Raw genomic sequence first — 71082 nt, 5'->3', positions numbered from 1 at the left:
GTGGTCTCACTATCAAACAGTGCCCTCCTTTAACCAGCGGTCCCCTGGGTCTCTGATAAGGTGTGATGATTATGAGCACCTGGAGCCAGGTGGCCTGGGTTCAAATCCCACCTTTGCTACTTCTGCACTGTGTGGATTGCTGGGCCACCCCCACCTCAGTGTCTGTTAATAGGACAAATCCCTTAATCCTGGGCACTGGGGCACTAGCAAGACTAGCATTGTATACATTGCACAGGTTTTAAAAAATGTAATATGTAGGCTGGGCACAGTGGCTTACACCTGTAATCCCAGCACTTTGGGAGGCCGAGGTGGGTGGATCATGAGGTCAGGAGTTCAAGACCAGCCTGGCCAACATGGTAAAACCCCGTCACTACTAAAAATCCAAAAATTCACCAGGAGTAGTGGTGGGCGCCTGTAGTCCCAGCTACTCGGGAGGCTGAGGCAGGAGAATCGCTTGAGCCCGGAAGCTGAGGTTGCACTGAGCCGAGATTGTGCCACTGCACTCCAGGCTGGGCAATAGAGCAAGACTCTATCTCAAAAAAAAGGTAATTTGTTGTCAATATTTACACATTTAAACCATTGGAAGAATGATGTATATATAAACCAGCTAATGAACGCCTACCAAGCCCCAAGCACCAACTGTGTGTCCAGTACAGAGCCAGCTGCTCCAGGGGAGTTCGTTCCTGGGAGGGGGCGTCATGATGAAGTGGGCACGGTTCCCATTTCCTCCAGTGTAGTCTCAGAAGCGGGAAGCCATGTGACTGACGTTACAGCCAGGGAGGGCAGAGGCCCCCGGCACTCACCCCTCTGGGGTCCAAGCCCCGCTGGCATGTGTTGTGTCCCTGGGTAGGTGTGTCACTCCCTGTCTGTGTCTCCAGTGTTCCTGTTGGCGAATCAGGGGTGGGACGGAGGTAAATGGAGAGGCCCTGCCCAGTCTACTGTAATCCAGGATCTCAGACTCAGTGGGGCCAAAGCTTCCAAGTTCTCCTGATTAGTGAGGCTGCAAAAAATGTTTGGCACGTTATTCTCTCACCGTTTAAATGTGGGCAAGTAACTACTTAAATGTAAAATTACCCCCATATGCCAAGCATATGAAGTTATTTATTATACCATTGTTTACAATAGCAAATAATTGGAAATTGTTTGAGAAATGGCCAAAGAAACTCAGGCCCAGGTATGCAAGGGGATCCTAGGCAGCCCTCAAAAAGACGTCCTACAAACACCTGATGTGGAATCACAAGATACACAACACAGGTCAGTGAACAAAACAAGTTGTGGCATGATACCCACAGTGTGCTACTGCTTGTGGAAACAGGAACACATGTCCATGTACTCTTGTACTGGCACACAACCCTGGAGTATTATCCTGGGAACCCTGCATGCTGGCTGCCCCTGGGGAGGGGAACTGGAGGGTTGGGCTTAAGGGTGGGAGGCAAGACTCACTATTTACTTTGCACACCTTTTGAATTTTGAATCGTGAATGTGTTATCTGTGCAGAAAAAATAAAAATACATTTAAAGTAAAGTGAAAGTAGGCAAGAAACCTGAAACAGAGACAGACAAGCAAGCCTGCAGGCCCAGCCAGCTACCACTCCCGGGCAACCTCATGCCACACTGTGGGCTCTGCCCAGCTTGGTTTTGTGGCTCCACCCTCTACGGTCATATTTGGGTTTCCACACACACAGCACCCAAAGGAAATCCCAGCTAATGCACGTCAGGTTCTGGGCTGGGCCACTCGCCAGAGTGGTTGGTGGGCATGACACCGCCCCGGGAATGGCGTCGTCCAAATGCCTGAGCAATGACACGGCCCCAGATGGAATGATGCTGCTGCCCACAGTCTCACAGGCCCTCCCATCTAGCCTTTGTTCTGCAGCCTCCAGGTGGGTGTATGGACACTCCAAAACAGCCATCCCTGTCAATGAATCAGCCTGCAGGGACTGAATTCATTCCTTCATTCATCAATATCCATTGAGAACCTACTGTGTGCCAAACACTCTTCTAGGAACTGAAGATGCAACAGAAAACAAAACAGATAAAAATCCCTGCCCTCGAGGAGCTGACATTCCGGAGGGCACACAGACAATACTTGCCAGAGTGAAAATGCTAAGGAGAAAAACGAAGCAGGGAAGGATGGGGAACTAGAGATTTTTTTTCCTCTTTTTATTGAGGTTGAATTGATAAACAATAAAATTGGCCCATTTTAGGTGTACAGCTGGATGCATTTTGACAGTTGTATGGCACCACAAACAAGTGCTAGAATTCCTGTATAATCCCACCATGTTCCTTCATGTCCCCTCACAGTCAACCCCTGACTCTCTCCTGCTCCCACCCAAAGAAACTACAGATCAGTTTTCTTTCACTGTAGATCAGCTTTGTCTTTTCCTGAGTTCATGCAAATGGAATCTGGCTTCTCTCAGTCAGCATCATGGACTTGGTTGAGATTCGCCCGTGTTGCTGAGTGTATCTGTAGCTTGTTCCTTTTTACTGACGAGTACTATTCCATGGTGTGGCTGCACCGTATTTTGTTTATTCATTCAACTTGTTGACGGACATACAGGTTGTTCCCATTTCTCGGCTATTACAAACAAAGCTGCTATAAACATTTGTAAACAACTCTTTGTGTGGATGCATATTTTCATTTCTCTTGGGTAACTACCACGGAGTGGAATTGCTAGACCTCGTGGCAAGAGTAACTTTATTAGAAGCAGATCTCATGCTTTTAAACAGGGTGGTCAGAGAAGGCTTCACCGGCTCGGTGATATTTCAGGAGAGGCCAGAAGGAGGTAAGGGGTGTCTGCAGGGAAGAGTGTTCTGGGCTGAGGAAACAGAGTCAGTATGTGCCTGGAGTGTTTGAGGAACAGCATGGAGGCCATCAAGGAGGGAGTGAAGGGCGTGAGGGAAGAGGGCTAGGAGGTGTGCTCCGTGTGGAATGAGGCTAGGTGGTATAGGGTCACATACATCATGGTGAGGACATTGGCTTTTTTTTCTTTTGACATAGAGTCTCGCTCTGTCACCCAGGCTGGAGTGCAGTGATACAATCTCGGCTCACTGCAACCTCCGCCTCCTGCATTCAAGTAATTCCACTGCCTCAGCCTCCCAAGTAGCTGGGACTACAGGCACGTGCCCCCACGCCCATTTTATATTTTTGTAGAGATGGGGTTTTGCCATGTTGGCCAGGCTGGTCTCAAATGCATGACGTCAGGTGATCTGCCCACCTTAGCCTCCTGAAGTGTTGGGATTACAGGTGAGAGCCACTGCACCTGGCTGAGGACATTGGTTTTTCCTCTGAGAACCCATGGGAGGAATCTGAGCAGAGGTGGGACAGGATCAGACTTGCATTTTAACACCTTCCCCCATCTCCAGCTACCAAGTGGAGAATGGGCTGCAGGGCTGCAGGGAGGAGGCTACTGTAATAGTCCTGGCAGGAGATGAAGGAGTTGGACTGGGGTGGAGGCGGTGGGGGCTGAGGGGTGTGGGATTCTGGATCTTTCTGGATCTACCCCAAATGTGGAGCCAACAGGGGATGTATTGGATGTGGGATGTGGGGAAAGTAGGGACATGAAAGAAGGCTAGGACCCGAGGTGACCTCTAGGAACTGACAGTGGCCCCCCAGCTCCCAGCTGGCAAGGAAACATGCACCTCAGACCGGCAACCACAAGAAGTTGAACTGTGCTGACAACCAAAGGAACTTAGAGTGGACCCTGAGCTGCACAAAGGATCACAGCCCAGCTGACACGGTGATTTCAGCCTGGTGAGACCCTAAGCAGAGAAGCCAATCATTTCATGCCAGGACTTCTGACTTGCAGAAACTGTAAGAAAATAAATGGGTGCTAAGTTACTAAGTTTGTGATAATTTGTTATGTAGCAATAGATGACTGATACGGGCATACTAGAATCCTACAGTGTGAGAGCTAAAAGAGTGCTTAGCAACCACTAAGCCCACCACCCCCCTCATGTACATATGGGGAAACTGAGGCTCAGAGAGCACAGAGGACTTGAAGCCTGGTTCCTGCAGGGAGGCGACATCAGGCAGAAACTGTCCCAGCTCTGGAGGTCTGGCGAGTCCCAGCCTCTCCTCTCTTAGGAGGCTGTAGTACCTGCCCCTCTGCCAACCCCTGCTCATCAGGACTCCCAGAGAGCCAGCTCCTGGCTACCCACTATCTACCCTCAGCTCCCCAAGCAGCGAGTTCAGGCAGGCTCCCCACTGGTGCAGGCCCTCACCCCCACAGCAGAGCATGGACCAATGGTGCAGGAGCCAGGCCTGAATCTGAAACCCCAGGGAAGAGAGGAAAAATCACAACCTTGGGCCTGGCTAGAATCCCAACTCTGCCACTCACCAGCTATGTGACCCTGGTTGAGGGACTCCCCTTTGCTGAGCTGCAGTGTCCACATGTATAAGATGGGAGTAGGGATGCTTTCCTCCAATGGTCAATGAGCTAATGAAGGTGAAACTCTTGGTGGGAGCACTGTAAATGCATGTATCCAATCTCTTCCTCTGCATGGGCCTCATCTTCCCCATCTGCTAAATGGTCTTGTATTCTAGATGTGTTTGGGGGGGCCCTTGCAGCTCTAACTATATTAGGATTCAAATTCCAGCTCTGCTTCTCACTAGCTGTGTGACCTTGAAATATGTTACTCAAGCTCTCTGAGCCCCAGTTTTCTCATCCATAAAATGGGGCTATTAATAATACCTCCTATTACAGGAGAGATGCAGGTCAGATACCTAGTAGAGTGACTGAGAAAATGTTAGCTAGATGTGTTATCATCATCATGATCACCATTTCTAGTGTGTGAGTTTGGTTGTGCCTGCTGGAAGGGGCAACAGGGCCGAGTCTCCTAGGGTGAGAAAGTTTGGTTTTCTTAGAGACAAACGTTTGTAGGCTGAGCAAGTCTTGCATGCATTTCTGGGAAAACAAAATTAGTTCATTTCCCTCCAAATCCCTGCCTGTGCAACCACCTAAAGCCAGGCTCTGAGTATCACAGCGCTTATAAGTGGTAAACCCACAGGCAGGTTTGTGAAAATGAAAATATGCATTTATTTCTGTTCCCAGTTCTGAGAACTACTTCCTGTTTCCCTCTAGAGGAAGGCAATGGCTTGTGCACATGCCTGGAGGTGGGAATATGTGTCATGGACACAAACTGGGGTGATTATCACTGTGATGTTCCCACTGGCCATGTCTGAATTGTGCACGCAATCCTCTGACCATAGCTGATTCGCTGGTGTTAACAGACACCTGACGGCAGGCTGGGCAGTCAACAGTCTCTATTGGAAATTTGAAACTTGAATGGGGCACACAGAAAGAGAGTGGCTGGAGATGCATCATTCCTGGCCAGTACCCTAGAGAGGAAAGCCACAGGCCCTGCCCCTGAGCTTCCCAGAGATGCCTTTTCCTGTTCTTCCCACAAGAGTACTCGTGTTGGGGGTTTGCTCTTCCCTCATCCTGGGAATGCCTTTCAATAAATCCACTGCTGGGCTCCTTGGTTAGTCAGTTTTTTGGTGTTTGCCACCCAGTTCACCTTGGCCAATGTGGTGTCTAGGGAGACAACATTGCTGGGGGTTAAGGGGAGACTGTGCAGTGGAGCAGTGGCCCTCTGTGGAGTAGTTCTGGGCAGAAAGAGCACTGGACCGAGTCTGGTTCTTCATGATGTACTGCTGTGTGACCTTGGGCAAATCACTTAACTTCTCTGTCTGGGATGGAACCAGGGGGCACCTCAGTAAGCAGATGGGGACACTAAGGATCAGAGAGAGGAAGGGCTTTACTTAAAGCCACACAACAGGTTTAGGACAGACCCAGGAGAGCTGGGCCTTGCAAATCCCAGCCCTTGGAGAGAAAATTTCCTGGGTTAGGAAGCTTATTTCTAATTATCACCAGGACCTGTTTACCCCAGATGAACAGGGTCCCCAGGCACTTGGCAGATCACAAATTTCTTTCCCAACCAATTGTCACATTTGGCCCTGGCAACAGCATCAGTGGCCTAGGAGGGGGCTGAGTAAACTGAGCCCAGAGAGGGACAGAGTCTTGTGCAGGGTTATACCACAAGTTCATGGCAGAACTAGAGTCTGGGCCAGATCTAAAAAACTGTTGCTTTTTGCTCTAAATTTAAGGAGGGTGAATTGGGGGTAGTGGCTAATGAGTTCTCCAAAGGAATTTTTAAACTGTTTGCTTTCATTTTGATGATAATCCTAAAAAGGTAGCTCAAGCATATCATGAATCATCTGCAGAGCCACAGGTAAGTCCTGCCTGAGCTTGTGTTTGGACTTGGGATCACACTGGCAGCAAAGAATAGCATTTGTTGAGAACTAACTATGGCCCAGGCACTACGCTTTGCATTTTTTATCTATTTTTTAAAATTTTATTTAACCCTCCCAACAACCCTATAAGATAAATGCCATCAGCATCTCCATTTCACAGATCAGGCAGTCAAGGCGCAGAGAGGTTAAGGTTAAGTAACTTGAAGCAATGTCAACAGCGAGCCTGTGATCTTGCCCACTACACTTTACCATTGTAATTGGAGGAGAAAATGGCAGAGGTGGCTTTGATATGTAAAGATGAATTCCTGCTAAGTGAAGGCCAGTGATGCAGAAGTACAGGGTGGGGAGAAATTTCACCATGGGTGAAATGGCACCAAATGGTGGGAGAACAAAGCCATCATCAGCATGCAGGGTTGGGTGGAAGTGCGTGACAAACCCAAACAAAATGGCATCGCAATTGAGTGTCCCACATTCACACTGCTGGTGGCAACTCCAGTTTAGCAAAACAACATCAACCATATCATTAATTAATTAATATTGTCACATTGACGATATGGTAGCATAGCTTAATGCTTAGGGCTGCAGGCTTAAGACTCATAATTTCTGACTTCAAATGTGTCTTCCTCTTGGCCTAGTCCTCAGACTATGGGCAAATCATTCAACCTCTCTAAGCCTCAGTTTTGTTCATCTTTAAAATGGAATTGTAATAGCACCCGATAGACTGCTGATTGCCTATGCAATTCCCTTCTTTTCCTGTTTTTTGTTGACCAAACCCTGATTTTATTCCTGATGGTGATATATCCAGCTAAGTAAGACTTTATCCCCAGCCTGTCTTACAGCTACTGGTGGCCAGCGAGTGGAAGTTATTCAGTGAGAGACTTCTGAGGACTACCCCTAGAGGTGGCCAATGCATCTGGGAGGAAAGCCCATTTGCTCTTCTTTCTCCTTCTTCCTACATGGAACTCAGGCATTATGGCAGGAATCCCAGCAGCCATCTAGGATCAAGAAGTGATCTTGAGGATGAAGCAACATGAGGCTGGAAGGAACCTGAAACATTGATGATACCATAGAGACTGCAGCAGCCCTGGGCTGACTCTTTCCTGACTTTTTTTTTTTTTTTTTTAAAGTAAGCCTTTTATTTTAGGACAGTTTTAGATGTAAGAATCATTGCAAAGATAGTACAGAGAGTGCCTGCATACCCCACACCCAGTTTCTCCTATTATTAACATCTTATAGGCCAGGCGAGGTGGCTTACACCTGTAATCCCAGCACTTTAGGAGGCCGAGGTAGGAGGATCACTTAAGGCCAAGAGTTTGAGACCAACCTGGGCAACAGAGCAAGGCCCTGTTTCTACAAAAATAAAAATAAAAAATTTAGCTCGGTGTCATGGCATACCAGTAGTCCTAGTTACTCAGGAGGCTGAGGTGGAAGGATTACTTGAGCCCAGGAGTTTGGGGCTTCAGTGAGCTATGATCGCACCACTGTACTCCAGCGTGGGTGACAGAGCAAGACCCTGTCTGTAAAAAAACCCAAAAACCAAAACCAAAAAATCTTATATTAGGGTATGATACATATTAAGACCAAAAAATCTTATATTAGGGCATGGTACATATGTCACAATAAATGATCCATACTGTTATTATTAACTGAAAAGCCCATACTTCATTCAGATTTCCTCAGTTTCTCCCTAATATCTGTTTTCTGTTCCAGGATCCCATCCAGGATCCCACATTACATTTAGTTGTGTCTCCTTAGGCTCCACCTGGTTGTGACGGTTTCAAAGACTTTCCTTGTTTTTGATGAACCTGATAGTTTTGAGGACAACCAGTCAGGTTTTTTGTAACATGTTCCTCAATAGGGATTTTTCTGGTGATTTTCTTGTGATCAGACAGGGGTGATGTGTTTAGGGAGGAAGACTCCAGAGGTGAAGTGCCAATGTCATCACTTTAGATGTGGGGACATACTATCAATACGACTTCTCACTGTGGATGTTGACCTTGATAGCTGGCACATTTCTCCACTGTAAAGCCACTCTTTCTTTCCTCCATTCCATGCCATACTCTTTGGAAGAAAGTCACTCCATGCAGCCCATGCTTAAGGAGTGGGAGTTATGTTCCACCTCCTGAAGGGTGGCGCACTTAAGCTACTTAAGCTACTAAGTTTTGGGGTAGTTTTTATGTAGCAAAAGCTAACAGATAAACAAACCCTTTTGTTTTGTAGATCTATGTTATTTGGGTTTTCTATTACATGCAGTCAAACCTAATTTTAAATGGATGCAGAATTTATTTCTCAGGGAGGTTGTGATAATTGAATCAGAGAGGCAGGGACAGTACTTACAGCAGTGTTTGGGTGAATAAACAGTAACAATAATCATTGTTGGCCAGGTGTGGTGGCTCTTGCCTGTAATCCCAGCCCTTTGGGAGGCCAAAGCCAGTGGACTACTTGAGCCCAGGAGTTTGAGACCAGCCTGGGCAACTTGGCAAAACCCTGTCTCTACAAAAAATACAAAAGTTAGCTGGGCATGGTGGCACGTCTCTAGTCCCAGCTACTTGGGAGGCTGAAGTGGGAGGATCTCCTGAGCCTGGAAGGCAGAGGTTACAGTGAGCTATGATTGCATCACTGCACTCCAGCCTGGGTGACAGAGTGAGACTCTGTCTCAAAAAAAAAAAAAAAAAAATCATGATTATTAATAACTTAATTATAAATAAATAATAATAATTATTAGTTTTGTAGTGCATTAGTATTTACTTGATAATTTTGTTTCAGTCCTTTTAGTTGTTCAGGAACTATAAGCCTAAGGAGTTGATAGCTCACTTTATGAATGCACACAAATAAGTAATTTACTGTCAATGCCCTCCTAAGGGCCTAAGATCACCAGGAACGCACCTGTAGTTAAACAAGTGGGTCTATTACTCACTGGGACAAGAAAGTGCACACCATGGGGAACCCTGGAATGTCTTAGTAAGAGTGTTAGAAAAGGCTTATTATAGGATTGACCTTGTGTCAGGTGACTTGAATAGGGTTTGAGGATGTGGGGTTTTTCTTCAGATTGGATGCTCTCAGAGAGTGGGGGTAATTATGCAGCTGGGATCTGAACAAGTCTTGTCTATAGAGAAGGCAGACTCTGGCAAGGCTAATGCTGTCATTGGGAAAGAAGCAGCGGTCACTTGTATTCGCTGGGACTGGGGGGTGTTTGGTCATTTTCGTGGCTTGGAAATGTGCATGATTTGTCTTTGTTCAGACATGATTACAGAGTGTTCCACTTTTCGTCTTGATTCATCAATCACTGAGGACCTCATCTGATGTTGGTGTTCTGGGCAATCATTAACGTTGGACAGGACATAAGCTGTTCCCTGTGCGTGTTGGGCTGACTTGCAGCAACACCCAGTCCTAGCTGATGACTATCCAGGATGGCCCCTGTATGTCAGGGCTGCTTTCATCTTTCTCAATTTCAGTCAACATTAGCGGGTCTGAGAGGATCCCTTCCTCCTTTTAAAGCTCTCCATATATTAAGTTGGAGCAACAAGCTCATTCCTGCTCAAACTGGGCAGGCATTTTTAGATTCTTTTCTACTCCCAGAAGTTTTCCTTTCCCATTATTTGGTCTTGAGCTGGTCTCAGGAAGAAGTAATGAAGGTGAGAGATCTGCAGTGAGATCCTGGGAGAGGTGGCACATGTGGATCACTGAGGCCTGGGCTCGGATGGTGAGGATTTGAAGATTCCCAAAGGCCACACCTAAGGGTCACTGGAGGGTGTCCAGCCCCCATTATCCAGATGGGGGAACTGAGGCCCAGGAGGGAAGGGCTCTGTGTTGGGTCCCAAGGTGTGCCATTCCAATTATCAGCTGCCCTCCCTTACCTGACTGGCAGAGTCTTTTTCTTCCAGTTTGACAGAAAATACTGTTTTGCTTTTTTTTTTTTTTTTTTTTTTTTTTTTTTTTGTGGGATGGAGTATAGAAATTAGGGGAAAGGAAGAAAATATAAAATCTTACATTAAGTATCCTAAGCCAATTCATAGGGTCAAAGAAGCAGAAAAGCAAGAGAAAGCGATGCCAAACACATCCTCTGTAGGCATGTGTGTTGTACCAAGTTCCTGTGAGGGCCCAGAGGACACATCTGTTGTACCTGAGTAAGTTCCAGAGTTGAACCTCAGCACACACGTGCGCATCTGGGCACCTGTGCACAGAGCTTGTATGCACAGAGCAGGAACACATACATGGTACAAAAGGCTCAAGAGCTAACTCCAAACTGGCTGCCCTTGTTGATGATTTCCAGCTGATGGAAGATGGAAAGGCGAAGGTAGATGTGTTTTGGAGATAAAAGGCCTGGCTTCTCTATTTACTGTCTGTGCGACCTTGAGCAAATTGATTGACCTTTCTAAGACTCAGTTTTCTGGAATATAATATGGTTCTCTTCTCTCAGAGTAAGGCTGGAGTTCAGTGAGGTGACAGGAATGTAAGCATTGCATCATTCAGAATGCTCTGGGCTGCATGTAACGGAATACCAACTCTGCTGGCTTAAACGAAAAAGAAATTGATCATCTAGAGATAGGCTTCAGGGATGACAGGACTCAGGACCTCAATAATGTCAGTAAAGCTCCAGGTCCCTTCTGACCCTCCACTCAACCACTCAGTCTCCCACCTCCCTGTCAGATTGGTCCTAAATGTGATTCTCCTGGTGGTCCACACTGGAGTAGCATCCATGCTGTGTAGTGTCTTCTCCATCAGCAGAAGAGAGAACCTTTGTTTTTCTTTTTTTTATTTTTTCTTTTTTTTAAACAGAGTCTTGCTCTGTCTTCTAGGCTGGAGTGCAGTGGTGCAATCTCAGCTCACTATAACCTCTGTCCCCTGTGTTCAAGCAATTCTTGTGCCTCAGTCTCCCAACTAGCTGGGATTATGGGTGCCTGCCACCATGCCTGGCTGATTTTTGTATTTTTAGTGGAGACAGGGTTTCATCATGTTGACCAGGCTGGTCTCGAACTCCTGACCTCAGGTGATCCACCCACTTCGGCCTCCCAAAGTGCTGAGATTACAGGTGTGAGCCACTGCGCCCAGCCAGCAGAAGAGGTAACCTTTTTGTATCCCTGAAACTCTAAGTCTTCCTCTTTAGTATGAGTGAACTAATTGAAGTCACATGACAAGCCCCGGCAGGAGGAACCACGGCCAGGGGAATATCATGTGCTGACTGGCTGCAGTTTGGGTCCCTGAACCAATCACTGGCTGGGGGACCCCTTCAGACTAAAGGACCCAGCCCCGGAGCTGGGGACCGATATTAGGAAAGGAAAGGGAAAGGGCATGATTCATGTCCCTCACTGCTCAGGGTCTTGCTGTGTAGCGTCTCTTCTGAGGTGTGGGCTGGACAGGGTGTTGGCCATCACTAGAAAGGACCCAGGTAGTGACCCCTCCTACAAGGACAAGACTTGAACAGAGATCCTGAAGACTTCTGGGGTTCCTATCTAGAGTCCAAATGGGCTAACCTGTTCACAGGCTGAGTTGAGTGGCAGCAGCTCTAGTGGATCTGGCTATCTGCCTATGAGCACTTGTGTGCATGAACGAGTGCCTCACAGACCTGCATGTGTACACGGAAGATGTCTTTTTACCTCCATGTTTGCATCTGTAGCAACAAGTATGAAATGCACATACATGTTCATGCACATGTCAGGGTACGTGGTTACTATTCAGGTAACCATACGGTGTTTCAAATGTGCATATATGTTCATATATGTGCATATATGTAATATCTGGATAGATGTATATAGCATAATGGCATATTTATATATTAATAAATCAATAATTTTAGACTATTAACTATATATGAGTTATATTATGCCTAAGATATATTAACAAAAACAATATTTGTCAAGCACTTGCTATATGCCAGGTACTATTCTAAGCACATATGTTCTAAATTAATATATGTATTAATTTAAGGATACATAACCTGGTGTCTTTTTGGGGTCCATGGATGAAGTGTATCTTCACTCACCTTTAATTAAATTCAGTTGTTTCATTCTTCATTTGTGAATGTAGGGCATTCACAAATTCACACATTCATTCTTTCAATTGTGAATGTAGGGCACCAGTCACAGTAGTGTCAGGAGTGCCTGGAACTTTGTCACCATTAGAAATCATAGCTATTTTCGTATCTTGTTATAATGATTATAGGTATCTCAAAATATTAACACTCATCATTTGTTTTGACTTACCACTAGATCTTGTTATTTAATGTATTAGCAAAGAAGCATATATAGTGCAATATCAAAACCGTGTTCTTTAAAAACATATATATATGTGTGTTTTTGAGATGAAGTCTTGCTATGTTGCTCAGGGTGGCCTTGACCCCCTGGGCTCAAGTGATCCTCTCACTTCAGCCTCCCAAGTAACTGGGACTACAGGTACACACCACTGTGCCCAGCTTAAAATATTTTGATGACAGTATTTTTTTTTTTTTTTTTGAGACAGAGTCTCGCTCTGTCACCCAGGCTGGAGTGCAGTGGCGCAATCTCGGTTCACTGCAAGCTCTGCCTCCTGGGTTCACTCCATTCTCCTGCCTCAGCCTTCCGAGTAGCTGGGACTACAGGTGCCTGCCACCATGCCTGGCTAATCTTGTTTTGTATTTTTAGTAGAGACGGGGTTTCACCGTGTTAGCCAGGATGGTCTCGATCTCCTGACCTCGTGATCTGCCCGCCTCAGTCTCCTAAAGTGCTGGGATTATAAGAATGAGCCACCGCGCCCGGCCAATGACTGTGTTTTTAATATAATTTCTTTCCTTCACAATCCAATGCATTTAATTTTATTTTAAGCATGTGAAGACACCATTCTGAGGAGGGGTCCATGGCTTCACCAGATGCCAAAGACGCCCATGCCACAGCAAAGAAAAATTCATTGATCCATCCTTCAATGACCCCATGAAGCAGCAGTGTTACTAGTTTGCTACAGAGGGGAACCTGAGGCACAGGGAGGTTGTGCAACTTGTTTAAGGTCACATGGATATCGAGTGGTTGTGCATTATTATATCTGTCAGTTGTTTTTATAGCTTATGGGCTGATGTGGGCTTGTCCTTTATGTCACATCAGAAAGCAAGTCTGGTTAATTATTTTCTTTCTCAAGGTTAAGTGAGATCAATAAAAATAATACACATATATAGCATGGATTATTTGTGGTCATCATTTGCTAATCCTTATACCTGTGCCATGTTGGATTAATTATTACAGCTTTGTGAGCTGCTTTATTAAGGAGGGGAAGTAGAATGAACAAATCATGGCAAGTCACTTCACCTCATCTTCTCATTTAAGGATGCTGATCCTGGTGTTGCCAAGGCGATGCTGTCAGCTTTCGGAAGCATCTTTAAATGGGAGAGGTGAAGGCCCACATGGATCGAGGGGAAGGAAAACTCAGAAAAAAGGGTCAAATCCCTCGGCCGCTGAGACAAACCATCCTGGTGGGGACCATCCCTCACCGCTCCGCACATGGCCACTTTCTACCTCGCCCTTGGTGGTTGCCTCTGGGGTGTACTCAGGGAACTCTCTCCCCAGTGTGGAAACTGTCTTTGCTGGGGACATGCAGAGATCTCAGAAATGATGTGTCCTGCCGATCTGGCTCCCTCGGGATCCATCAAGTGCCAGTGGAAGAGACTGAGTGGTCTTGGAGGCCTTTCCAGGAAGTTCCTCCTGCCCTTGGTATAGGAGTTTGGTGGTAGATGCCCAGATGCCCAGAGTGCCCTGGGAGAAGAAGGCCGCTCACAAATGCAAATGTACTGGAGGTGGTGCTTGGCTGTGCTGCCTTGGATGAGACCCTTTCCCTCTCTGAGCCCTAATTTCTTTTTTCTTTTTCTTTTTCTTTTTTTTTGAGACAGAGTCTGATTCTATCGCCCAGGCTGGAGTGCAGTGACAAGATGTTGGCTCAGTGCAACCTCTGCCTCCCGGTTCAAGCAATTCTCCTGCCTCAGGCTCCCGAGGAGCTGGGGCTACAGGCATGTGTCACCATGCCCAGTAGAGACGGGGTTTCACCATGTTGCCCAGGGTGGTCTCGAACTTCTGAGCTCAGGCAATCCACCCGCCTTGGCCTCCCAAAGTGCTAGGATTACAGACTAGGAGCCACTGTGCCCGGTGCCTAATTTCTTCATCACTGAAATGGGAAGAAAACTAACCTGGTGCAGGGAGAGGTGACAAGGGTTTTGCATAGGAACCTGCAGATGCAGGTATCCTAGAGGCTGGTCCCTATGAGCTGTGGCCCCCAGGAGACCCAGTCTAGGCTCGAGACCACACCAGCCATGCCCTCTGCAGTGCCTTGTGCTGCCCAGGATCCTCAGGCTGGTCTTGTCTGCAGCCATTGTGAGTCAGCCTCACTGTCAGAAGGGCTTTCAGAGGTTGCTAGGTTCTCTGTCCATGGGAAACTGAGGTTCAGAGAGAGCCAAGGGCTCTGATCCAATGGCAGAGCCAGACTGATAACAGGGTCTAATATTCCTGGGCAGGACACAGCTGTGTCCTTGATAGTCAGAGGCAATCTGGGATGAACTGGATCCTGGGGTCAGGACCTGGGGACAGGGAGGCCGAGAGAGGGCACAGAGGTGGAGAGAAGAGAGATGGGAGCCAGGGACAGGGAAAGAGGGAAGGTGAACACCTGCTCCTCCCTGCCTAGCATCCCTGCTTCCTGAAGTCATGACTTGGGTGGCACTGACCCCACTGCTGGTGCTAGGCATGATCATGTGACTGAGGTCTGGTCAAGCAGAGTAAGAATGATAAGCACAGGGATGGACACAAGACCAATCCTGGCTGCAGAACATCATTCCTTTACTGGAATCATGGAGACAGGGGAGCTCCCCGGGTCAGGGATGCTGAGCTGGGAGGACATGAGCCTGGGGCTGCCAGAGCCTTCTTGTGAGGAAAGATCCTGGCTGAGAATGAAGTCAACAGGGCAGATGGAGGTGCTGAGAGGTGGAGCTGACATCATTTGAGCCTCTGGATCTAACCTCACTTGCCTTTACCCTTAGACTTTCCAGTTATGTGAGTCAATTTATTCCTTAGGGCTAGAATTTCTATCCCTTATACCTGAGTCCTGGCATGGAAGAGGAAGGAAGGTAAGAAAGAAGGATGAATATTTAAGAACAGGTGTCTGAGGCTGGGTGTGGTGGCTCATGCCTGTAATCCCAGCACTTTGGGAGGCTGAGGCAGGTGGATCACATGAGGCCAGCAGTTTGAGACCAGCCTGGCCAACATGGTGAAAACCCGTTTCTACTAAAAATACAAAAGTTTGCCGGGCGTGGTGGTAGGCGTCTGTAATCCCAGTTACTCAGGAGGCTGAGGTAGGAGAATCACTTGAACCAGGAGGCAGAGATTGCAGTGATCCGAGATCGTGCCACTGCACTCCAGCCTGGGCGACAGAATGAGACTCTGTCTCAAAAAAATAAAATAAAATTACATAAAGAACAGGTGTCTGAGGATAACTCAAATCAGCTTCCTGCCCCCTTATAAAATGGGAGTACAGAGAGGGACTTGAGCCTTCATCCCACCCAGAGGAGTTCTGTCCCTGGGCCTCACAGCTTTGCCCTGTCTCCTCTCTAGCTTGCAGTCAGCCTAGAAACTACAATAGAAAAATAAATGATGTAGATACAAAAATAAAATGCCTTTTCCTCACCTGAGGGCAGGAGAAGGGGCGGCATGTGCTGGGGAACGCCTTCCTCACCCCATTCTCCTCTTTGAGGACAAACATTTATTAGGCACCTGCTTCATGCCAGGCTCTATTAAGAGGATGACATACATGGTCTCATTTCCTCCTTGCCACAGCCCAGCCAGGAAGGAATATTATCATCTCCATTTTACAGATGGGAAAACTGAGGCTTTGATGATTGAGAAGATAACTGGTGCCTTGAGAGGCTGAGCCACTGGACCAAAGTGTCAGAGCTGGAGCAGGTTTGTCCGACTCCAAAGCCCTGCCCACCACACCACACTGCACACAGTAGAGGCTAAATAAAGGTCTGCTGGGCAAATGCTGCCTAAGGCAATTTGAGCTCTCTGGGCAGTAATCTGCCCCTAAAGATTTCCCATCATGCCTGAAATGCTACCATTAGCAACTATGTCCTTTGAGTCTTGAAGGGGAAAAGTGCTATTTCCCAGGAATGAGATCAAAGTCAGTCTGTGCTGGGTTTACTCAGAGATTGGCTGAGAGCGGGACTCAGGGCTGGGGCGAGCCAGGGGGATGAAGGTGTCCCATTCCCATTGGCTTAGTCTCATCCAGGAGAAAACTTTCTGAGGACAGAGGTGTATCCTAGCGGTAGGGCAGGTGGGCTCCTGGCTATGCCTGGGTGTTGGCTGATGACAACAGGGCAGAGAGCATGACACAGTGATGGGGGTAGGTGACACAGTGGCTGTGGATCCTTTCTGACTCCATCCTCTGAAAGAAGCTATGAGGGCCCTGGTCTCCCAAACTCAGGCAGAGGCCTGATCTCCTCCCCTGCAGCTCCCCGCCTACCACCACAGAGGCAGCATCACTGCTGGGTGGGGAAGGGAGGGAGGCTAGGGGTTTCGGCTTGGAGGCAGAGAGGATCTGGACTTGGAGACAGATGTCCTGCCTAACAGTCCCTGGAATTGAGCCTGGGGCAGTTGAGGTTACAGGGAGTCCTGAGGGAAGACAACCAGGTAGAGATCAGCTTCCTGGGACTTGAAGGAGCCTTGGAGGACATAAGCCTATAACACAGACAGGGACTTAGTTCTAGACCCTTCTTCAGGGATGGTATCTGTTTTAACTGAAAGGTTATTTCCAGTTGTTTTTAGAGGTTGTTTGAGGCTGTCACTGTGGCCCTTGTAGCCAAAAAGGGTGAGTATAGCTGGGGTGGGGATGGGGCTGTGGGGCTCCTCCTTATGCCAGGGGAGCACTAGCTTTGTCCAAGAGCATCTACAGTCCTGTGAGATGCTCTGGGACAAACTGAGCCCATTTTCAAATAAGTAAATTTGGGGAAAGCTGCCCACTCTAGCCCCTTCATGGGTAGTCACAAGGTACTCGGCCATATTAAAGGCTCTGATCAGTCCTGCAGTGAAGAGTGCCTGTTCACTTTGACTTAACCTGCTGTTTCCTTTTCTTATTGCTCATAGGTACTTTTAGAGAAAAGCCATAGTTATTCCCTGTGACACATCCTCTAGGACATGCTGGAGGTGAAGGAGCATGTCTTTTTGGGTCTCCTAAAGACCCTAGCTCCAAACATTGGAGCCTAGAAGTGGTGAAGTGGTAAAGCCTAGAAGTGGTGAAGTCTAAAGACTCTGAGATCTAGGGTCATTGGAACCTAGAAGTGGTGAAGTGTGAAGGGGAAATAATGATTAACCCACCCATTAAGGGGTGGATGCAGCCCCTTCAGACTTGAAAAGAAAGTTCAAGGACATCTCAAGACTAGGAAAGCTTGGAACAGGAGCTTAGAATGGGAGATGGCCTTCTCGCCAATCCAAGGGAGAGAACCTGGGCCATCTGGCAGCTTCCAATGTGCAAATACCTTCCCACCTGCCTGCAACCCCACCATTGGTCATGGGAGTCAAGTTTGGTCTGTTCTAAGCCCATTCAAGGTACTGTGACCCTCAGGCAGGGAGCCCCTGAGGGGGGAGGGAGAGAAGAGGGGAGAGGACTACATCAGAGGGATGGGCCCCGAACACCCTCCATGTCACAGACGGAGGGGAGTAGGGGGGCAGATGACCCTTCTGGACTTCTGGGTCAAGGAGGGCTGGCTCAGGAAGCCCAGGGTGTCAGGGAAGGCGGTGGCACAGTGTCTTGCATCTGGGTCCAGGTTGTCCAGGAATGCCAAGTCCGAGCTTCTCCTGTGCGGTCCAGCCTCTGGCACAGCTGCTCGTTAGATGTCCAAAGGCCGTATCATCATGCGAGAGGCACGCAGTGAGTAGCTGGGGCCCTTGAAGTAGTGCCAGCGGATGCCGTCCATCTTGTGCTTGTTGTTGGGAGCACGGTAGTAGATGCCATTGAGGTTTGACAGGCCACAGGCATCAAACCACCACCCTAGTGGAAGAGGGAGGAAAGGCGCTTGGTGGAGGTGGGAGCCCAGCCAGTGGCAAGAGGGCAGCCCATGTGTCCCAAAGAGAACAAAGACTAATCGGGACTGTTGCCTCCTCTGGGAAGCCAGCTGGCTGGGGATGGGGCTGGGTGGGAGTGGGGGTGCGGTGGACAACAGACTCTCTGCTCAGCCGGGGCCTCTAGAGGGCAGCAAGGGGCTCTGGCCACTCCTCGAGCCCCTTCGCTCCTCCCGGCCTTCTCCCTGAGCCCTTGGTGTCCCTGTCTTCCTCCCTCACTGAACCTGTCTTTCCAGCTCCCCAACCTCCCCTCATCGCTCTCCTCACTGCTTTCTAGTGGTCTCTGTCACTCTCTCTGAGTCTCTCACTCTCCGGGTTCATCTCTTTCTCTCTGATTGTCTCTGTGCTTGGGCCTGTCTCTGTGTGTCCCATTGTGTTCATCTTTCTCTGATGGTCTTTGTCCCTCTCTGCCTTTTGTGTCTCTGGCCCTCCCTTCCTTTGGGCCCCCATCTTTCACATGCTGTGTTTGTCTCCCGGCCTCTCCTTGGGCTGAGTCTTTCTCCCCCATCTCCCTCTGTACTTCTCTGCCCCAGTATAGCTCTCCATCTGCTGCTCAATGACTCTAACAGCCTTGGTGTCTCTCTCTTTCTCCATCTGTCCTCTGTGTCTCAGAAGGTCTCTCCCCCTGTCTCTGTTCTTCTTACTTTGTCTCTGTCTCCCATTCACCCCACTTCCTGTTCTCTGACCTCTGTGCCTACCAAGGAACACTGCCTGAGCCAGAGCTGGTGGGGAGCTGACCCTCTGCCTCCCTCTGGTCTCCTGATCCTGGTTCGGCTTGCCTGGGGTTGGGACTGATAGGGTATAGGGTGCCTCCCCACCAGGGCCCCTGCACTCAGTTTTCCTTTAGCCTTGTCTCTGAGGAACACTGGTGGTGCCAGCTTTAGGAGGAGGTGAGACCTGGAGGGGACCTCAAGGACTCAGTGGGGGAAGGCACCGAAGGGGCACAGCCAGGTAAGCCTATGGGTGAGCAAGGCCTGGACCTGCAACCCCCCTCCTGACAGCACCTGGGCGCACAAGAACCTGGGGAGGGAATAGGAGTGTCAATCTGGGTGAGCCCGTGGGTGGGCGGAGCTTCACCCCACCCTGCACCTACCTCCAGACATCACCTGGGCGCACTTGCAGAGACAGTGGTCGTTGTCTGAGTCAAGGGTGCTAAAGCTGGTGTTCTGCAGGACCAGGCTGCTCTGGCGCCCTGCTGAGCCGCTGTACCCGACCACAGAAAGCCTGGAGGCCACCCAGTGGTGGTGGTGGCAGAAGGGCCCAGAGTCAGGTTGGGGCTGTGTTGAGGAAGAACTTCCCCAGTGGCTTTGTCCCAGGCTGGGCTTCCCCTCCAGGTGTTCTTGGAGGGACAGCCCCAGCCTGGGTGGAGTGCTTGGGCTGTTTCCCTTCCTGGATTGCCTTCCCTGCCTGCTGCCTCCCAGGGACAAAGCACTTACTCTATGCCAGGCCTCTCCTATCTCACTGAACCTGAGTCTTGGAGAGAAGTGATAATGGTCACAATAATGGTAATAATGGCTAATATATATATATATTTTTCTTTAGAGACAGCATCTTGCTCTGTTGCCAGGCTGGAGTGCAGTGGCACAATCACGGCTCACTACAACCTTGACCTCTTGGGCTCAAGCAATCCTCCCACCTCAGCCTCCCGAGTAAATGGGACTATAGGCACGGGCCACCATGCCCAGCTAATGTTTGTATTTTTTGTAAAATACAAACATAGGGTCTCACTATGTTGCCCAGGCTGGTCTTGAACACCTGAGCTCAAGCAATCTGCCTGCCTTGGCCTCCCAAAGCACTGGGATTACAGATGTGAGCCACCATGCCCAGCAACATTTCTTTTTCTTTTTTTTTCCTATTTTTTGCATCTACTATGTGTTCAAAGTGCTTTGCATAGGTTAACTCATTCTCCTTTAATCCTCACAACACCCTATTCCCATTTTACACATGCAAAAACAGAAATCCCAAGAGCCAAAGAAACCTGCTCAAGTCTCAGAATGAATGAGGGTCAGAGCCACATGCCAGCCTAGTGTGACCTGACTTGGGAGTGTACATGCATTTTGCTCCCCCGCTGATGATGATCTGGCAACCCCAGCCCCATGACACCTCCTCACATTCACCCACCTCTTCCAAGAAGCCTTCCCTGACTACACTAGCCCCCATGGATCTGGGCTCCAGGGCACCCCAGCTCTGCAGTTTCAACATCTGCGGCCAGCCGGGTGAGGGTTTCTATTTCTTTGCCAGGCTCTGTGGCCTTGGTAGGCATGTCCAAGCCTGCCTGATGATGAAGACCATGAGATCTGGGGGCAGAAAGCCTGGATTCAAATTCCAGCTCTGCCACTTAGAGCTGCATGGCCTTGGAGGATTGGCTCACCCCACTGAGCCTCAGTTTCTTCATCTGTTCCGGTGGTAATGATAGTGAAATTAGCAGTGCTGCCCTCGTTTGTTATTGTGATTTGGTGATATCAGTGTGTGAAGTGTGCAGAGCAGTGCCACGGGGTGAGTGCTCAACATTCAGTGCTTGTTATTATTTGGCCCTTGGCAGATGGCTGGGCCTGGTTGGAGAGAATGTGGGGTGTTTGTATGACAGGATTGGGGGAGGCTGCACTGGCAGCTGAAGTAGGGAGCCAATTTGGGAGCAATTAAGAAGGTCCTGCTGAGGCTGGGCAGGGTGGCTCACGCGTGTAATCCCCGCACTTTGGGAGGCAGAGGCAGGCTGATTGCTTAAGCCCAGGAGTTCAAGATCAGCCTGGGCAACATAGGGAAACCCTGTTTCTATAAAAAAAACAAAAATTAGCTGGGCATGGTGGCGCACGCCTGTAATTCCAGCTACTTGGGAGGCTGAGGTGGGAAGGTCACTGGTCACTGCAGCCTGGGAGGTCTGGGAGGTCAGGGCTGCAGTGAGCTGTGATCATACCACTGCACTCTGTTGCCAGCCTGGGCAACAGAGTGAGCCCTGTCTCAAAACAAAACAAAACAAAACAAAACAAAACAAAACAAAACAAAACAAAAACGAAGGTCTTGCTGGGTGGAGGCAAGTGGATGGCAGATGTGGCCAGGGCAGCTCAAGGAAGCTCTTATGCCCTCAGGGCAGGGCCTGAGAAATTCCCCAGTGGGAATTCAGAGGGAATACAGAGCCTAGGTATATGGTTGGCTCAGTCCCCACACCTCCAGTCATAGACTGTGTCTGTCGCCAGGGAAATGAGACTTAGTTATTCTCTCTGTAGAAAAGACTTGGGAGGCTCCCTCAGTTTCCTTTTAGGCACTTACTATGTCTGGGGATGGGAACAGCAGTGCTCCCAGAAAGCAGTCCAGTCAAGGGTGTGAAGGGCTGCCATGGGACAGTGATGGTAATATTGTTTGCTGAGTGTTTACTACATGCCAGGCACTGTGTTAATGCTTCATGTGCAGTATCTCATTCAGGCCTCATCACACCCTTTTTGAGGTAGGTATGCCTAAAACACCCGTTCTACAGATGAACAGGTGAAGGGACTTGCTCAGGGTCACTCAGGGAAGTAGGGATGGAGTCGGGACTTAAGCCTTTGCTTTGGTGGCCAGTGGCTTAAACGGGACTCAGCATAGTGTTGTAGCTACTCACTGGTCAGGTGTGAGGAGTAGGGGGACATCCAGGGAATTTTTCATTCAGCTCTGGACCTTGCATTATCAGGTTGGTATGGATCCCATAAGGAGGGATGTCAGAACCTGGGCAACATAGGGAAACCCTGTTTCTATAAAAATTACAAAAATTAGCTGGGCATGGTGGTGCATGCCTGTAATCCCAGCTACTTGGGAGGCTGAGGTGGGAAGGTCACTGGAGCCTGGGAGGTCTGGGAGGTCAAGGCTGCAGTGAGCTGTGATTATGCCACTGCACTCCAGCCTGGGCAACAGAGTGAGACCCTGCCTCAAAAAAGCCTTTGCTTTGGTGGCCAGTGGCTTAAGTGGGACTCAGCTGGAGGAAACAGTGGGGGCATATCACTAAGAAGTTCCCAGAAGTGGAATTAGGCATAAAGTTCAGGAGGACAGAGAGTCATTCAGAGATTCCTTGGGGGGAAGCGACCTTCCCATCAGTGGAGGTATTCCAGCATGGCTGGATGATGATTGCAACTATGGAGGGAATCTATGAAGAACCAGATGCCATGTGAGGTTTTTTGCAGCCCTGTGAGTGTGAGTCCTGGTTCAGAGATAGCCAGGACCCAGGCTTATCTAAAAGATCCTTAAATTTCTCTGAGAGGCAATACCATGTTGTGGAGACAGCATGAGTTTTGGCAGCAGGGAGATCTGAGTTCAAATCCCAGCTCATTTAACTTGTAACTTTGGGCAGGATACTTAAACTTGGCGTCTCAGTTTCCATATTACTAAAGTAGGTACAGTAATGCCTACCTCAAAATGTTGTGGGGAAGATTAAATGGAATAATGGTGCCTGGAACATAGTAGGTGCTCAATAAATGCTAGTTCCTTTTCCCAAATATACCAAGAACCAGGCTGAGGAAGGGGTGAGAAACCTTGATGATCTTACAAGATCGTCATGTTTAAGCTCATCCTGCTATTGAAGAAGCAGAAGCTCAGAGAAGCCAGACTGACTTGTCCAAGTTCCCAAAGCAAGCTGGAGCAAGGCCACAATGAGTGCAGGAATTTCAACTTCCGGCCCAGGGACCCTTCCACCCAGCCCCAGGGCATAGGACAGGCTGGGCAAGTCACCTCCTTTTGCTTCTGGGTCTCTGTAAAAAGGCTGACTTGGGGTGACTGACCTTGGAAGACCCCTTCTTGCTCCTCCAATGGCAGCGCCAATGACATTCTTTCCACTCCACCCAGTGGCTAGGACATGCTGAGTGCTAACCAGCCACCTCCAGATCCCATGACGTGCACCCAAATGGGGGACAGATGGTAGGAACAGGAGATGCCCAGAGACTGACCCTTGGAGCAGACTCTGTAGACACTAGCCTGAAGACCCCAGCCCCGACACTGGCCTGGGCCCCAAACCCACCTGTATAGCTGGTTCTCACTGCCCAGGTGGAAATGTTCGTACTGGGCATAGGCCTCGTGGCCTTCCCAGTCTTGCAGCTCCACACGCAGAGAGTAGGCTGCCCTTCTGGTGAGCTGGTGCACCACTTCATTGCCGAGCCAGTGCTCCCCGGCTGGGTCTCCGAAGCCCTATAGGGAGGGGAGCGTGGGGTGAGACTCATGCTGAGGAGGAGGCCATGTCCCTGGCTGAGGAGCTGGGCTGGGCCAGGCTCCAGGGCTACTTATACAAAACCGCTGTGCTTAATGATCGAGTTCATAAGTACAGTGTAGGCAGGACTGGCAGTGGGAGCCCTCCACCTGCTAGAGGGAAAAGACTAAGACTTTTGTAAGTGTAAAAGCCTGTTAAAAGTTATTGAAATCACATTCCTCTGAAGTTCAAGAACAGGAAAAACTAATATTTGGTGACTACCTTTGGTGGAGTATTGACTGGGAGGGGGCACAAAGTGGGCTTCTGGGGTGCTGGGAGTGTTGTACATCTAGCACTGAATGGTGGTCATGTGGTTGAATACATATCTGAAAGTTCACTGAGCCTTACACTTTATTTGTGCTCTTAGCCACATGTATGTTAAACCTCAACAAAAATTAAATAAAATATTTCAATCAGCTACATAAATAGTAGCACAAACTTTGTTCAGTTACAGCACAGCCACTGCAAGATTTCAGCAACACAGAAATGTAAAACTGAGAGTGTGGGGAATGTCGTGTCCCAATGCCTTTGGACAGAACAAGAATTCAGCACCAAGGACAGGGGCACACCCAAGGCCCGCTCCCCAATTTAGTCACGATGCAATGCGGTTTAGCCTGATGGTTAATATTCAGTGCTCTTTTGTGTATTTCTGCACCTGGACACCCTATTGTTAATATTCAGTGCTCTTTTGTGTATTTCTGCACCTGGACACCCTATTCCTCCTTGCCATTTTAATGGTTGTTTAAAACCCAATTAGTTCAAAACACTCATAACTTAATTTGGTATTTATTTTTAAGTACTCCTTAAATGAACAGCAAGCAGATGCAAATAATAGATCTGCTGTATCACCTTGTGGGTATCTTTTTCTATTTCTTTGGCTTTGAAAACTTTAAGAGCTTTTAGGCATTTTAAGTCAGCTTGACAAAAAATCCTTTATTCAAAACCTAATTAAAAAATTGGAAAACAATCGGGCTTCTCATCTGATAAAATAAATGTGATCTTTGGGCCTGCAATGCCTCGTTAATGAATCTCTCCTGCAGATATGATCATAGATGTATGAAAAGACAAGAAAATTCATTAAAGCAGTGCAGTCAGGGTTGACTGGGGGGATTTTTATTCTGTCCCCTCCTTTGTATTCTTTAAAAAATTAGCAATGTATATGTATTTTTTTAAAAAAATTAAAACAAAAATAAAGCTAAACTTCTTTTCTTAGAACGTACGTCAAAACTTTCAGAAAGAACATTCAAATTCAGGTGATGGGGTCCCATAAAGCAGATGTGCACTGTCAGCTTTAGATGAGTTGATTTTTTCTGGGGGAGGAATGAGGGCAAAGCAGTCCCTTTCCAACAGCCCAGCCCCTGCCCCAGGTTTCAGAGCAGAATGGTCCCTCCCCAAGGCAGCAGGGTTACCTGTTTGTAATCCTTCCAATTCCGCTGGAAATTCACGGTGCCATTCTCACGGCGCTGGATGACGGTCCACCTTCCTCCACTGCTCTGCAGGTCACAGAACACCTGGAGGGGGTGGGCAAGGCACAGCTGGGAGCCCTTGGAGGCAGCCAGAGGCCAGGTCTGTGCTGGCCCAAATGTGGCTAGACAGACAGACCCCCACAGAGCAACAGGTGAGCCTGGGAGTCCTGGGCATCAGAAAGATCCAGGATTAAATTCCCCATCCATTGTCATCATTTTTCTAAAGTGGTGGGTAAGTAATGACCTCTCAGAGCCTTCCTCTCCTCATTTGTAAAATGGAGGTTCATACCTTAACCTCTTTGTGCCTCAGTCTCTCATCTGCAAACTGGGGTTGTGAAAATTAAATGAGATGAGTCATGTAAAGTGTTTAGAACAGTGCCTGGCAATACTAGGTAAATGGAAGCTTGACCTCTTTTTGTTGAAAGGAGAGTTTAGCAGGTGTGTGAAAAGTGTAAAAGACAAACTGGAGACAAACAGAGGCATTCTCCTTGGTATATTAAGATGGGGTGAAAGGAAATAGAGCAATGGTGGCTCACACCTGTAATCCTAGCAATTTGAGGGCCGAGGAGGGAGGATCGCTTGAGCTCAGGAGTTTCAGACCAGCCTAGGAAACACAGGGAGACTTTGTCCCTACAAAATGTTTAAAAATATTAGCCAGGGCATGGTGGCACGTGCCTGTGGTCCCAGCTACTTGGGAGGCTGAGGCAGGAGGATCACTTGAGCCCAGGAGGTCAAGGCTGCAGTGAGCTGTGATCATGCCATTGCACTCCAGCCTGGGCACCAGAGCAAGACCCTGTCTCAAAAAAAAAAAAAAAAAAAAGGGAATTATGAAGTGGGAATCTGCTAGTTGTTTCCCTTCTAGGCTTGGCTCTCAGACCCTCCCTCCTGACATCCATGCTTTTCTCTGTCACCCTTCTCATCTGATGACTTGACCTTAAATTTTAGGACAACCTTGGGAGCCACTCGTTGAAAATGGTGGCACCTCTATTAGCCCTGGTTTCTAATTTCTCACATGGAGCAGAACCCCAAGTCCTGTCTTCAACTGGACTATAAGTAAACTAGAAAGAAACGTCTTTGGGCTAAGGCCCTGGAATTTTTGGGGTTGTTTGTAATACCAGCTATCATCATTTTAATCAACACAGAACTATTTCATGCTGTTCCAGTGAAAGCACCTCTGAAGTGATGCTGGTTAAGGATGCACTTCCAACTTTGGGAACTTCTGCTTATCCCCACAATCTGATCCCTGACTGCTGGAGGTTTCAGAAGTCAAAGCCACCCCTACACCTCTAGTATTTCAGATACTGGACAAAGCCTGATCCCAATGGGGTGGGGAGTGTCTGTTTGGGAAGCCCTTGGCTCAGCACCCTCTAACAGCCACAGTTCCCAGGGAGCCCCCTAACCTTCCTGGACTTCATTGCATTGGACACCTGGATGGTGTAGACACCACTGGCACTGGCCCCAGAGCGCTGGATCTCTGCACAGTCCTGGAACACCTGTTCACCTGCCATTATGAAGGCTGCAAAGGGACAACACAAAAGTCAGTTGGAGGTGGGCAAGGAAAGAGAGAAGGAGCCAAGTGGGCATGCCTGCCTGCTTTGTGCCAGGTTCTGGGCTGGGAGGTGCTGGGGACAGGGAGATGAGTCAGACCTGGGAAGATTTCGTAGAGGAGGTGACAGTAAGCTGGAACCTGTACAATGAGCAGCAGTTGCCCAATGGAGAAGGGGAAGGTGTTCCAGGCAGAGGAAACAGCATATGCAAAGGCCCCCAAGGTAGGAAGGGCCCTAGTGTGTGCAGAGGACAGGGCATGGGGAGGGGAACTGAGGCTGAGGCCAAGGAGAGGAAATGACTCACACCGTGAGAGACGAGTTGAGACCAGGGAGGCTGCTTGCTGTTTGATGCAACTGAGAGGGTAGGACAAGGCTGGCACAGAGAAGGTGGGGAAGGAAAAGGAGAGAGGAAGCTGAGATTTCAGCAGGGCCAGGTCAGCCTTGCATGCCAGGCTGTGGAGCCTAGATTCTCTGGGCTGAGAAAGAGCACTCTGTCCAGAGTGTGGAGTGGGGGCTGGAGGGGATGAGACTCAAAGCTGGGAGGCCAGAGAGGAGGCTGCTAGAGTTTTCTGGGAGAGAGTTACTGGGGCCTGAACTCCAGTGAGGCACTTCCCATTTCACAGACCAGGAAACTGAGGCCCAAGAGTGAGGCAACTGGCCCAGGGGCACACAGCCAGGTAAGGCAGAACCTTCCTTCTTTGGAGCTCCCTTGGGTGGGAAGCTGTGGGCTCCCCTCCATAGCCCACCCACACTTTTGGCTGGATCTCCCTGCTGCCCTGGGCATATACTCCCTTATTCTGTCCTTCCTGGAAGCTGACGGCTGGCCTTAAAGGGACCCTGTTTCTTCCCTCTGGACTACATGAGATCAGGACAGTATTAATGACCAAAGCCTACCAGGGGTTTCTAGGCCTGGCCTGGAAAAAGTGGCTATTGACAAATAAAGTGCAGAGATTTAAAATCTCCTGTCTCAATTAGTGGAATCCAGTTAGAGGTTTGAACTATGATTCTACCAGAATCCAATCTCTCTGGGTAGGCAGGTACCCAGGATGGGGCTAAAATTCCAGATGGATAGGTTGTCAACACCAGTGAGGAACCAGGAGGCTACCACAGGGTGGGACTTCCTGGTTTGGCTTTACATCTGAACTTCGGGGATCCCAGATCCTGGATCTGGGGCACTTGTCCAGAGAAGGCTATTGCTCTCATGTCACAAATGAGATGACTAAGACCCGCAAATCCATCCCAGTTCACTCACAAGCATTTCCTGGGCAGTGGAGACCCCTGCCCCACCTGTTGGCACCCCCTTAGCTCCCCATGGGGAATTGGAGTCCAGCCAAGCACGAGGAGGCTGTTGGCCTCAAGGTGAGCAGGGATGGGCTGAACCTCACCCAGTAAGGCAAGGACAGAGCCAGGGTTGGCCTGAGATTTCCAGCCACCCTTTCCAAGGCTCTGCTCACCGTTATTTTCCTTAGTCTACAACAATATCAATAACAATAACAACAATAATATCAACACTAAAAGTGAAATACTTACCATGTATTGTAGTGTGTCCAAGGTGCCATGTAATGCCAGGGGTAGTTTGAGGCCAGGAAAAATATTTTTGGGAGGCATAAGAATAGGATAGACTGATATTGATATGCAGCAGTTTGGCCTGGTCCTCCTCTGAATATCTGGGCTGGTAATTTGTACCAGTTTCCCTCACTTTTGGGCATAGGCGCTGTGCTGAACCCTTTTGTATGCATGAACTCATCTGATTCTCTGTGCAAGAACTCTATGAGATTATTATTCCCGTTTTACAAGTAAGAAAAATTGAGGCTCTGAGAAGTTAAATAAGTGACTTGTATGAAGTTCCAGTGCTAATAAGTGAAGGAGCCAGGGCTTGAACTCTGGCCCATCTGACTGCAAAGCCAGTGCCCTTCCTCCTACACATCTTCCTTTGGATTTCCACCACTGAGCATACGTAAGATTGGGCAAACAGCCTGCATGAACAATTGCTGCTTTTATATCATGCACAAGTTAGGTCTTTTCTGCCTGTGCCCTTGTCCTTGTAACCTTCTGAACCAAACTCCCCAGTGCCTGGGAACATCAGAAGACTTGACTCTCTTCTCCTTTCACCAGCCTCCACCTGACTGGGACAAAGCCATGCAGAGAGCTAGTGCTCCCTTCCTGCTAGACTTCAAAGATGCCTGGTTCCTGTGCCCCATCTCCATCCAGCCCTCTCTTCTATACCTGGTGACTGAGTCTCTCCTTCAGTTTCTCCATCCAGAAGGGGGTGAAAGCAGCTGCCTAGTGTCCTTCCCTGGTGATAGTGGAGCACAGGGGACAGGGTGTTTGGGCAAAAGGTACCCAAGGTGAGGTGCCCAACACAATCTCCTACTCAGACGATTGAGCAGACATTCAGCCTCACCTGGGGACTGTGTTACCAGTGGGTTAGTGGGAGGCGTTGGGCCCAGGCCCTGTGCCTTGGGCTGAGCTACAAGAAACCCACACATGGGATGAATTCAGGCAGCTCACAGCCAGGTCTATGCATACGCCGGTAATGGGTTCAGGTTAATCCACATGCCGCGGTTTAGAAGGTGTCTACTTTTCCTGCCTGTAGCTTCCTTAGGCCTCAAATCCCTACTCAGCTGGGTCTGCCAGACTTAGATGGAGCCAGGGTGGGATCTTCTGCCCTCAAATCCTTGTCAGCCCTGGTAGTGCCTGGAGTGCCATCACTATTGGGTCTTAAAGGATTTCCAACCTTCCACTATGGATCCAGGAGCAGCAGTAGCCCCTTTGGTCTTTCTCTCTCATCAAGACATCTCCACTCATGGTTCCAATCAGAGCTTCTTGAAAGTGGTCCCACTCCGTTCAAAAGCCTCCCATGCACCTTGCTAGCCTCAGGCTAAGAGCCCTTCTCCTTCGCACAGCCTTTGGACCTGTCTGTTTTCATGGTCTGGAAACTTCAGGAACACTGATAGCTAAGCATCTGGCACATATTATGCACGCAAAAACCATGTATTTCTTTCTCCTTCCCTCTGGGACCTGTAGACCAGGGATTGGACATTTTTGCAAGAGACAGGGGCTGTGACTGTGCATTCACTGCTGCATCCCCAGCACCCAGCACTGGGCTTGGCACACAGTAAGTGCTTAGTAAATGTTTGTTGACTGAGTGATTGCAGCTGGGGCCAAGAATGCCTTGGACACCCCAAGTAGGCCGTGTTAGAAGGAGTCAGTGAGAGCCTGGGAACCCGGCCCAGCATTGTTTTCCTGCCCCAGAAGCCAGGGCCACAGATGCCTCTTCACTTCTGTTTGGCCCTCTTGGGCTTAGGGGCAGGGGCATTAAGATGAGAGAGGTCCTTGGGGTGCATTGAGTCCAACCTCCCAGTTCCTCCCATTCTATAGCTAGGGAAACTGAGGCCCAGGGAGGGGTAGTACAAGCCCAAGAAAGTGGGGCTGGAGAATGAATCCTGGAGACCAAACTTGTCAGTCTGGATTGCTGTTGCCCTTATCCTCACCTCCAAAACCCATGGGTAAACTGAGGCCAAGGGAGGGGCAGGGGCATGCCCAAGGTCACCCATGGAATCAGGGGACAGGGCCTGGATTGGGATTGTTGTTGCCGCCATTATTACTGTTTATTGTTATTTCTATTTCACAGAAGGTCTGGGCTCCCAGGCGCCTAGAGACCCTGGAGTGTGAGCAGAGTCTCCCTCCCTTCTCCTGCCCGTCTTTAGCCACATTGGGGCGCACCCCGCTCACTCACCCGGGGCCGAGGCGTTAGCCCTTTCTTGCACCAGGTCCCGCAACAACACCAGCAGCTGGCGCAGGCTGTGCTGCTGGTCCTGCAGGAGGCTGGAGTTGTGCCTGACACCGCGCAGGCCGCGCTCGATGTTGGTGAGGGCGGCGCTCTGGCGGCTCAGCGTGTTCAGCAGCTTCGCCTTCTTGCTGAGGATGCTGGCCAGCTCCTCCTGCTGCTTGGTCTCCAGGGCCTGCAACCGCTTCTCGAGCGCGCTGCGGGGTAGGGGGCGCACAGAGGTGAGCCTGACATCCTCGCGAAGCACGCACCCCCGCGCGCCTCCCCGGGCCCTGGAGTCCCTGTAGCTCGACCATGAGACTCAAGTGTGGTGGAACGTCCTGTGCCCACTGTAGGCACAGATTGAGGAGGGGAGAAAAGAGATACCCGGCCCTGGAGTAATATAGATTGAGGTTTAGTGGAAGAAACAGGTGGTGTGGGAGGGACACCAGCAACTGGGTAGCTATTATCAAATCCCAAATGTGCTTGCTTTTTGACCCAGCACTCTACTCTCAGGAGATATCCTCTAGGGAGCATGGTCAAGAATGGCCCTGGGGACTTGCTTGTAATAGAAAAACGAACAAACAAACAAACAAACCAAAAACGATATAGCCTAGATGCCCAACAGCCAGGACTGGCTGAATCCGTTGCGTTTTGGCGTCCCTGGAAATGTTCCGCAGTCATGAAGGAGGAGGCATTTGCACAGAGTTGGAAAGATGCCCAGGACTTGGGGCACATCAAGTCTAACCTCATGTGTGGCAAGAGAAGAAAGAAAGTATTAATGTAAATACAGAGAAATGGGGTGAACATATAGGAGAAGGCTGGAAAGACCGCAGTGGTGCCTGTGTTTGGGAAGAATATGAAAGAAATTCCCTCAAGTGCTGTGACTTCTGCAGAGCAGGTTTGAGTGGATGGAGATGGAGAGGAGGAAGATGGGGGCAGGATGGAGGGCCCAACTTTCACTTTTATTTTGTACAGGTTCCTGTTGTCCTATGATATTATAATAATCAAGAGATTTTTTGTAATGGATTTAGAAGCAAAGAGGAGTTTTTCAAAAGAAAGCCTTTGACTCAGCTCTTTCTTTTTGGACATTTTATCCTCCAGATTTACCCACATGTGTGAAATGAAATATGGAAATGTTACTCATCGTATCACTGGTTGGATTAGTAAAAGGCTGGAAGCAACCTCAATATCCATTAACTGGGGACTGGAGGAATAAAAGCAGGGACCACATATGGTGGAGCATTATAAAGGTGGAGAAAAGAATGAGCAAGCATGTCATGCAGTTATAGAATCTTTCCAAGGTGACTGAATAATAATTTATAGAAACAAGGTATAAACAAGTAGTAGGCTACATTTGGGCTTAAAAAGGATAAAAATGGGAATGTACAGATGCTCCAAAATTTATGATGGGGCTATGTCCTAATAAAGCCATCATAAGTTGAAAATGTCCTAAGTCAAAAACTCATTTAATACACCTAACCTACTGAACATCCTAGCTTAGCCTAGACCACCTTAAACATGCTTAGAACACCTACATTAGCCTGTGCTTGGGCACGATCATCTAGCACAAAGCCTATTTTATAATAAAATGTTGATTAGCTTATGTAAGGTATTGAATATTGTACTGAAAGAGAAAAACAGAATGGTTGTATGGGTACTCAAAGTACGGTTTCTACTGCATGTGTATCACTTTCATACCATTGTTAAGTCACAAAATTGTAAGCCCAACCATTGTAAGTTAGCAATCTTCTGTATGTATGCGTTTGCATATTCATAAGAAACCCTGGAATGTCCGCTTATAGGATGTCAGCTTCACGAGGACAGGGGCTTTTGTCTCTTTGTTCACTTCTGTATCCACAGTGTCTATAATAGTGCCTGACACATGAAAAGAGTTCAAAAAATAATTGTTGGTTGAATGAATGGAAGGATACACAAGAAACTAGGAACAGTGGCTACCTCTGGCTTGGGTGGGTGGCTGAGGGACAGGGCTGGGAGGGAGATATTTTACTGTATATCCACTTGTGCCGACTCATTCTGCAGACTAAGAAAATGAGTCCAGGTAGGGAAAAAGAAATTTCCTCTGGGCTCCCAATTACGCTGCAGGAAAAGAGAGAATTGGGGCACACTGAAATTCTAGAATTCCCGCTCTGTCTTCATGGGCCAAGAGTTTACTGATGACGTCCTCCAACCTCACTGATTTCTAGACACCTAGTGTTAATTTAGAGTCATTGAAAGTGTCCCAGTCCTTGCCACTGAGACCTTGGGTTGGGAGGATAAGAAGATGGGCAGACTGTCATTAATTGCACCCAGATTAGAGAGAGCTGGGGGATCTCATGGCCTTATCCTGAACCAGCATGTGAACAACATCTTGTCTGATTCACAGGCCTGTGGCTTGTTCAGTGGGTAGATTTTGCCTTCTCCAGAACCCTGACTTTGGCAGCTTTTTTCTTCACTCAGCTTGAAACTGAGGTGAAATCAGCCTTAGCTGCCAGATTTTTCTGCTTTATCTAAACCTCATGACCATTTTTTTTTGTAATTTAAAGGGTGTTCCCCTGATGCCTATTTGCTTATAAACGCAAAGACTCTCTGATAGTGTAGACAAGAACCTGGTAACTGTGGTTGTTTCTGGGAAAGGAATCGTGGATAGCACCAGATTTATTTATTTGCAAAGAAGTAAAGCCAATAAAATTTACTGGATGAATAGTATGGTGGGTGAATTAGATCTCAATAAAGCTGTTAAAATTTATGAGATAAATAAAAGAAGGAGGAAGGAAGGAAGGAAAGGGAAAGAAAGAATCAGGGTGTCCTGGGCCCCAGGAAGATGCCTATCCCCTGTCCCACCCAGTGCAGCACATTGCTTGGCCCCTAGCCCAGCCCCGTAACCACTCTCATTTCCAGCCTCAGTCTAGACTCCAATCCTGGTTTCAGTACTTCCCCAGCAGGGGCTATTCCCAGCTCTAGTTTCAGCCCTAACTCCCAGGATACCTCCTTGCCCCAGTCCTAATCCAAGCTCCTAGGTCTGGCCACAGGCCCTATCCCAGACACCAGCCCACGTCCAGCTTCCGGTCCTGGCTCCAGCCCCAGTCCTAGCCCTGGCTCTGGTGCCTGCCCTAGGTCCTAAACTTGACTCCAGCCCCAGCCCCTGTCCTAGTCTGGTGCCAGGTGCCACACCCACCTGTTTTGGCCCTGAAGCTGCTGGAGCTTCTGCCTCTGTAGCAGCAGCTGGTTCTCCAGCTTGTTGGTGGACAGAAAGGTCTCCGGCATCTGGGCATCCATTCTTGATGTCTGGTTCAGGAGCTGCTCCAGCAAGCAGAAGCAGGTAGGGGGCTGCGTAAGCGCTACAGGAGCCCTGCCCAACCACCCACCTGCCCACAGGCCCTGCCACTCAAGAAACTTACCCATTTCCACTCTCCCAGTCGTAGTTCCTGTGGTTACTCACTCACAGGCCCTAACTTACCTTATTACCTGCTTCCCAAATTTGCCTTTCTCCATCACTGCAATGGCAGCTCCATTCTCCCTGCTGCTTAGGCCCCAGGAGCTGTCATCCCTGTCCCCCACATCCAACTCATCTGCAGGTCCTGTCAGCCTTGCCTTCCAGCTGGCACCTGACCACTTCTCTCCTGCTCTGTGGCCCTCACTCTGGCCCTGGACTCCTCCCTCATTGCCTGCAGTCTATTCTCTACTCAGTAGCCTGGGGCTGCCTCTTAAAACTTGTTTGCTCTGTTCAAAAGCTTCCTGTGGCTCCCATCTCACGCAACAGAAATGCCCCAGTGCTCGCCATGGCCTCCAAGGCCCTATGGTGTGATCTGTCCCTATCACTTCTCCAGCTCCTTGCCTGCCACTCTCCTCCTGGTCACTCCAGCATACTGGTCTCCTGATGTTCTTGAACCTGCCAGCACGTCCATCCTCCCTCTGGGCCTTTGCACATGCTGCATCCCCTGTCTAGAGCACTCTCTGCAGTAAGTCTGGCTGCAGCCCTACCTTCTCCATGGCCCCTCCTGGCCTTGCTGTAGGAGCTTGCAGCTCTCATCCCCCCCACCACTCCCAATGCACCCCCACTGTTGCTCTCTCTTCCGTGCTATTATCTCCTTAGCGCTGTCACTGGCTAACATATGCAAACATGTGTTGCTTAATGATGGAAAGATGTTGTAAGAAAGTCGTCATTATGCAATTTCGTCATTGTGCAAACATCATAGTGTGTACTTACACAAATCTAGATGGTATAGCCACCTACACACCTAGGCTATATGAGACAGCCTATTGCTCCTAAGCTACAAATCCATACAGCATGTGACTGCACCGAATACTGTAGGCAGTTATAACACAGTGGGAAGTATTTGTGTATGCATATCTAAACATAGAAAAGGTACAATAAAAACAGCATATGATACTCTTATGGGACTGCTGTTGTCTAAGTGGCAAGTTGTTGACTGGAACATTAAGCAGTGCATAACCATATATGTCACTTATCTTTTCATTTTCAGCGGAAGTTTACAGGAGTAGGAATGTATGCCTGCTTTGTTTCCTGCTATATACTAGACACCAGTCTTCTCAAGCAGTGCCTGGCACACAGGGGATCAAACAAACAAATGGGCACAAACTTGTGTCTATTTGTTATTCACTTTTTCATCCACTGACTTCCCTACCCTTCATTTATTCACTAGTTCCTTCCCTGCTCTTTGCTGCTCAGATACCTCTTTTCTCCAAGTCCTTGGCCCCAGAGGCCCAATGAATTGTTTCTTATCCATCTTCACCCGCCACATTGTAAGTCCTCTGAGGGCAAGGGAGCTGTGCTACTATACCCCTCATTCCAGTGCCCAGCACAGACCAAGACACTGAAGTTACAGAGGCAGAAAAGCCAAGCCCAGCATCCACCCCCAAGGGCTCATAGCTTGGAGAGAGATAGTTTTATGACAAGTTCATCAGGGAGGAGGGACCCCGGGGGCTACAGGCCCAGAGGAGGCCTTGACCCTACTCAGGGTCAGAGATCAAGGTAAGATGACTGGGGCTACGAACCAGCCTGGCCAGCCACAGGCCCTCAGTGCCCACTCAGTCACCCTCTGTTACCTGAGCCTCCATGTCGGTCAGCTTGCGGGTCTGGGCAGTGGTCTGGTTCAGGAGGCTGGTGCCCAGCTCTATCATGGGGGCCGTCTGATTCTGGGCCATTTGCTGCTGGACCTGCTCCAGCTTCGACCTCAAGATCGTCTTGATGGCCCTCTCTAGCTGTGGGAGACCATGGGCTGGGGTCACGGGGGAGGGGCTGGGGGAAGCCCCCTGTCCCTCCCACGTGTCACCATGGGAGGGCACTGAGCAGCCACGTGAGGCCTCCCTGGCTCAGAACATGCCGGGCCAGGTCAGGCCACCATTACCTCTTGCCTGGACTATCCCAGTAGATTTTTCCCTGGGAGGGATTTATATGCCTGTTTTGTCTGCCTCTCTGCTTCCATCCTTGTCCCCTGAACAGTCCATCCCCCACTAGGCAGCCAGAGGGATCCTGCTAAACCTAAGTCAAGTCATACTCCTCCTTTGCTCAAAATCTTTCCAGAGTTCCTGTCTCACGCAGAGGAAAGCCATGACTGCAGGTTCCTCCGTGGCTGGGCCTGCCACTACACTCTCATTCCTCTCCTATTCCCTTCTCCCTCACTTACTTCAATCCCGATGCAATGCCTCCATGACATCCCTCTAACGAAGCAAGCATGTGCCCACAAGCTGTTCCCTTACTGTTCCCTCTAGAATCCTCCCCCAACCCTGATCCCCTCTGCATGGCACACATCCTCATGCTGTTTCAGCTTTCTTCATACCACTTATCACCACCTGACTTTTTAAAATCACTATCTCTCTTTTTATCTGTCTGTTGTCTGTTTCTTTCTCTAGAATGTCAATTCTAGAGAGTCCATGAAGCCAGGGACTTGGTTTTGCTCACTACCTTGTTTCTATGTTTGGCACAATGCATGGCGCACAGTGAGTGCTTATAAATGTGCGTTCAATGAATTGATGAAAAAGGGGAAACAGCAAGGGTCAGAGCACAGCGCCCAATCTCATGCCCCTTCCCCAGCTTCCTCAGGGTGAGCCAGCCAGCAGGGAGTGGGAATGCATCTCTCCCTTGTACAAAGAGTTTGCAGGTCCATTGGCCAAGCTGTGTTTTCTATCTTCAGATCCCCTCCATCTGCCAAATGGGGCTGGACTGGCCAGTCTCCAAGGGTTCTCCCAGCTCTGATGTTCTGGGATCCCACATGCAAATGTTCATTTCTTTGACAGGGCTGCTCTCTTTCCCAAGGGCAGGAGAGCTGGTCTGGCATGACACCAGTATGCTGTTGTAAAGGTGAACAGTGTGTTCTCAGGGCTCAGTGCCTGCAGGCAGAGAGCCAGCTCCCCTCCACCATTGCCTCTCCATTCGGCACACATGCTGGCCTCTCACCACGCCCCCCCCCCCACCCCCGTCCCTGGCTCCTTCCCTTGCCCTCTCACTCAGTCTTTCAGAAGGTCCAACTGGACAGCTCTCAGGTTCCCTGGGAAGATGGGTGCTCCCCAGGAGAGGTGGTGACCTTGGCTCGGGCCAGGCTCCAGCCACTTCCTCCTTCATCTCTTCTCCCTTCTTCCATCTTGACTGTTCACTCCTATCCCTTCCTCACCCTGGAGTGTTTCAAAGGGAGCAAGTTCCATCATCAAATCCTGGAGCGGGTGCTTGTGGGCGGTAGTAGTACTGGTTAGAGCTGTGTTTCTCGAAGTGTGGTTCTTCCGTCAGCATCAGCTGAGAGCTCATTAAAAATGTGAATTTCCAGGTCCCACCCCAGACCTCCTGAACCAGAAACTCTTAATGGTGCCCAGCCATCTGTGGTTAACAACCCCCCTGGCTGAGTCAGATGCCTGCTCAAGTGTGAGAGCCCTTGATGCAGAGTAGCAGCGGGGACTGAAGACCAGAGAGACCCTCCTCCTTCTTTCCCTGCATCATCAGCCCAGCCCCTCACTGCAGCATACAAGCATGTGCTAACAGCTTCCATCTAAAAACTAACTCCACAGCCTCTCTGGCTGCTTCTCCAATTTCTCTGATCTCATTAACACAAAACTTCTACAAGTCGTCTCCATTTTCTCATCTCCATACCCACCCTCACTTAAAAAAAAAACAACAACATAACGTTAATAATATAATGATGTTACATTTCACACATACAAAAAAGCATAGAGGCCAGGTGCAGTGGCTCACACCTGTAATCCCAGTATTTTGGGAGGCTAAGGAGGGTGGATTATTTGAGCCCAGGAGTTTGAAACCAGCCTGGGCAACATGGTGAAACTCCATCTCTACTAAAAATACAAAAATTAGCCAGCCGTGGTGGCATAAGCCTGTGGTCTTAGCTACGCAGGTGATTGAGGCAGGAGGATCGCTGGAGCCCGGGAGGCGGAGGTTGCAGTGAGCTGAGATGCACCACTGCACTCCAGCCTGGGTAACAGAGTGAGACCATGTCTCAAAAAAAAAAAAAAGTATAGAGAATAAATATAGCCCATAGTGTTCATCGTCCTGTATACCTCCAGTCATGTTTCTCCATCCTGGGAGGTCCCTTTGCCTTTCGGGGTCTCACTGTTACCCAGGCTGGAGTGCAGTGATGTGATCATGGCTCACTGCAGCCTGAAACTACTGGCTTCAAACAATCCTCCCACCTCCCAAATAGCTGGGACTACAGGAGAGCACCACCACGCCCAGTTCCCCCCTTCGCTCTTTAATTCACCTTGTCATAGATAGCCCTCCTTGACACTGCACTCAAGGGACACTCCATCTTGCTTGACATCTCAGGAGCAATCACCTGGATGGCCACTCCCTGTTGCTGGATGACTTCCCCCCAATCCTGGTTTCCTCCTAGCCCCTAACCACCCACTCTCTGACTCCTCCTTTACAGACTCCTACATGGCAGGGCCCCCATGGCCCAGTCCTAGGTCCTTGTCTCTATGTACATTCACTCCCTAGGTCAGGGGTCCTTAATGAAGAACCACAGGCTCCATGAACTTGAGTGAGAAAAAAAAATCACATTTTTTGTCCACTAACTGCAATTAAAATTTGGCATTTCCTTCAATTATGAGCCTAGCTCACAAACCACAGCCATACTAGCAGGTCCTGAGAGTCATTACCAATAGAAATCCCAAATATTTTCATATCACAGCACACTCTTACAGTATCTTAAAACATTGTTTTTACTCACCAGGACTTTGGAATAATAGACATCACACCCACCACTGGATAATGCTATGCCTGATCACAGATTTTAGTTTTCATATTTTGCTTATGATTTCCATATTACTGAGTGTTCCTATGCTTTGATTTTACGCATTTCTGAGAAAGGATTATTAAGCTTCACCAGGACCAGAGGCCAAGGTGTCTGAGGATCCAAATGTGTCAGGGCTCTGTCCCAGGTGCTGAGATCGGTCTTTGGACTTCCACATCCCCCTGTGCTGATGGGGCCGTCATCATCTCCCACCCAGACTTCTCCCCTGCATGTCCCCAACTCGCCATCTCTGCCTGGTTTCCAATGAGCATCTCAAGCCCAGTGTGAAACTCTTAATTCCTCAGCTCCCATCGCCTCTGTCCCTGTAACTCCCACCCCATTCTTCCAAGTCTTTCCCATCTCAGGAAATGGCTCCGCCCAGTTCTGAAGCCCCAAACCCAGACCTCAATCTTAATTTCTCTTTTTCTTAGCAGCCACACTCAACCCACTAGTAAGTACTGCCCACTGTGATCCCAATGTGGATTTCAAATCTGTTTACTTGCCTTATTCTGGGCCAGGCTGCCCTCCTCTCCATGGGTCTGCCTTTTGTGCCTTCCTGTCTTTAACCCCTCTGTCAGCTCCCAGGAGATTCTTTTTTTTTTTTTTTTTTTTTTTTGCAGTTGCAAGATTTAATAGCATGAAATAGAGTGAAAACAGAGCTCCCATACAAAGGGAGGGGACCCAAAGGGGGTTGCCGTTGCTGGCTCGAATGCCTGGGTTTATATCCCGATCCTTGTCCCTCCCGCTGTGCTCTCAGACAATAGATGATTGGCTATTTATTTACCTCCTGTTTTTGCCTAATTAGCATTTTAGTGAGCTCTCTGATTGGTTGGATGTGAGCTAAGTTGCAAGCCCCGTGTTTAAAAGTGGATGCGGTCACCTTCCCAGCTAGGCTTAGGGATTCTTAGTCGGCCTAGGAAATCCAGCTAGTCCTGTCTTTCAGTCCCCGCTCTCAACAGGAAAACCCAAGAGCTGTTGGGGAGGTCGGCGGACGACCGCATTAATTGCTTCCTGCTGAATTGGGGCGTAGTAGAGGTGGTGCAGTTGAGATTTCCTCGGGAGAGGTGCCTTCGATGTCATTAACATCGGAGCATGGGCTAGCAGGCTGGTCCAGGGGTCCGCGGTAAATCTTAGTCATGGACTGCATGTGAGCTCCCCGGAGATTCTAATGTGTGGCTGGCTGGGCCCACCAGCATGGATGAGGACAAATACAGCTATATCGAGTTTGGTCTCAGACTTTTTCATGCATCATTGACCTCCTAGAACCTAAATTAAAAAGCAGACATCCAGGTACTGAGCACCTGCTCCAAGTAGTCAAACAGCAAATTCATGCCTGAGGTGAGACTTTCCCAGGCATCTTCCCCAAGCTTCTCATTTGCCTGAACATGGACAAACTGAGGCCCAGAAGTCTTGCCCGAGGTCACCATCTGGCAGGCTAGGCTCTAAGACTCCTTGTCTGAGGGTTGCAGAGCTGAGCTGGTGATTCAGGGCAGCTCAGGGTCCTCTCAAGTGACTGGAGCTCCCCAAGCATCTCACTGGTCCCCCACTTGTCCTGCGGTTGCAAGTGGCTGGGCAGGGCAAAGGTTACCCACAGCTGGAGCCCATCACCCAATTTGCCACACCCGCCCACCAGCATGGGCCCTGGGATGGATAATCTGGGCCAGATGGGCTCACTTAGGCTGGGCTGGGCTCTGGAGACTAACTTTGGCCTGGGTGGGGGGAGCTAGGTCTGGGCCATGGCTGAGGCACCAGCTGGAAGGGCAGGGGATGGATCCCAGTGGAGGAACTGACCCAACGTGGGATCTACTTCTCTTGTTTTTTTGGATCCACTTCTCTCTATGTGCTGCACTGACTCCAGGATTAGACCTTCCCCTTCTCCATCACTCTCAGGCTGCCAAATTCTCAGGCCTATGATGGGGTACAAAGGCCTGACCTCTTATCACCCTTCCAGCTGGCAAAAAGACTGAGTTTTGGTCCCTGGTCTACTGCCCCATCCCCTTGGCCCTGGGTTTGAGTTCTGGCTCTGCCACAATTTCATTGCGGGCCCTTGGAGAGTACTGTGTTTCTCTGAGCCCCACTTTACAGATCTGGGTCATGGGTCAGCATACCCTGCTCCTTGCTGGGGAGAGGGCATTTGCAAAGGGTCTTGAAGAAAAAGAAAGAAATTTTCACAGGCAGGGGCTGGGGGAGGAGGGGTGATCCAGACAAATAACAGGTGCAGATCCATGGATGAGCAGCCTCTGTGGCCAAGGAGATCTGCTCAAGCCTGTTTCTCTCCTGCATTATTTATATAAAATGGACATCGATTGGCGAATGGAGAAACTGCAGTCCATCCATGCAATGGACTCCACTGAGCAATAAAAAGGAAAGAACCATTGATGTGTGCAAACACACAGATGAACCTCGGATGGGTCATGAGTGAAAAATATGCAGCTCCAATGGTTCCACACTGTAGAAGTCTATTTGTATGACTCTCTAAAAATGTCAGAATCTGTGATTGCCAGGGCCTGGGTTAGGGCGGGTGGGGATTGATTGTTAAAGGACACGGGGGAGCTTTTTGGGATATTGGCAATGTTCTATGTCATGATTTTGCTGGTGGTTACATAACTGTATATGTCTGTCAAAACTCATGGAACTATATGTGAAAAGGGTAGATTTTGCTGTAAGTGGTCATACCTCAATAAAAAACAACGCCCCCAACACAAGGTTCTATAAAATGCCGCAGATATACATATGTAACATTAAATAGATTTCCTCCAGTGAACCCCCTCACCCTCTCTGAGTTTCATTCATGTGTTCATTCAGGAATTATTTCTTGAGCACCTACTATGTGCTCATCCTGTATTAGGTATTAGATAATCAGAAATGAGCAAAATTTGTAAAGTTTCTGATTCCAGGGCACTTCTACTAAATATATCAGTTGCATTGAAATCTCGATGAATGCTATGAAGAAAATAAGACAGGGTAATATGTGGGGTTGGAGGCAAGTTTCGCCAGGATGATGGAGAAAGCCCCACCAGAGAGGGTCATCTGGGCTGAGAGGCTGAGAAGAAGCAAGGTCTGGGAGAGTCAGGAGGGAGGGAATTCCAGGCAGAGGAAAAGGCAAGTGCAAAGGCCTTGAAGTGGGAGCGTGTCTGGTAACTTAGGATCAAAATGAAGATGAGTAACAATGATATGACCTGCATCTGTCTCTCTTCCATGGAAAATGGTGCATGAGGTTCCTGTTTGGGAAATGCATCTTGTCAACTGCAGATAAAAATCAGTGCAGAGAGAGTAGTGCTTTGCATGGATGGACCTGTGTGTGAATCACAGCTCTTAGCTTACTGGCTGTGTGACCTTAGGCTGGGGCCTCTACTGGGGTCTGAGCCTTTTCTCTAAAATGAAGATAATCATAGCTCCTTCCCCTGGGTTGTAGGGAGCATTCCTGAGATAATTCTGGTTGTAGTTACATAATGAACGCATGATAAATTCTGGTATGTCTGGGCCATAGCTTACTATGTGTCAGGACTCTGAGCCCAAGCCTGCACGTATACATACAGATGGCCTGATGCAACTGAAGAACCACAAAAGAAGTGAAACTGGCTGGTTCCTGCCTTAACTGATGACATTACCCTGTGACATTCCTTCTCCTGGACAATAAGTCTCCATAGCTCCCCACCAAGCACCTTGTGACCCCTGCCCCTGCCCGCCAAGAACAACCCCCTTTAACTGTAATTTTCCACTACCTACCCATATCCTATAAAACTGCCCACCCCATCTCCCTTTTTCGGACTCAGTCCACCTGCACCCAGGTGATTAAAAAGCTTTATTGCTCACACAAAGCCTGTTTGGTTCACATGGATGTGCATGATATTTGGTGCTGAAGACCCGGGACAGGAGGACTCCTTCAGGAGACCGGTTCCCTGTCCTTGCCCTCACTCCATAAGGAGATCCACCTGTGACCTTGGATCCTCAGATCAACCAGCCCAAGGAACATCTCACCAATTTCAAATCGAGTAAATGGTCTTTTCACTCTCTTCTTCAGCCTCTCTCACTACCCTTCAATCTCCCTGTCCTTCCAATTCCGGTTCTTTTTTCTCTCTAGCAGAGAAAAAGGAGACACATTTTATCCATGGACCCAAAACTGCAGCACCGGTCATGGACTCAGGAAGACAGTCTTCCCTTGGTGTTTAATCACTGCGGGGACGCCTGCCCTGATCATTCACCCCCATTCCACTGGTGTCTGATCACCGAGGGGAAACCTTCTTTGGTCATTCACCCACATTCCCTTGGTGGCAAGTCAATTGCGGGGACGCCTGCTTTGGCTGCTCACCCACATTACAGCCCAGGGCTGCTCACCACCCGCTTCTCTGTGTCTCTAGCTTTCTCTTTAAACTTACCTCTTCACTATGGGCAACCTTCCACCCTCCATTCCCCTTTCTTCTCCCTTAGCCTGTGACCTCAAGAACTTAAAACCTCTTCAACTCACACCTGAACTAAAACCTAAATGCCTTATTTTCTTCTGCAATACTGCTAGGCCCCAGTACAAACTCGACAATGTTTCTAAATGGCCAGAAAACAGCACTTTCGATTTCTCCATCTTACAAGACCTGGATGATTTTTGTCAAAAAACGGGCAAACGGTCTGAGGTGCCTGATGTCCAGGCATTTTTTCAGACATTGGTCCCTCCCTAGTCTCTGCTCCCAAAGTGACTTGTCCCAAATCTTTCTTTTTTCTCTCCTGTCTGTTCCTTCCGTCTCCACCCCAAGCTCTGAGTCCTTTGAATCCTCCTTTTCTATGGACTCAACTGACCTCTCCCCTCCTCCCCGAGGCTGCTCCTCGCCAGGCTGAGCCAGGTCCCAATTCTTCCTCAGCATCCGCTGCCCCACCCTATAATCCTTCTATCACCTCCCCTCCTCACACCCGGACTGGCTTACAGTTTCACTCTGCAACTAGCCCTCCTCACCTGCCCAACAATTTCCTCTTAAAAAGGTGGCTTGAGCTGAAGGCACGGTCAAGGTTAATGCCCCTTTTTCTTTATCCGACCTCTCCCAAATCAGTTAGCATTTAGGCTCTTTTTCATCAAATATAAAAACCCAGCCCAGTTCATGGCCCACTTAGCAGCTACCGTTATATGCTTCACAGCCCTAGACCCAGAGGGGCCAGAAGGCCATTTTATCCTTAATATGTACTTTATTACCCAATCCACTTCCAACATTAGAAAAAGCTCCAAAAATTAGATTCCGGCCCTCAAACCCCACAACAGGACTTAATGAACCTCGCCTTCAAGGTGTACAATAATAGAGAAGAGGCAGCCAAGTGGCAACATACTTCTGAGTTGCAATTACTTGCCTCGGCTGTAAGAGAAACCCCAGCCACATCTGCAGCACACAAGAACTTCAAAACGCCTAAGCCGCAGCGGCCAGGTGTTCCTCCAGGACCTCCTCCCGCAGGATCTTGCTTCAAGTGCTGGAAATCTGGCCACTGGGCCAAGGAATGTCCACAGCCTGGGGATCCTCCTAAGCCGTGTCCCATCTGCGTGGGACCCCACTGGAAAGGGAACTGTCCAACTCGCCCAACAGCCACACCCAGAGCCCCTGGAACTCTGGCCCAAGGCTCTCTGACTGACTCCTTCCCAGACTTTCTCGGCTTAACGGCTGAAGACTGACACTGCCTGATTGCCTCAGAAGCCTCCTGGACCATCACAGATGCTTTAGGTAACTCTTACAGTGGAGGGTAAGTCTGTCCCCTTCTTAATCAATACAAAGGCTACCCACTCCACATTACCTTCTTTTCAAGGGCCTGTTTCCCTTGCCTCCATAACTGTTGCGGGTATTGACGGCCAGGCTGCTAGACTCCTTAAAACTCCCCAGCTTTGGTGCCGACTGGGACAACATTTTTTTTTTTTTTTTTTTTTGAGATGGAGTCTCGCTCTGTTGCCCAGGCTGGAGTGCAGTGGTGCGATCTTGGCTCACTGCGAGCTCCGCCTCCCAGGTTCACGCCACTCTCCTGCCTCAGCCTCCTGAGTAGCTGGGACTACAGGTGCCTGCCACCATGCCCGGCTAATTTTTTGGTATTTTTTTAGTAGAGACGGGGTTTCACCATGTTAGCCAGGATAGTCTTGATCTCCTTACCTCGTGATCCACCCGCCTTGGCCTCCCAAAGTGCTGGGATTACAGGCATGAACCACCGCCCCCGGCCTGGGACAACATTCTTTTATGCACTCTTTTTAAATTATCCCCACCTGCCCAGTTCCCTTATTAGGCCGAGACATTTTAACCTGGACAAGTCTTACAGGCTGGTCCAAGATCTTCGCCTTATCAACCAAATTGTCTTGCCTATCCACCCCGTGGTGCCAAACCCATATACTCTCCTATCCTCAATATGTCCCTCCACAACCCGTTATTCTGTTCTGGATCTCAAAGATGCTTTCTTTACTATTCCTTTGTATCCTTCATCCCAGCCTCTCTTCGGTTTCACTTGGACTGACCCTGACACCCATCAGCCTCAGCAACTTACCTGGGATGTACTGCCACAAGGCTTCAGGGACAGCCCCTATTACTTCAGTCAAGCCCTTTCTCATGATTTACTTTCTTTCCATCACTCCCACCTATTCTCCCACTGAAACTTCCACCTATCAATCTCTTCCCACACAAGGCAAATGGTTCTTGGACCAAGGAAAATTCCTCCTTCCAGCCTCACAGGCCCATTCCATTCTATCATCCTTTCATAACCTCTTCTATGTGGGTTACAAGCCACTAGCCCACCTCTTAAAACCTCTCGTTTCCTTTAAGACATTTATCTTGTATTTCACTCCATCCTTGGCTACCTTCCCCTTGCTCTTCAGACTCTCCTTTCAGGCCCTCTTCTTGTTTGCTTATACCCAGCCCTGTAAATAACAGTGAATGGTTGCTTGTAGATACTCGACGTTTTTTCATACACCATGGAAATTGAACCTCCTCTTCTAGGCAGTTACCCCATCAGTCTCCATTACAACCTCTGACGGCTGCCACCCTAGCTGGATCCCTAGGAGTCTGGGTACAAGAAACCTTTTAGTATTCCTTCTTATCTTTTTACTTTGCATTTCCAGTTTTGCCTCGCACAAGGTCTCTTCTTCCTCTGTGGATCCTCTACCTACATGTGTCTACCTGCTAATTGGACAGGCACATGCACACTAGTTTTCCTTACTCCCAAAATTCATTTTGCAAATGGGACTGAAGAGCTCCCTGTTCCCCTCATGACACCGACAGTTCACTACTATTTTGTTTTGTTTTTCTTATTATTAATATAAAAAGACAGGAATAGGCCTCGACTTACTCACTGCTGAAAAAGGAGGACTCTGCATATTTCCAAGTGAAGAATGTTGTTTTTACCTAAATCAATCTGGCCTGGTATATGACAACATAAAAAATTCAAGGACAGAGCCCAAAAACTTGCCAATCAAGTAAATAATTACACTGAACCCCCTTGGACACTCTCTAATTGGATGTCCTAGGTCCTCTCAATTCTTGGTCCTTTAATACCTGTTTTTCTCCTTCTCTTATTCAGACCTTGTGTCTTCCATTTAGTTTCTCAATTCATACAAAACTGCATCCAGGCCATCACCAATCATCCTATATGACAAATGCTCCTTCCAACAACCCCACGATATCACCCTTTACCCCAAAATCTTTCTTCAGTTTACTGTCTCCCACTCTAGGTTCCAACACTGCTCCTAATCCCGCTCGAAGCAGCCCTGAGAAACATCACCCATTATCTCTCCATACCACCTCCAAAAATTTTCGCCACCCCAACACTTCACCTCTATTTTGTTCTGTTCCAACACTTCACCATTATTTTGTTTTGTTTTTCTTATTAATTTAAGAAGACAGGAATGTCAGGCCTCTGAGCCCAAGCCTGCACGAATACATCCAGATGGCCTGATGCAACTGAAGAACAACAAAAGAAGTGAAAATGGCTGGTTCCTGCCTTAACTGATGACGTTACCTTGTGATATTTCTTCTCCTGGACAATGAGTCTCAGAAGCTCCCCCACTGAACACCTTCTAACCCCCGCCCCTGCCCGCAAGAGAGCAACCCCCTTTAACTGTAGTTTTCCACTACCTACCCAAATCCTATAAAACTGCCCCACCCCATCTCCCTTTGCTGACTCCTTTTTTGGACTCAGTCCACCTGCACTCAGGTGATTAAAAAGCTTTATTGCTCACACAAAGCCTGTTTGGTGGTCTCTTCACACGGATGCATGTGATACTATGTAGCTGTTAAAAACAAAGAGGTTGATGGCTGTGCACGGTGGCTCACACCTGTAATCCCAGGACTTTGGGAGGCCAAGGTGGGTGGATCGCTTAAGCTCAGAATTTGGAGACCAGCCTGGGTAACATGGTGAAACCTGTGTCTACTAAAAACAGAACAAAATTAGCTGAAGGTGGTGGTGCGTGCCTGTAGTCTCAGCTACTTGGGGGGCTGAGGCAGGAGGATGGCTTTAGCCTAGGAGGTGGTTGCAGTGAGCTCTGATCATGCCACTGCTCTCCAGCCTGGGCGACAGAGCAAAACCCTATCTTAAAACAAACAAACAAACAAGCGAGAATGAGGTTGAGCTACATCAGATGCTGATCTGAAAAGATGTCCCTGTCATGCTTGTGAGTAAAAAAAAACCAAGAGGCAGAACACTATATACAATGTGGATCCATTTGTGTGTAAAAATGATCCAAATGATGTATTTTTATATAAAAACCGAAAAGACCAAACTATTGACAGTAGCGATTTGCTTCAGGGGAGGGGGTTTCAATAGGGTGATGATGATGGCATTTTCTTTTTACATTATCTGTATTGAAATTGTTTGGATTTTAAAAGTAGAATGAGAGTGTATACAGGTATATTAATAGAATATTTAACAACTAGTATATAAACACTAGGAGTCCCTAACTGATGTCCTGGACCCCCAGGGATCTGTGAATAGAATTCAAGGAACCTGTAAACTTGCACTAAAAAAAGGACATTCTTTTCCCACTAGCCTCTAACTGAAATGAACTTTTCCTGTGGTGGTGAGTATATGCCACAGGCTATTACAGTGGTGTTAGCAGGGCCTGCGGCTTTGTCACTAGTAGAAACCGCAGATACTCTAATGTCTCATTGCAGTGATTGTGGACATCTATGACACATTGTGTATACTCACCTCAGCCTCAAAATGATGGAAGGTACTTGACCCACCACTCAGTCTTGTTATTTTGTGCATTAATACAGAAATAATATAGGACTATATCAGAAACCTGTTTTCTGTTATGTTGACATTTGCATCTCAAGGCAATTTGTTTCCTTTATAAATCTATGCATTTAATTGTACATTTCAAAAAAATTTTTTTTTTTTCTGAGAGAGGGTCACTGGATGCCAAAGGACCCCAAGGTACAGGAAAGGTTAAGACCCCTGAAGGCCCATCCCACACAAGGTTCCTCACTGGTGTCCCCAGTAGGCTACCAACTCTGAGAGTGCAAGGACTTTGCCTGCCTTCTGGGGCCTGGAAGACTGTCTGGATATTTGTAGGCTCTGCTGTTGACCCCAATTATAGATGGGCAAATGGAGGTTCAGGCTCAGAGTCACTTCCTTGAGGTCACCCATCAAGTTGCAGATGCTAGATTCATCCCCAGGTCTACTGATTTGGAAGGCTGGGTCAGGTCTGGTGGGTGTAAGAGGGTCAGGGCGGGGGCTGGGTGGGTGAAAGTGGTGCTTCCCTCACCCAGGGTACGACCCAGGCTTTAGCCCTGCAGCCAGTGAGCCCAGAGGATGGGTGAACCCTGCTGCTGGCTTCTGCCTGTTGACCCAGTTCCTGGGTCTCTGCCCAGTCTTGTTCCAGAACCAGACCCAAAGCACCAGGGTTTCCGTGAATCGGGGTGTGCATTAAGTAAACTATACCCTTCTAGTTGTTCAGACCCAGCCTCTCAGAGCTACCCTGCTTTCCTTTGTCTCTCTCACATCCTGCATCCAATCTGTTGTCTCTACCCTCAGGCGCATGCAGAATCTGACCACTTCTGCTCAGTCTTGCCACTTCCACCCCAGTCCCAGCCCCCATTATCTCTAGCGGGGATCACAGCTTCTTTGATACTCTCGGCATCTGTCCTTGCTCCCTGGGCCCCCAGGCTATGCTCCACACATAGCCAGTGAGGTCCTGGTCAACCTGTCAGATTATGACCCCCTCTGCTCTAAACCCTGCCGTGGGTCCCATGTGGCTTAGAGAGGACCAGGACTCCTTGCAGATTCCTTTAGTGGGGAACAAAATTATTTGCTTTGGAAACAGGTAAAACAGTCCCCAATGAACAGAGGTCAAACCAGGCTGTACTGGGATGGTGTGGGAATTGGGATGAAGTCTGTTCTAAGTCCTAGGCTGAACCAAAGCCCCATGGCTGGGGTGGCGCAGGGTGTGGAGATTTGAGCCTGGCCTGACAGTAAAAGGAAAAGGGCTTTAGCAGGGATGCCCCAGGGGTAGGAGCCCAGTCAGGGAGACATCTGGGGAGCAAAGATTTAGTGAGGGGGAGACCTAAATGATGCCCTCAGGGACCACTCAGCTCCCATCCCCTCCATTTCACAGATGGGGAAACTGAGGTCCCAATCAGGAAAGTAAAGTGCCAGAGGCTAATGGAGACACAGGAGCTAATGGCCAGGTCTGGTCCAGATGTATGAAAATCTGGGGGATCAGATCTTTCATAGCTTTGTGTGTGTGTTTCAACTTAAATGTAAATCTTTGTAATTTTATTTTTTGAATGGGTGATATAAACACATTGTTCAAAATTCCAAGGAACAAAAAGGAGTGAGGTGAAAAACAAATTTTTCTGTCCCTGCCTCAACCCACAGTTCCCTCCCTACAGGCCACTGAGGGAGGTTCCTCGGTTTCCTTCCAGAGAAACGCTATGCATACATCTGCAGTAACTGTGTTTCCATCCCACCACCTGCCCTTCAGGCTACAAAAACCTCAGCTTGCCATTCCACACCTGGCTTCCTTTTGCTTAACATTATTCATAGCATGTTCCACATTCATCCAGGTAGACTTGCCTCAGCATTGTAATTCCATCTTTAGGTAACTCTTACAGTGTTACTGCTTGCAATTCCATCTATGGGCCTCCATTGTTTGCTCATCTAGTCCCCTCTAGCTGGGCCTGTAGGATGTTTCCAGGTTTTAACCATCACAAACAGGGCTGCTACAAATATCCTTGTACACCTGTCACTTAACATTTCCACAAGTCTATGTGGGGAATAAATCCTTCGAAGCAGAATTGCTGAGTGAAATCACACTTTTTTTGGTCCTTTGCTTTTTGAGACAGAGTCTTGCTCTATCACCCAGGCTGGAGTGCAATGGTGTGATCATGGCTCACTGCAGCCTCGAATTCCCAGGCTCAAGCGATCCTCCCACCTCAGCCTCCCAAGTAACTGGGACTATAGGCATGTGCCAACAGGCCCAGCTAATTTTTCAGTATTTTTTGTAGAGCCCAGGGTCTCGCTTCGTTGCCTCAGGCTGGTCTCGAACTCCTGAGCTCAAGCGATCCTCCCACCACACCTCGGCTTCCCAAAACATTCGTGATTTTTACTATCATTAACAAACTGCCCTTGGCAGAGGTTGTGCCTAGTGGTTTCTGCCCCTTTGGAGGAGAGGCCCTAGGGTCTGCAGAGGTGGCCACAGGAGCCACAGAGTTGCTTATTGCACCCCCTCCCAACACACATCCACACCCCCCAGTCTCAGCAGCACCAAAGCATCTCCCACCAGCTTCCTTCTGACTTCTAGGTCTCCCTGAAAATGTCACCTCCTCTGAGAAGCATTCCCTGAGCACCCCCACTCTACTCCACCTGTTTATCACAGTGTCCACTCTGGCTTCTACACGGTACTTCATGCCATCTGAAATCACTTTAGTCATTTGTCATTTGTCCAATTCCCCCACCAGAAGAGCCCCAGGAGTGCAGAGGTTTGTCTGCCCTGTTCATCAGCACATCCTCCATGCCTAGAATAGGGCTAGGCACATGAGAGGTCCTCAATAAATATTTGTGGAAAGAACAGATGGGTCAGTTTTGTGTAAGGGGCACCAGATTTCCATTGAATAGTTGTTTGGCAGCTAGAAGCAAGTTTGGAGCCTCGAGCCCAGGCCCAGCCACTGCTGGAGCCTGTGAGAGGCAAAGGCAGTGGAGACCACAGAGGCCAGAGAACAGAGAGCTAACTGGTGCCAGGGCAGAAAGAAAGGGGAAGAAACACCAGCACAGAGACGGGAGGGGCAGGCAGGAGGGTTCCCAGGGGGAGTGGAGGGAGGCCCATGGCAAGGGAGGGAGTCAGCTTGGGGTATCTGTAGGAGGAATGTTCTAGAAATGAACAAGACATAGTCTTGGTGCTCATTTACTTCCTCCAACCAACTCCTTCAGATGTGCCGAGACCTGGGCATGGTGCTGGGGAGAGAGCAGCTACCAGAACAGGCCAGGCTCTGCACTGCTGCCAGGGTCTCCCAAGGAAGATATCTAAAGGGCTACTGTGTCCCAGCCATGACCCCAAGGCCCTACAAATACAGCTCATTTAGTCCTTGTTTCTCCCATTGTCACCATTTACAGATGAGGAAAGGAAGGCACTGAGAAGATGAGCATCTTGCCTAAGTGGCAAAGACTGGATTTAAATATAGGCCTTTGGTCTCCAAAGACCACACCCTTAGCCATTCAGAGGGCTGCTTGTGGCAGCTAGCCTTCAGGATGACCCCAGGGATCCTGGTGCTCATGCCGTTGTGTAGTCCCCTCTCTCAACAAGTCAGGACTGGCTGGCATGACTAATTAGATATTGTAGAAATGTTAGTGTGACTTCCTTGGCTAAACCATTGCATTGTGTCTTCTGTCTTGCCCTCTCTTGGACCACATGCTCTAGGGGAAGTAGGCCACTATGGTCTGCCCTTAAGCAGCCCTTGGGAGGAACCATCTGGAGGGAAAATGAGGCCTTCTACCCACAGCCAGCGCCAGCTCACCAGCCACAGGAGGCTGAGCCCCAGCCCAGGTCAAGCCTTCAGATGAGTACAGCCCTAGCTGATATCTGAGTGCAACCACATGAAAAAACCCCAAGTCGGAACTACCTTGTTAAGTTGCTTCAGAATTCCTGACCCTCAGAAACTGTGAAAGATAATAAATGTTTACTGTTATTTTAAGCTGCTAAATGTTTTAGGGTAATTTGTTATGCTATAATAGATAACTAATATACTGCTTTTCCAGAGCTTATAGAGGTTTAACCCTCTTGCTTCTCTTCTCTGCCATCCCCAGGCCTCAGTTTCCTCATTATGACAATGGGCTGACTTGTGATTTATGAGGGTTGGCCCCTCCTCCTCTGCCTTGCTTCTGTCCCCCGGACCTGCACCAGGCCCTCACCCTGTGGCTCAATGCAGACTGAGATGGTTTGTCTTGTCCTGTCTGAGCAGCTGGGCCCAAGTCTTCCTCATTGTTTTCCTCTCTGCAAGACATTCTATTGCTTTTCTTCCGGGTCAGGCTCTGGGCAAGCAGAGCCAGTGGGCTGAGAGCCAGGGGTAGAGAGAGCTGGGGACCAACGGGCTCTCATGGAGGGATGAGCTTCTCAACCCTAGCTCAACCCTCAATTCTTTGACACAGGCCCAGCGTCTCCAAACATCCAGTGTGGTCTGGGCCTGGAGCACTGCACTGAGAGTCAGCAATAATAGTTTTGCCATTTCCTTTCTCTGCCAGTGACGAGCTTCTCTGAACCTCAGTGGCTTCATTGTTTCCTCCTTGAGGAGGGCCTGGAAGGAATAGGGAAATGGCCACTGGGATCTGTGCTCTGCGGGTCTGGGCTGGGATTCTTGTCTGCCTTGTTCATGAGGCCTAGCACAGTGCCTGGCACACAGTAGCGCTTCCCATATTTGTGGAATATTTGGGACTTCCCTGGCTCCTGAGCCTCACCTCTCATGGGGTGGCAGGTCCAGGGTTCATCCCAGGTGACAGGCCACAAGGAGAAGATGAGGAGCGTGGGGGAAGGGGCTGCAGAGGGAGGGGAGCAGGGCCTGCCTCTGCCATCTGGACTTGGGAGGGGCTGCCAGGGTCCCTGCCTCCTCAGGCTCAGGTATGCCTTTGGTGGTCGTCTATATTTCAACCTTGATCTTGGAAGGTGTTTGCGATCGCTCACCTCCCTGACACTTGAATGTCACAGAATGGGGTGGTGTGTCCATTTTACTTGGCAACATGCTTATTGAACAGTTATGATGTGCTCAGCACTATTCTAACCATTAGGTATATTAAGTCCTTGCAGCCACCCTCCAAGGTAGGACCTGTTATCAACCCATTTTACAGATGAGGCACAGAGAGGTTAAACAACTTGTCCAAGGACAGGTAGCTCTTCACAGGTGTAACCAGGCAGTGCTTCTGCAAGGCCACTTGGCTAGAGTGATCATGTGACAGCGCCCCTGCCCACCCCCACAATCTCAGCTCAACCTTGGGAAAATAGGGCAAAGTATGTTGTAGACGGAGGGAGGCTTTGCTGGGGTATCTCCCCACGTGGCACCAGGCCTTTCTGCCTGTACAACTCCAGTGTGTACCTCTTCTCTTATTGGATCCCCAGCAGCCTGGAGGAAAAGGGTGATTGTTCCCCACACAAATGAGTAAACTAAGGCCCAGAAAGGCCAAGCATTACTCACAGCTGGTAAAGGAAGATTTTTAACTTAATGGCTGAGCTCTTTCTATGCGCCTAACTTGCCTTCTTGGTGGCTGAGGCTGATCCTGCAGATGGGGTGACAGGGATAAGATTAGGGTCAGACAAAGATGGTAGAAGCAGGCCCAGAGGTCCACAGTCTATCACAGAATGATCCTCAGTGAGGACAGGACAGAAAAGTGGCCACATCAGTTCCCAGTCTCCATGGTCCTCCATGGAGAACAGGGTCAGGACCAGGGACATCTGGTCTGGCTCCTGGCGAGCACTCCAGTCTCATCTTGGCCATGCTCTCCTCGCTCTCTGCACTGTAGACACACTGAATGCCTTTTGCTTTTGGCCCATTCTACCCCCAGGGCCTTTGCACTTGCTGTCCCCTGTGCCTGGAATGCTTTTGCTTCCTTCCCCTGCCTCGCCACTGCCAACTCAGCCTTTAGATCTTAGCTCTGTCCTTCTTCCTAGTGCCTCCCTCCCTCAAGCTCAGGCACCCATTATCCACCCCTAGCATCTCTCGGTCCCTCCTTCACGGCACATATCACAGTTGATCGTTGCACATGGGAAATCACTAGGTTAGTTACACCCACTGCTCCTGGGGCAAGGGGGAAGGATGGTCTTCCTTGCTCACTACTAAATCCTTGTCACTTGCATAGTGCCTGGCGCATTGTAAGCCCTTAATAAACAGTGGTGGAAGGGACAATTAAATGAATGCAGGAATGAATACTCTTACCTGGCAAATTAAGTTCAGAGCTGTGTATACACATTTGTGTTTGTTTGTGTGTGGTGGGGGGCAGGAGTCTGGGGGTGCACATCTACACATAGTCCCAGAATTGAAAGGATGCATGAATTTTTCATGACATTTATGGCATGCTATGTATCTTGTTGCCTCTGGAGAGGAGAAACAGGGGTCTCAGCTGGGTTCTGGGCCAACTCCTGCCACTGACCCTTGGGTGAATGTGATTGAGTCACTCCCTTGCCCAGGCTTAGCGTTCCCATCTGTAAATGGCGGGCACAGAGAGGTGGTCTGCGTAGTGGTTAAGAGTGTGGGGTCTGGAGACAGTCTGCCTGGGTATGAACTCACCTCCCTCACTTCTTAGCTGTGTAAACTCCCTGGGCCTCTGTTTCCCCACAGTAAATGGGGATCATAACAGTCCCCACCTTTTAGGATGCCACGAGGTTTATGAGTCAATGTTTATAAGACACATATAAAGTGCCTGGCCCAGAGAAAGTCCCATATGTAAATTCACCACAGCAAAGCACTTATCCCAGAAGACAGAGGAAACAATAGCAGCATCTCCTGGTTCTCTGCGTGCTGGAGCAGTGCCAGGCACATCCCCTGACCAGCCATTTGAGCCTCACAGCAAACCCAGAAACCCAGGCAATGTGTGTATCATCACTTCCATTTTATAGATTGAAAAACTGAAGCTCAGGTCTTTCTCATATTTACACAGCTAATAATCTCACAGATGTAAAGTTGAGGGAACAAAAGCAAACTAGAGTAAGATATGGATGGTATGACAGGATTCCTTCCTTGCACTGTGAATCCTGGAATCCTAATGTTTACTGAGCACTTACTCTCTGCCAGGCCCTGTACTGAGCCCCACATGTGCATTGCCTCATTTAATCTCCTCAATAACCTGCAAAGTAGCTTCTGTTAGTGTCCTCACTTCACAGATAAGGAAACCGAGGCACAGAGTGGAAAAGCAATGGTCTGAGAAGGCAGAGCCAGTAAGCAGTGGAGCTGGGATTCAAACTGAGTCAACTGGGACTCAGGGCCTACATTCAGCTTCTGTGGGATTTACCCCCAGGCCCTGGGCCAAGAATGGGGCGTAATTGTGGGGACACCCAGACTGAGCTTCTGGAGCCCTTCAGCTTTTCAGAGTGGCCACAGCTGCCTGAGGCCCTGCCTGAATCATCCCTGGCAGAAAAGCCCTAGGGAAGCTCTCCTTGGGCAAAGGGCTCCTGGGGGAAGAAAAATCTAGCAGCTATGGATCTCCCCTTTGGGGACCAGGGTCCTCTATTTTCCACATCCCAACTACTGCCCAGGGACCTGCCCACCATGGACATGGTTTATTTATTGGACAGGAAACTGGCTTAAGTGCTGAGATAATAGGTTCCGGCATCAGATGGCTGAATCTGACTTTGCCCTTCTTGGCTGTAAGATCTTGGGCAAGTCACCTAATCTCTTGGTGCCTCAGTTTCCTCATCTGTTAGTGGACAAGCAATCTTACTTCACTGGGTCATGGTGAGAATTAAATGCAGTAACATAAAGCACCCAGGACAGTGTGTGGCATACAGTAAATGCTCACTAAATGAGTACTTACTCATTACGTCATAACTGCTTTTTCATCCTCCACCCATTCTGGGAGGCATGAGTATTTTGAGTTCCACTTTAGAGAGGAGCCAATTGATATATGTGGCTTCCCTGGGTTCCCATAGCTTTGAGTGGTACCCCTGGGACTTGACTTCCTGACCCCAACTTGGTCCTCCCCAGACCCCACAGCCAACTCTCAGGTTCATTCCTGACATTTCAGAGCTGGCTCTGAGGTTATGCAAACAAACTGCGGCCAGAGTCTGACTGGAGGTGCAGGCTTAGGGGGCAGACCTGGGGCCTGTTTTCTAACATTTCCTGCCCAAGGAGAAGGGGAAGAAGGTCTGTGTACATCCCAGCCTGGCTGAGCTCTAAGGCCGGGGAGGAGAGAACTAGAAACATGTGGCCCTGCCCTCTGTGGCCCTGTCCTCTGTGGGATGGCTGGCCAAGCCAGTTGAACAAATAAACCCGTCCCTCTGGGGGAAGTCGTCAGGGGGGCTGCTGCTGCTGGTGCCTGCCCTGCACCCCCACCTCATCCCAGGCATGAGCCAGCTGGTCATCCCCAGGCCGAGGGTATCTGTGCCAGCTGTTTCTAGGCCCCCTTCTTGGAAAAATAATCCCATTCCTCTAAGAAGCAGATGCTGTTTCCCCCACCCCATCCCCCAGTCCCAAACTGCTTAGAAAGGAGCCAGCGGTGAGGTTAGGAAATCAAACCCCAAGATATTTTGTTCGGCACCGAGACTCATTTCTTGTTTGGATAACTGAAGGCTGAAAATGCCAAGAATTTGTGGGCAGCCTGGGAAGGCTGGGGCAACTGGAACCCTGACTCCCAAACCAGGTCAGTTTGGGAGGGTCTCAGGCTGGGCAAGGACCCCACCCTGGGCTCCTCCTTGGTGCTCTCTTGACCCACACCCAGCTAGGCAGGGCCTCACAACTGCCAGGCCGAGGGGCCCAGTTATTCTGAGGTTTGCTGTCAGAGACCTGGAACAAACAGCAGAGGCTGGGGCAGCGTCAGGTTGGGAGGCCCCTGCCCAGCCCCTGACCCCTCTCTGCTTGGCTTTGGGTGCAGAAGAGGAAGAGAAAGAGGCCTCGGCTGAGCAGCCAGCTGCAGGGTGGGCACTGGTCATTTGGCAGATGTGCCCTGGGTCTTCAGTGTGGACACCCGGGGAGGTAGAGGTGGGAGGGATGGCCTCGGGGTGAGAAAAGGAGGAGCTGAGAAAGAGACAGGAAAAGATGCAGGGAGACACTTTGATAGCCAACCAGGAGAGAGAATCAGAGACAGAGACACCCACAGAGTTAGCAACAGTGAGTCAGGGCCACCGCGAGCGCCCCAAGAGAGATCCACAGAGGCAGAGAGACTCAGAAATAGAGAGACAGGCTGACCACAGTGGCTCGTGTCTGCCGTCCCAGCTACTTGGAAGACTGAGGCGGGAGGATCGCTTGAGCTCAGGAGTTCAAGGCTGCAGTGAGCTGTGATTGCACCATTGCACCCCAGTGTGGTTGAGAGAGCCAGACCTTGTCTTTAAGAGAGAGAGAGAGAGGGAGAAAGAGACAGAGACAGACAGAGATAGACAGGGAGATAGGCAGAGAGAGGGCTGCCACGGACCCCAGGTCAGCAGCTGCTGGCTGCTCCCTAAAGGTGAGAAAGTAGCTCTCACCCGCAGTTTCCAGGTGGAGTCAGCCCTGCCCCTGAGAGCTCAGAGACTGGGGAAGATGTGCTGCCCTCAGGTGGTGGGGGTGGGCCAGGGAGGCTGGGGCTTGTGTCTGGCCCTGGTTTTCCTCATTCTCTTCATCTGTACAATGGATCATTCTGTGGGGACATGAAGAGAAGGCAGAGGATGGCACTTCTTGGATGGGACACCTGGGGCAACTGGGGGAATGGCAGTCACACACGGGAGCCCTTATTGAGCACCTGCTGTGTGCAGAGGCTTTCCCTGCTCTGCTTCTATTGACCCCACATCAAAGGTCAGGAGTAGGTGCTGTCACTCTCCTCCCAGCCTCCAGATGAGGCACTGAGAGGGAAGGGCCAGCACTGGGTCCTAGAGCGAGGGCATGGTGGACAGAGGAGGTCATGTGACTAGCCACTGAGCTGCCGAGCCCAGCTAGAGATGCCTGCACTGCAGCTGGCTCTGTCCCCCAACCTCCTCAATATTCCTGCCTGCAGCTTCTCATCCATATGAGGGGGGTGGAGCAGAGCCCAGAGCTGATGTGCAGCCCCAGGAGCTGGCTCCAGATGGGAGTCACTGGGGCAGGGGCCTTCCAGGAGGGAGGAGGAGGAGAGTGAGGGAGGCAGAATGAGGGGGAGAGCATGGAGAAGAAAGGGAAGGGGAGTGCAGGGGAGGAGAGTATGAAAGAGGAGAGACAGAGAAGGGGTGAGGCCGGGGCTCTCCCCATGCCTGATGAGCACCGGCAGTAGGACACAGCAAGCCATATGCTAGGAAAAGAGAGTGGGTATCTGGGGACTTGGAAACTCTGCAGTAGAAGGGAGCACCAAGAGCACCCCATCCTCTCTAGATCTTGCTTCCCTTTTGCCTCCTTGACACCTTCCAGAGTCAGGAAAAAGAACCTGCAGTTTGGAGTGAGAATCCAGATTGGCTTTCACTGCTACATGACTCTGGTAAGTCACTTTCCGTCTCCGGCCTGTTTCCTCACCTGTACACTGGGGGAACAGGAGGGGAGTTGGGGGCACAGGCTGAGCAGATGATGGCTTCTGGGATTCACGACAGGAAGGATCTCCCCTGTGTCTGTCTAGATGAACAGAATCTTGCTGAGAGCTTGTTCATCCCTAATGGCAATGGCGATGATGGTGATGATGATGCTGATGGTGCCATTAGATAAGAGTATTTTAAAACTCTTTTTTAAAACTTTTCTGAGATGTTAGAGAAAAAGCCAAAAAAAGGCTTTGAGTTTCAGAAGATCTGAGATACGCCTGGACCAAGAGAAGAACCAGAGGAAGGTCACAGCCACAGCCACAGAACGTAGCAAGCACTCCCCACTGGGGACCAGGAGTGTCAGAGGGGGCAGAGAGAAATTATTGTTTACATGAACCAAGGGAGACTGAAACCTGCTCATCTGTAGCCATTTGGTAAGGAAGTACCTGCAGCCAGGTCAGCTGAACTCCCATATCAGTGATCTTAGGCCCTACGGCACTCTACGGTGACCTGACTGACCCCAGCTCAGAATTTTCAGGCTAGGTGAATGGATGCCCGGAGAGGACATTCCACTCCAGGCTGAGGCATTGGACCAGGTGACCTTCTGATCCTGCAAGCCATCAGTTCAAGCCATCAGCTCTCAGCCAATGTTTCCCAAGCATCCGACACCTAGGGGATTCAAAGATGGATGAGAGTGAGAGGTGAGACTTGGGGTAGGAGGCCCAGTGGGAGGTGATGACAACATCCTGGGAAAGATGACGAGGCCTAAGCCAGAAAGATGGACCATGAGAGAAGCCTAGGCCCCAGGACGGGCTAGGCCAGCTGCCTGGGGGATAGGTGGGAGCCACAGGAAGCCCCCAGGGCACAGACAGCCTGTGGCTGGGTGGTGGTGTCACCCTAAACAGAGAGAGACAGGCAGGAGGAGGGTGTTTGGAGAAGAGCAGGGAGTCGTCTCAGGCAGCTTTGGAGTTGAGACACCCATGGACCCTCAGGGAGATGTTGGGAGAGATCCAGGTCATGGGTTTTGGGCTCAGGATCCCATCAATGCCAATTTTGTGTCATCATGGAGCAGGATGGAGACCTGGGACCTGAGAGATTTGAAGAACATTTATGCTTTCATGCATTCACTCATGCTACAGACATTTATTGAGTACCTACTATGTGTTAGGCACTATTCTAGGCCCTGGGAACCCAGGAGTGAGCAAAAGAGACATGGCGCCTGCCCTCTGGGAGCTCACAGACCAAAAGAAATGTTTTTAAGAACATTAGGTAGGGATAAGTGCTAAGAAAAAAAAAAACAACAAAGCCAGCAGAAGGGATAAAGGGTGGAAGAAGAAGGGTGGCTATTTTATACAGGGAGAGCAGGGAGGGCCTCTGAGGAGATGACACTGGAGAGGATAGGAGGCTGGGGTAAGCCAAGTAGGAGTCTGGGAGAGGGAACTCCAGGGAGTAAGGGTTCTTGCTTTTATTCAGATGCATGGTAGCCCTGGGAGGAGGGAGAGGATGTAACTTAGGTTTTGATGGGGATTCTTTGGTCTGCTGCATGGAGAATAGGGGGTGGGGGCCCAGTGTTAGCAGGGAGCCAGGGAGGCAGCCAGGACAGCTATCCTGCCTGGAGCCAGAGGTAGTTGTCAAGCTTGTCTGCTGTTTAATACCTTCTAAAACTCCAGGAATTAGTTTGCATCCTTCATTCCCCAGTCACTGCCCAGACTGTCTCCTGGGTCCCTCTCCTTTTCCTTGGTAGCTCTCACTTAGGGACTCTGAAGAGTCCCATCTCAGACCCCCCAGGATGTCTCCTGTGCCCTCATGCCCCGCCAGGGCCAAGCCTGCTTTGCACACCTCTGTAGTCAATGCTTCGCCGAGGGTACACAGTAGGTGCTCACACTGCTGAAAGACGAAAGCATGACAGGGCATTCTACAGCAGCCCTGGTCTTGGGCCAAAACCACAGTGGCGTCCTCAGCTCCTTGCTTCCTCCCACTCCGCATCCAATTCACCAGCAGAGCTGATGGGCTCTACCTCCAGAACTCACCAGAATCTTACTGGCCACACCCCCTCCCAGCCCTGTTCTGCTCCAGGCCTCCGGTACCTTGCACCTGATGGCTGCAGCGGCCACCTCTTTGGGCTTCTTCCTTCCACGCTGCCTCCTACAGTCTGTGCTGTTCAAATCAAATCACGGGTGTCTGTCTCTGCTCACAACCTTGCAGTGGCTCCCGTGACACTCAGAACAAAAGCTGAAGTCCTTTCAGTGGCCCCCCAGCTGCATGGCCTGCCCTGCTGTCACCTCTCAGACCTCCCCGCACCCTTGCTCCCTCTCCTCGGCTCCAGCCACACAGGCCTTCGCCCCACGGTTCTCCAGGCACACACCGCTGCGGATGCATTCCCTCCTCACGGTCAAAATACATGCTGCTCCCTTTGCAGAACGTTCCCTCAAATACCTGCCTGGCCCACTCTATCACTTCCCTTGTTCTCTGGGTTCAAGTGTCACCTCCTCTGAGATGTACTCTCTAATGATCTGACCTCAAGCAGCCACCCAGGGCCACCACTTGCCCTCTTCCTTCTTCATTTTGCTTCACCATCTGACATAGTAGATTATCTCTTATTGCCTCTTTCCCCCACTAGTCCAGAGGGAGACATACTATACTGTTGTATCCCCAGCACCCAGGATGGCTTGGTCCGTTCAGCCCTTGGTCAGGGCTGAATGGATTTCTGTTGGATGAATGAAGGGATGGCAGTTAAAGAGCCAGGTTGCCAGCTGATATTACCCAATCTTGCTGTGTGGCCTCAGACCCATCCCTGCTCCTCTTTGTGCAGCTCAGAGCCAGCCCTCTATGCTCAGGGAAGGCCTCTGGGATGGACACTCCACCTGCCGATTGTGACAGACCCCAAAGCCACCCTCTGCCCCCTGCAAACCTCCCACGCCCTGTACCTTCATCAGCCACTGTGTGTTGTTCTGCAGTGCCTGCTCCAGCTGTTTGACCCGTTGGGTAGGCAACTTCCCCAGGCGCAGTGGGTTGGCCAGTGATTCTCTCTGGAGGGTATTGGAGTCACTGGAGACCTCAGGCCCTGGAGGGCAGGGCTCAGACTTAGGCAGCAAGAAGGTGTAGCTACAGTGGCCGTGCTGGATTACAAGGGTCTCGCAGCCCCTATCCGCCTCCTGCCTTGTCTGTTGAGCCGCAGACATGGTGGCAACCACAAGGAGGAGGCTGCCCTGCAGCATGGCTAGCTGAGAGAGCATCTGAAGGTGCGGCAGTGGCGAGGGGTGTCTGCTCAGAGCCCCAGGGGCTGTGCCTGGGATGTCCTGCTGCAGCCAACAGTGGCCAGGCTTGCCTGCAGCTGCAGCTACAAACCTCTGTCTGGCCGAGCTCTGTCCAGGCAGCTATTTATACTTGCTCTGAATACCACGGCTGCTCTGCTCGCTTCCTCTCACCGCCTCCCTCCACCCCCACCCGACACCCTCTCACCTCTATTCTTCACTCCTTCCCTTCCTCCTTCCTCAGTCTTGGCCGCACGTTGCCCTTATCCTAAGTGTGCACCAACCTTGCTTTGCCTGCCTCACCTCTAAGCCCTCTGATTATCCAGTGAGGCCTGGCTTCCCTGCTGGAGGGGAGGGAAGAAAACAGCACACAGACACGCATACACACTCATGCACACACTCACGAGCACACAGACACGCACACACACTCTCACACACACACTCATGAGCACACACTCACATGCACGCCGACACGCACACACATTCATGTACACACAAACGCCAAGCTCCAATGCTGCCCGCTTTGGAAAACCGAATGCAACTTAACTCTCCTTTCCTGTCTCTGTCTCAGTCTCCCTCTTTCCCTCCACCCCCATCCCCTGCCCCCCAAGGCTAAGATCTCAAGTTTCAGCCCCGCTGCCATCCCCTTCTCTCCCCGCTGCACCTTCCTCCCTCTGGTTCCCTGTTAGTCCTTGGAGTACAAGTGACCCCCAGAGAGAGCAGAGGGAGGGGAGGAGGCAGAGGGGTGAGGCGGGGGAGGGCCCAGCGAATCCACTTTGCTTCTAGAGACACAGAAAATCCTTCCAAGGTGGGACAAGTGAGCAACCCAGCTGCGAGCTGCTTCCTGTCCTCTCTTCTCCCTGAGGGCCAGGGGAAAGTGGTATGCCCCAGGATGGCCCTGGCTTGGGTGCTTGTAACAGTAATGAGAAGTTGTCATGTCCTGGGGCAGATTGTCCTGGGGCTGCTGGAATGGGGAGGTGGAGAGGAGGCAGTGGGGAGAGGAGATTGGAGTGCCAGGAGGCTAACCCTAAATCTCGCTCCCCGACAGCTGGCCACGAGACCAACGGTGGGCAGCTTTGCCTCTCTGGGCCTCCACACCCTGGTCTGTAAACTGGGTAAACCTTATCTCTTGCAGGAGGAATGCGTGTGAGTCCTCAGCATGGGGATGGAGAAGTTTTCAGCTTCTGGGTTCAAATCCTGGCTCTACCGTCTACCAGCTGTATGACTTTGAGTAAGTCACTTAACCTCTCTGTGCCTTCATTTCCTCCTGAATGAGGAAAATAATACCACCTACTTCACAGGGCATGAAAATTAGGTGAGTTAGAGCAAGGCTGGCACAGAGTGAGCACTAAATAAATATTTTCCGTTGTCAATGTTATAGTTCCCATTGCACCTCCCCTCCCACAACCCACTGGAGCATAAACCCCTCTAGGGCAGGGATTTGTCCCTGGGGGACATGGTCTCCAGGCAGGAGGTGCCCAGGAGTTGGTGGGGCCTCTACTGCATGGGCTGCCTTTGTGTTCTGCCAGCTGTTTGGGCTTTTCCTCTCTCCCTGCTTCTTTCCTCAGAGTAGGGGCCAGTCTGGCTGTTTAGTATTTTCCTTTTTATTCTCCCAAATCCCGATAGAGTTTTGAATTGGGGCAGGCTGCTTCTGGGCAGCTGTGAACTGGGGTCCCATCTGGGGACTGAGAACATTATACCAGGTGTGGGGCTTTGGCAGGCAAAGGAAAAGCAGCTGGTTATCAGCCTCCAGCCTCCCCTGAGCCTTCCCCCATGCTCCGAGCTCTGCGTGCCCTGCTTGGCCCCAGTTGCCTCAGCTGTAAATGGGGTCGTAGCACCCTGACCATGTGAGAGGAGGCATGGTAATGTGGACTGATAGCTTATCACAGCGCTGGGTGCAGAGGAGGCCGGTGTGAACGGTGGTCGTCATTATGATTGTCTTGACTGAGCTGCTTGATAATCCCAATGAGGCAGTTACACCGGGCCCCAAACTTAGATGGGCCCCATGCTTGGTTTACACTCTGCCAGCACTGTCTTGAAATTCTTCATACATTTGGAACAAAGTACTCAGCGCTTGCATTCTTCATTGAGTTCCACAAATTAGGTAGCAGGCCCTGCCTGGGAGACATAAGGCTTCCCTCATCCCTCATTCTGCTCCTGACCTTACCATCCAATCAGACCTGTTCTTCCAACATGATCCTTTAGATATTTCCCCCTCTGTCACTTCTTCACTACTCAGAATGCTGGAGCCAGCACATCTGGATTGGAATCTTGGCTTTCCTGACCCCCCATTTGTGTGCCTTTTGCCAAGTTGCCTAACCTGTCTCTCAGTTTCCTCTTCTGTCAAAATAGTGATGTTACAGTGGCTAAAAGACTGATTCCTGCAGTGAGGTTAACACAGAGCCTTTCACATAATACATGTTCAACTAATGACCGCTATCATCATTACTCCCTGCTATGATATGAATGTTTGTGTGCCCCCAAATTGATCTATTGAAACTTAGTCAACAAGGTGATGGTATTAGAAGGTGGGGCCTTTGGGAGTGAATAGCTCATGAGGACTCTGCCTTGGTAATGAGATTAACGCTCCTATCAAACAGGTCCCGGATAGCTGGCCTTCCCTTTTGCTAGGTGAGGATGCAGAAAGAAAGCACTGTCTATGAAGCAGGGAGCTCTCACCAGACACCAGATCGGCTGGTGCCTTGATCTTGGAATTCCCAGCCTCCAGAACTGTGAGAAATAAGTTTCTGTTGTTTATAAGCCCCCCAGCTTAGTGCATTTTGTTATAGCAACCTGAATGGGCTAAGACATCCCACCATCACTCTCTTAGACCAGGGTACTTCCTCTCTTGCAGGGAGAACAACAGCCTCAGAAGTGAACTCTGGTTAATTGACCTTTGCTATTGCAACCAGAGTGACCGTCCTTCCTTCCTTCCTGCCTTCCTTCCTTCCTGCCTTGCTTCCTTCCTTCCTTCCTTTCTCTTTCCTTCTTTCTTTCTTTCTTTCTTTCTTTCTGTCTTTTTCTTTCTTTCTTTCTTTCTTTCTTCCTTCCCTCCCTCCCTCCCTCCCTTCTTTCTTTCTTTCTTTCTTCTTTCTTTCTTTCTTTCCTTTCTTTCTTTCCTTCTTCCCTCCCTCCCTCCCTTCTTTCTTTCTTTCTTTCTTTCTTCCCTCCCTCCCTCCCTTCTTTCTTTCTTTCTTTCCTTCCTTCCTTCCTTTCTTTCTTTCTTTCTCTTTCTTTCCTTTCTTTCTTTCTTTCTTTCCTCCTTTCTTTCTTTCTTTCCTTCTTTCTTTCTTTCCTTCTTTCTTTCTTTCTTTCTTTCTTTCTTTCTTTCTTTCTTTCTTTCTTTCTTTCTTTCTTTCTTTCTTTCTTTTCTTTCTTTCTTTCCTTTCTTTTTTTTTTTGACAGAGTCTTGCTCTGTTGTCCAGGCTATAGTGCAGTGGCATGATCTTGGCTCACTGCAACCTCCGCCTCCCCAATTCGAGTGATTCTCCTGCTTCAGCTTCCCCAGTAGCTGGGATTACAGGCATATGCCACCACGCCCAACTAATTTTTGTATTTATAGTAGAGACGGTGTTTCACTATGTTGCCCAGGCTGATCTCAAACTCCCGACCTCAGATGATCCACCTACCTCGGCCTCCCAAAGTTCTGGGATTGCAGGTGTGAGTCACCATGCCCAGCCCAGAGTGATTTTTCTAAGACACAATCTAGCCCTGACTTCTTTGTTTAAAACTCTTCAGTTTTAAACTCCAACTCTTTCTGTGGTTTACAAGCCCCTGCCGGATGTGGCCTCCATTCTCATCACTGTTTCCCTGGCACTTTATACCTTATCATTTGGAATTGGTTTTACTCCCCCCGCATGCTTTCCGCCTTCTGAGGCCTCAGTGTCTATGCTCCTGGCAGGAACTTCTGCTTAAAAACTTCCCCCCACCTGTATTCTCCCAGCTTCGTTCTGCCTGTCTTTTGATCTTATCTCAGGGATCACCTCCTCTGGGAAGCCTTTCTGCGTCTGTCCCTCCCCCTTCAATGGGAGTAGGCCCTCTACCTCTGGGAGCCCAAAGGCCCCTGCCTGCCTGTCCCTCACCAAAGTACTCATCCTGCATTAGAAAGGCTTGTTTGTAGGCCTTGGTCACCGTCTAGACTGAACACTCTTCCAGGGCTGTTGTCACACTTTCCATTTCTGTGTTTGTTGCCTGTCCTAAGGTTAGGCTCACAGTGGTCCTCATGAGTGTTATGTTGAATGAATAGGAGCTGCAGTCCCAAAGCAGAGAGGAAGGCAGTCACCCTTTCCTCTCCAGCAGGGGCAGCAGGAAGTTCTGTTTGAGTTGTTCTGAGTGTCTGGCCTCCAAATCCTAAAAACAAACCAACCCAGGATGATTTTCCCATTGTCTGCTGCTACCATGGAGGTAGAACATGGAGAATAAACTTATATCCACCTGGATACTTTGGCTTTTGTTCAAATAGCTTGGGTAAAAAGGGAATTTATTGGCTAATTTAACTGAAAATTTTAGGGGTATCTAGCTTCAGGCATGGCTGGATCCAGGTGCTCAAATGATATTAGATTTTTTTTTCCTCCAGCTCCAGGCTCTTATTTTCCTTCATTTCCTTATTCTCCTTTGGGTTCATTCTATAAGAGTTCTCACCATAATCACCACCACTACTGGCAACAGCAGCTCCAAACTATCAACTCAGTAACCTCTTTTAAGAGTGCCTCTTTCCTAATAGTTCTTGGAAAAGTTCCAGCTTGAGCCGTATAGTCATTCCTGAACCAATTATTATAGCCAGAGGGATGAGCTACTGTGGATGGTCAGGCTGGGTCCCATGTCCAGGCCTGGAGCCTTGGAGCAGGTCAACTTCACAGGATCCGAAGGGACTGAGGGTGGGGTACAGTGACTCTCAAGGAAACCGGGAGTAGAATGATCAGGAGGTGGGTGGAGTTGGTGGGCATAAAGCACCTGCCTGCCTGCACCCTGACTCTCCATCCCCGCTACCCACCAAGTGAACCCACCTCCTGCTCAGAGCTGATGGACCCTTGGAGTAACTAGAGATGCCATGGACCCTTACCTTGCATTTCACTCATGAGGAAACTGATACTCAGAGAGGGAGGCCACTTGCCCGGTGTTACATGCTGGAATCTATTTTCCTGGAAGAACTGAACTTCCTGCTCCTGGGAGTGAAGGGTGGGAAAACAGGGTCATTCCTGGAGGACCACTTGCCAATTTGGGGTCCTCAAGTATCTGGATCCAAAAGAAGAAGATTGTCCCCAGTCTGAATCTCCCACTCTGGGGAGAGGGTCACTCCTGGGTTGTTCCCACAATCCAGCCCTTCTGCCAGCCCCTCCCTTGGCAACTTCTTGCATTTCAACACCCTGGGTGATCATTGAGGGTTGCATGTGGGGCAGCTGAAACAGACCCCAGGCCTCTGGTCCTGTGCTCTTCATGCCCCTGAGGACACTGTCTGGGCATCTCCCAGAGCTACTGATGGCAACATGGCAAGAGCCTGGTGGGAAGCTCTGGGGCCATTGACAATCCCAGGGAATGGTCTGTGTGTCCTCAGAAGGTCTGGTGGTGAATCTTGTGCAGCAAACATCATGGCGTCCCCGTGAGCCTTTCCACCCAAGACAACAGTCTGTTTGTTGACTGTCCTGCCTCCACTTTCTACCAACCCAAACCCAGAGCCGCAACAGAATTGCTGGATCACAAGGGGCCTAGGGTGGGTTTTGAGGTCAACCTGTGACACAGGCCCAGCTGTTAAGAGCCCCACATTCCTGGTGCTCAATCTTGACTTCCCTTCAGTAGATGAGACTCAGTTTCCTCATCTATAACATGGGGAAAATAATCCCTCACTGGGAAGGTGGTGGTGGTGGGGTCTTCCAGTTACTGATACTGTGTAACAAAGTATCCCCACATCTAGTGGTTTAAAGCAGTGGCAACATCTATTTTACTCACACATCTGCAATTGTGGCCAAGTTCCCTGGGCAAAGCTCAACTGTGCTCCATTCCGTGTCAGCTGGAGCAACTTGCAGGCTGGGATTTGCATCTGAAACTCATCCACTCACATATCTGAAACCTCAGCTGGGGAACTCAGCAAGGACAACTGCATATGGCCTCTTCATGTGGCTAGGGCTTCCTCACAGCATGGTGGCTGCTTCCCAGAGCAAGCATCTCAGGAGAGAGATTTGGGCAGAAGGTAGGTGATTTTTATGACCTAGCTTCATGGGTCATGCAGGGCCAAGTCCTCTGTATCTGGTCACAGAAGCAGCCACAAAGTCCTACTCAAGCTCCAGGGGAGGAAGAACAGACTCTGCCTCTTGATGTGGAGGATCAAGGTTTCAGAAGAAGCTGTAGGATGGGGGATAGTGTTGTGGCCATTTTTATTTATTTGTTTTGTTTATTTTTAAATTTTTATTTATTTATTTTTGAGAAAGACTCTCCCTCTGTTGCCCAGGCTAGAGTGCAGTGGTGTGATCTCAGCTCACTGTAACCTCTGCCTCCTGGGTTCAAGCAATCCCCCTGCCTCAGCCTCCCAAGTAGTTGGGATTACAGGCACATGCCACCAAGTCTGGCTAATTTTTGTATTTTTAGTACAGACAGGGTTTCACCACATTGGCCAGGTTGGTCTCGAACTCCTGACCTCAAGTGATCCACCTGCCTCGGCCCCCCAAAGTGCTGGGGTTACAGGTGTGAGCCATCGTGCCTGGCCTGTTATGGCCATTTTTAGAAAATACAATTGGCCATGGGAGGGTTGGATGAGAAAATGACATTTAAGTGTTTAGCATGAAGTGCTTGATAGTTGGTAGCTGTTATTATTATCTTTGCGATTATTGGAAAGACCCAGCATCTCTTTGCATAAAAATGTCCTTCAGAACCTGTGAGAGCTAAAGGTGCAGGAGGAAGCAGGATAATTTCACTCAGGGCTGCTGGAGAAATTGGCCCAGAAATGCACTGGATTTGTTCCAAGTCACCCAGTGTATCAGCAGCACCCAGTCCGAGCAAGACTGGCCTGGGACATAGCTGCATCTTCTGTTAGTAACGCCGTTACTACTTCCTGGGGTATCTTCCTTGGCCTCAGTTTCCCCTCTGAACCATGAGAGTGTCCTGGCTCTGCCTCCTCAGAGGCTGAGGGGATGAGGGCGGAGGACATGCATTCTCTTGGCTGTGCCCAGTCTGGGCCACCAGCCATGCCTGTTCTTTCTCAGGCCCGGGGAGCTCGGTTGCCTCTGAACCCACATCTGGCACTCCCTCCAGGATATGAAGAATAAGCCTGCGAGGTCAGAGGGCAAATCTATTTTGGAACCTGGGACCCCATAAAGATCCAGAGCACCCTGTGACCCAGAAAACCAACAGGCCCCTCTGTGTTTTGTTTTCATTAAACAAGCACAACATGTCCCTCATAGAAAAGCCAGAAAATACATATTGGCAAGAAAGCGAAAATAAATGTTGCCTGTGCTCTCACCAGCCAGAAGCAAAAACCATAGCTAACATTTTGGAGTCTTTTCCCCCCAAATAATTTTCCTCTGCATATAGATGCATATTTTTTTTGGTAGAGTTTCTAGCAAAAAAAAAAAAAAAAATCAACAAACAAAGGAATATTGTCTCAACAATTTTTTATTTTCTTTTACTTATATTGGATTTTTCTTTTGGAAAAAAATTTAGAGCCAGGCATGGTGGCTCATGCTTGGAATCCCAGCAATTTGGGAGGCCGAGATGGGAGGATCGCTTGAGCTCAGGAGTTTGAGACCATTCTGGCCAACATGGCAAAACCCTGTCTCTTGAAAAAAAAAATACTGAAACCTCCTGACTTCCAATTGGAATTTATGTTGGCCGGGTGTGGTGGCTCATGCCTGTAATCCCAGCAATTTTGGAGGCCAAGGCAGGTGGATCTATTGAGGCCTAGGAGTTCAAGACCAGCCTGGCCAACATGGTGCAACCCATCTCTACTAAAAATACAAAATTAGCCAGGCTTGGTGGTACACGCCTATAATCCCAGTGACTCAGAAGACTGAGACACGAGAGTTGCTTGAGCCCAGGAGGCGGAGGTTGCAGTGAGCCGAGATCATGCCATTGCACTCCAGCCTGGGAGACAGAGGGAAACTATGTCTCAAAAAAAAAAAAAAAAAATCAGACAAGTGCACAGGATAACATAATATACTCCCATATAGTCATCATTCCAAGTGGGCACATGTTAACATTTTGCATATTTGTCTTCTATTGTTAAAACAATGAAATATTACAGGTAATGTCAGTATTCCTTATAACTCCTTCTTGGTCTCATTTTCTCTCCCTCCCTGCCCATAGGTTCATATCTAGGTATATAAATAATGTATAATATTTTTGTGTTCTCAAAACTTAAGTATATGCTGTTATACTGAATGCGATGTTCTGCTTATATTTTCCAGATCAATATAAATGACACATATAGATCTTGTGACCAAGGACATTTTCTTTTCACTGCTGTGCAGCACTGCATTATATAATTTTAACACTTTTTATTTATCCAGTTTTTGGCAGATGGATATTTAAATTAATTCAGTTATCTTGTTATTCCTGACAATACTGCTATTACCATCTTATATGGGAGTACTTGTGCTTACAAGCAAGGGCCCCTCTGGGGAACTAATCCAGGCATGCTCCTGCTGGGTCATGGAATATATGTGCTGCCAGCCTGAGGCAGTTGCCAAATTGTGCTCCAAGTCTCTCTGCTGAGTTAATTCCAGTAGGGTGCGGGGGTCTCCATTGCTCTGCACCCCTGCCACCCCTTGAGATGGTCATGCTTTACCTTTGTTCCAATCTGATGGCTGTGAAATCATACATGTAATTATATAGCCTGCTTTCCCTACTTAACAGTATATTATGGAACTATTTTCCTGTGCAGAATATTGCTCTATATGTGCATGTTTCAAGGTGGCATAACTGAAAGCCTCCATTGGGATGTTGCTGAGATTTTCTTAACCAATTCCCTATTGTTAGACAACAGGGTTTGTTTTTGTGGTAGATTGCAAAACTGACCACAGATGCTACCCACCGCTGTAAGCATGCTCCTTTGCAATGTGACTCTGCAGTTCTCCCTATTAAGAGGCAAAGTTCACTTCTCCACTCACTTAATGCTGACTTGGGCCATGTGACTTGCTTTGGCCAATGGGACATTTTCAAGCAGAGGCTTGAAAAGGGCTTGTGCTCTGGGGCTTGCTCTCTTGCTGCACCTGGGACCCTGAGACCACCATGTGAATGAGTCCTGGCTAGCCTGAGGGATGATGAGACACACTTGGCCAACTCATCCTGTCATCCCAGCTGATACTAAACCATCCACCAGATTTGTGAGTGAGGCCATCCTAGACCATTTATCTAGCCCAGCCAAACTGGTGCAGACCAGAAGCAAAGTCCAGTTGGCCTGCAGAGATGTAAGAAATAAATGTTTTAAGCCACTAAATTTTAGAGGTGGTCTGTTAGACAGTAAGACTGATACAGTTCCACCCAGCATTTTCTTTGCTCAACCAATTACTGGCTGGGAACCTTGGGCAAGTTGCTGAGCCTTAGTTTTCTCCTCAGTACAATGGGGGATCAAATATGCTCCTCTCAAAGTCATTATGAAGATTGAATGAGATGGCACCTGTCAGTATCACATGGTGGGGACCCCATAACCAGGGGTTCCTCTTTCACATCACGGTGGTCTT

General features: G+C 49.3%; 1 protein-coding gene across 1 annotated transcript; it reads right to left on the bottom strand.

Moving 5' to 3' along the window:
- Nucleotides 1-12991: 12991 nt before the first annotated feature.
- Nucleotides 12992-61982, bottom strand: ANGPT4 (angiopoietin 4). Its single transcript, XM_002830146.4, has 9 exons — nt 61085-61982; nt 35373-35528; nt 33481-33602; nt 30273-30520; nt 26387-26502; nt 24930-25031; nt 23296-23462; nt 19408-19538; nt 12992-18243 (listed from the first exon to the last, which is right to left on the bottom strand). The coding sequence occupies exons 1-9, from the start codon at nt 61391-61393 to the stop codon at nt 18083-18085; spliced, it is 1512 nt and encodes a 503-aa protein (XP_002830192.1). The 5' UTR covers nt 61394-61982; the 3' UTR covers nt 12992-18082.
- Between the last annotated feature and the right edge of the window lie 9100 nt (nt 61983-71082).

Source organism: Pongo abelii, chromosome 21, assembly GCF_028885655.2.
Source record: "Pongo abelii isolate AG06213 chromosome 21, NHGRI_mPonAbe1-v2.0_pri, whole genome shotgun sequence".
In the NCBI taxonomy this organism is placed as follows: Eukaryota; Metazoa; Chordata; class Mammalia; order Primates; family Hominidae; genus Pongo; species Pongo abelii.
The sequence above is the reverse complement of the archived record's forward strand: the minus strand, read 5'-3'. Positions and strand labels throughout refer to the sequence as shown.

Excerpts from the sequence above, each read along its gene's own strand:
- ANGPT4 (XM_002830146.4), bottom strand. The coding sequence starts at position 61,393 with ATGCTCTCTCAGCTAGCCATGCTGCAGGGCAGCCTCCTCCTTGTGGTT. Across the intron at positions 33,603-35,372 it reads TGACCGACATGGAGGCTCAG|CTCCTGAACCAGACATCAAG; the intron begins GTAACAGAGGGT and ends TTGCTGGAGCAG. Across the intron at positions 19,539-23,295 it reads AGTGAGAACCAGCTATACAG|GCTTTCTGTGGTCGGGTACA; the intron begins GTGGGTTTGGGG and ends GGTGGCCTCCAG.